At 39.6% G+C, this 60,948-nt stretch overlaps 4 protein-coding genes and 7 pseudogenes across 4 annotated transcripts; 7 read left to right on the top strand and 4 right to left on the bottom strand.

Annotated features, from left to right (window-relative positions):
• Positions 1 to 4,053: 4,053 nt before the first annotated feature.
• On the bottom strand, positions 4,054 to 26,358 carry LOC117161732 (uncharacterized). Its single transcript, XM_033343469.2, has 4 exons — positions 26,221 to 26,358; positions 9,080 to 9,420; positions 5,217 to 5,327; positions 4,054 to 4,294 (listed from the first exon to the last, which is right to left on the bottom strand). Exons 1-4 carry the CDS (start codon positions 26,356 to 26,358, stop codon positions 4,054 to 4,056), a joined length of 831 nt encoding a protein of 276 aa, XP_033199360.1.
• Positions 11,459 to 11,573, top strand: LOC117161765 (5S ribosomal RNA; annotated as a pseudogene).
• On the top strand, positions 13,788 to 13,902 carry LOC117161760 (5S ribosomal RNA; annotated as a pseudogene).
• On the top strand, positions 16,117 to 16,231 carry LOC143303209 (5S ribosomal RNA; annotated as a pseudogene).
• On the top strand, positions 18,446 to 18,560 carry LOC143303208 (5S ribosomal RNA; annotated as a pseudogene).
• LOC117161764 (5S ribosomal RNA) lies at positions 20,774 to 20,888 on the top strand (annotated as a pseudogene).
• On the top strand, positions 23,104 to 23,218 carry LOC117161763 (5S ribosomal RNA; annotated as a pseudogene).
• On the top strand, positions 25,428 to 25,542 carry LOC117161762 (5S ribosomal RNA; annotated as a pseudogene).
• An 11,339-nt stretch (positions 26,359 to 37,697) lies between the features above and the next one.
• LOC117161739 (uncharacterized) lies at positions 37,698 to 39,037 on the bottom strand. Its single transcript, XM_033343492.2, has 4 exons — positions 38,870 to 39,037; positions 38,101 to 38,294; positions 37,914 to 38,024; positions 37,698 to 37,836 (listed from the first exon to the last, which is right to left on the bottom strand). The coding sequence occupies exons 1-4, from the start codon at positions 39,035 to 39,037 to the stop codon at positions 37,698 to 37,700; spliced, it is 612 nt and encodes a 203-aa protein (XP_033199383.1).
• A 3,502-nt stretch (positions 39,038 to 42,539) lies between these two features.
• On the bottom strand, positions 42,540 to 51,641 carry LOC117161716 (uncharacterized). Its single transcript, XM_033343443.2, has 4 exons — positions 51,422 to 51,641; positions 49,522 to 49,700; positions 44,538 to 44,654; positions 42,540 to 43,323 (listed from the first exon to the last, which is right to left on the bottom strand). The coding sequence occupies exons 1-4, from the start codon at positions 51,584 to 51,586 to the stop codon at positions 43,215 to 43,217; spliced, it is 570 nt and encodes a 189-aa protein (XP_033199334.2). The 5' UTR covers positions 51,587 to 51,641; the 3' UTR covers positions 42,540 to 43,214.
• A 4,975-nt stretch (positions 51,642 to 56,616) lies between these two features.
• Positions 56,617 to 60,761, bottom strand: LOC117161754 (uncharacterized). The gene is made up of 4 exons (XM_033343519.2): positions 60,618 to 60,761; positions 58,949 to 59,121; positions 57,819 to 57,935; positions 56,617 to 56,746 (listed from the first exon to the last, which is right to left on the bottom strand). Exons 1-4 carry the CDS (start codon positions 60,759 to 60,761, stop codon positions 56,617 to 56,619), a joined length of 564 nt encoding a protein of 187 aa, XP_033199410.1.
• Between the last annotated feature and the right edge of the window lie 187 nt (positions 60,762 to 60,948).

The following is a 60,948-nucleotide window of genomic DNA, read 5'->3' as shown; positions in this document are numbered from 1 at the left end:
TCCAGCGATAGGAAAGTAGATTTGAGAACGAATCTGCCAACGAGCGATTTCGCGAGTCTCTCATCGTGTGATCAGTCTCGATACAGTACACCACTTTTACGTGGTTGAACTTTTCATGCGGAACTTTCATCGGAAGAGCCAGTTACGTCGGTAACTTTTCCAACGGGCGCTCTTTCGAGCTAGCGTTCGATGTTCGAATCCACTGAAAACTTTCTCCATCGGTGACAAGGAAAACGAACAAGAAAACTGTATTCTTTACAGCCAAAAAGCCAGGCAATCGAATCTCATAATTTCGCGGCAAAAGAACGATTATTTGTTCGAACGACGAACATAGTTCGCGAACTGGCGGCGACTGCTATCTCTACAGTGCTCGTCATTGACAGCGATGATTCCTGCATCGATCAACCATTAGCCACGGTCCCGGGGGTAATTTCCTAAATTAAATTCTACCCAATCCGTAATAGGGGCGATAATCGGTCATGATTTACTGCTAATAGAAATTAATCATTTCCAACAAACTCTCGCGGCGATCCTCCGCGAATGGTTTATCTGTCTGTTGTGGCAGGAGAGAAACGCGAACAACATTTTCCAAGCGTTTCAGCCACAACGAGAAAGAAACGGGTGAACAAAAGACGCGATGCTGAGGGCAGAATTTGTCAACAAGCAAATCAAACGTTGCGCGGTCAAAAGGTTGATTCCCTTAAATTATGGATCTATTGTGCTCGCCGCTTTGCGACTGGCGATACCGGTAATTCCAAAAATGTGCTTTGAAACGCGTCTTATACATAAAAAACGACGTCGCCGATATCGTTACGGCGGATGAAAAGCGTGGCGGCGAAAAAACTGACGGAGGCCGTGTAGACGGAAGGGAAGGACGAAGAGAAGTAGCTCTTGCTTCTTTCACCCGGGGGAATTGTGGTTAACCGTACGGAATCGGTAGCGTCGTGGAAAAGAGGGTTGTTATAAGCGGCCTTACACCACGCCCGGCTTGGCCCACGAACTGGGGCGGTGTCACTGTCACGGAATCGATATCTGTTCGCTGCTACTGAATTTTATTCCGCGGATGAGACAAGAAAAGCGACTAGCTCTGCCCCTTCTTTACCGATCGTTTTGTTATCTCTTCTTTTCCCTTTGCTCTTTGTGCATGCACAGTCTGACTGGGAAATAAGGGAGTTCGTCTTTGCTTTAAGTAAGTTCTATAACGATCACAGGTCAATGACGTTTTAAGAATTATGTATAAGTAATATTTTCGCTTTTATTTACAAAAACGAAAAATTAATTCATTACATTTTTAATAACATTAAGTTGTTATCTCGTTGATACCGTTTAACTTTTGACTGAAAGGAAGAATGTTTGTTAAGAAATTATTTGACTTTTGAGTTAGGTATTTGAAATTATCAACTTAAGAGATTCTTATAGGTATATATATATATAGTTAACCACAAAAATTTGTGCAAAACGTATAAAACGGCAGTTTTTCTAATTGGAATAAAATGCTATAAAATTTGACTGCAAAACTGGTGCGTTCTATATGAAAACAATTGAAAACTGTTTTATTATTGCTTTATGAAAGTATATTAGGAAATCAATATGGTACTATAAGCCTTTATATTTTTTATTTAAATAAAAATGGACCTCTTTTATGAGGCGTCAAAAGCTTTCGTGACTGACTGTACATCACGTAAATCATATTAATCGATGTGACAGTAATTTAATATGTCCGGCGTTTCGTATAATTCATGTACTCATCGTACCGCTGCTGCATATGACTTTTTCGATTAAGAAATTCGCACGTAGATGCCAGTGTGTGCTCGTCCATTCCTCCTATTTCGAAGATTCCAAATTCCAATAAAAAGTTTACTAAAAACACCTTTCAGGTGTGTAAGTATCCAGAAGAATGCTAAAGGAAGATACTTAAAATAAAATGAAGAACTTTTGCAAATACTGTCAATGTTTAGATTAAGACAGTAGCTTTTCAGGTTATATACTTTTCAGATAAGTTGCACAATACGAATGACAATGGACAAATATTCATTTTTCTATCGACTTGCACACAGTCGAGCTCGCAGAACAAATTGGTTCCACTTATCGACTTAAGGACATTGTATGACGCGTCTGACTACATGGGCCGCGTTCTACTAGCTTAAGTTGGAAAATATGTGCCTTCTTTCACTTCGTTTCCCATCCATGGGTATTGGTCGCTTTACAAGGATCGAACGTCCGACCACGTACAGGGCCATTCTACTCACTCATCTACTTACTGTGCTATTCTACTTCAGCGACGTAGGGTCAACGTACAGGCTACGTACATTTCACGTCTGACTATGTGTCGACTCGTTCTACTCCATCCGTTCTACGCGGTCTGCTTGGAAATCAACGAACTGAGCTTATCTTCTGTTCGTGCCATTTCCTCGTCAAACAGAGCGACGATTCGAGTATACGTGGAACTGTGGTCGCGTAGAACAAAACATTGTCGAACGAATGGAGCATTGTGTAACGAACGTTGAGAGTATCGGTTGTTACGAGGACAAAATCTCAACAACTTTTCTGACGAGCGTAACAAGACGAATAGAAAGCCAAGACCCACGCATGTCCAACGATGCAAACGCGATCCGTTACGTATCAGAAATATCGTGCGTCGTCGAGGGTGAGGCTGTGGCCGATGACGTCACCGAATAAATCCAAAATCAATTTCTCCGGGAACGAGTCCCGGGGCTTTGGCTGTTGTTCATCGTTGGAAACGGCGTCGCGTCGTTGGCCAGAAACATACAACAATTTTTCATCTCTTATCGTTACCGTGGACGCGCCGTCACCGCGTGGCAAAGCGGAAACCAGTGACAATCGATGCGTGCATGCGGAGTACCGAACCGAAAGGAATGAAAACGGCCAGAGAAGAAAGAAAGGAGAGGGAAGAGCAGACAGAAAGAGAAGGAAGAAAACGAGAGGATATTCGTGTAACGGAATCGGCGAGGATTCAGGTTTGTTAAGTCCCTCGCTTAAAACTTTTGTATCAATATTTATCTCTAATTGCTTGGTTGGAACGAACTACGACGCATTCTACAGCGAGCTATTAACAAATGTTTCCATCTGTTAAAGTTGTATAGTTAAATCGAAGCAGACGTGTACGCCACAACACCTAGCGATCACGCAAATCGACAAAGCCACGAAACCAGCTAAGCCGACTTATTCGCGCGATTATCTATTTGTAGTTGCCTGTACGAAACAGTTTTCCCGATTTCGTGTAATATTCGGCTCGACGAAGTACGTAATCCTGTTATATCGAATATATTGACCCACGGTGTAACAATATTACAAAGAATCGTTATTATCGATTGGAACTGGTGAACTGAACACAGCCGGATGCCATAGCAGGCCTTATCCACACTCGTTTATTTCATCCCTTGCTTCGATTCCATCTACCGCTCTTGCTCTGCCGATAGGTAAGCTCATCCAATTACCGAAAATGCAGCTGTGTACGCTACTACGTTCCGGATATTGCTATTTTTGAGACCGACTCGCGTTACTTACACGTCACGCGATACTATTCCCCTGCTGCTGCGCTTCCTTTCAACTTCTTTGCAGAACGTTCGAGGGGATGGTACTCCTGGATATTATCATCGACGTTATTTGCAGTGCCATTAAAGTTCAGCGATCACTGTAAGCTTTCGTATTCGATGCCATTAACACATTACGTTCCGCGCCAATTCCGTCTGCGCCATTCAAATTCTCACATTTATTAAATAAATTGAGTTCCATAATGGTTAATGCCAAATTACTAATTATTTAATTTTGCGGTTTCTTACGCGAATAGACCAGTTCTACGTCTCATGAGAAAACACACATTCATATCGAAAAGTAAAATACACATAATACGCAGTTTTCCTTCTTGCCATAGGCAAAATATCAAACTGCTTGAACGAAAAAGTCGCGCAGTACGGAACGTGCTAATATCGAGAGGGACGAGAAGATTTGTTTCGCAAATCAAACCGACTTCTCGTCCAGATATTCCGTGAGAACACCCCTTTGGAGTTCTAGCGGCGTAGAGCCAGCGTGTTATTTCATGTTGTACCTGGCCCAGTCTCCGAAAGATTCAACCGTATCGGCATATCCTGGCGGAAGTTGAGGTCGCCGCGTCGCTGATGTGTCGTATTTCCCGAGGGCCATGTCGATCAGGGAGAAACTGCATCCGGCGTACATGGAGGCGCAATCATGGCCCTCATGGCCTGCTTTGTGAGCTCTGCTATACGCATGATGCTCCTCCGGCTCATGAGCGAACAGCCGCTTCAAAGGGAAGCTGTAACAATCAGCAGGAAGGAAATGGAAGGTTGTCGCTTGTCTCTGCGACTTCGAGGAACTTGCCAACTGCGCGCGGTGGCGGATTACGAGAAATCGAAGCGGATCGATGGGATCTTACTACTATTTATATCGAACAATGTCAGGAATTTTCGAATGATCAATTCGGTAGAATGACAGCGTTTTTTCACATATTCACTGCACTAAATCGTTGCAAAATTTTCAACATTCATTGTACTTTGTTTCTTGTATACTTTTGTACGGTATATTTAACCTTTTGCGGATGTCGCTACAGTGGCGACGTTTGAAAGTTCTTCCCAAAGTCGGATGTTTTCACAATACTAGCGGTAAATATTTATTACTCCGATCAGTTGGTAGCGCCAACAGAAAAAGACAAGCAGAGTTTGGCTAATCTATTAACTAGTTCGTTACATCGTAACAAATGATAAGTTTAGCCCGAGCTGATTAATTTATCATTATACAACGACTAGATGTTCGTTTCAATTATGACTTCCTTGATAGTTGCTCTAAAAACGAGAAGAATACAAAAAACGTCGAACGAAATGCACGAAAGTGATCTTAGTATGTATAAAATTCAACGTGATTTTTTGCACGAGCAACGAGAGAATAGCGTGACTTAGGCTACATAGGGGTTGAAATGCGTGAAATATCCACGAAGGGCAACCTTTTAACCTTATTTGCTTAATAAAATTCGTCTCCATTGCCTCGGTCCGCCTCTTTCTCCGGCGAAACGAGATTATTCCGAAATCCCATCGATCCCCGACTAAAGCCCACTCCCTCGAATCCGAATGAAGAGGAAGAAAGGAATCGCGGATGGGAAGCGGGGAACCTTTCGAATCCGCGCGCTGCTGGAACTCCTTTTCTTTTTTACTCCTTTTCCCTTTGCCCTCTGTGAACCTTACGAGAATGATATCCTCATCATCTCTTCGATGAGAGTGTTTCCTTTGGGCATCAGCCGCTGAGAGGCCTCGCAGAGCGCTCGGAACACGCACGTTCTCCCTTCGAAGTTCATCCTGAAAGAACCGGAATATTAGAATGGAGAAATAAATCGGGAAGAGAGAAGATATCCCGATCGTGATCCGAGTTACCGACTATTCTTATGTTATATCGGCATAGATGTGGGAGGAAAATTAGAAACGATGAGTAAATTACGGATCCCTGTGCGTTTGTGAGAAATTTAAAGATGCAGGAACCCGCAGAATGCATATATAAAATAAAAAATTCAGTACTCAAATAGATAAATAAATAAAATATTCAAAGAAGAAAGATGAAAAATGTTTTATGTTAATCGATTTAGTCGCGTTATAATCTTCTGATGTACGTAATTGTGATAGATAAAAGCTGGAGTCGTAGCTGTTCGATTCATTCGTAGTTTTATAATTGAAATGTATTTGGTTAAAAATAAGAAAGTACCCGTATACTTTTGGACAATTATGTACCTTAAAATAAATAATTATTTCCAGCATGGCGAAAAATATCCAGTAAAAAGTTTACTAATACTCATATGAAAACACGTAGTAACTCGAATTTTCTCTTGTGCACTGTATGTGTAAAAGTAATATGTTTTTATATAAAATAATATAAAAATGGATTTTGTAGCAGAATTATTTGCTAATATATTCATAGCAATATAAGAAATGTAAATTAGACCGACAATGAACCTTTTAATAGAATGGAGACTAGCAAAAAATGCAGACTGTGTTTATTTCATCCCCGATTTCGAGGTAACGCATTTTAGAATTACTCGACACGAAAGAAAAGAAAGAGTGTGGACGGTGGCAGAACGCGTATTAATGTATCCTTTCGGCGATGAACAAGCGTCTGGTTGCACGTGGGGACGGATAAAAGGGGCGGCACGATGTTTTCTCATCTGGCCGACCCTTCTTCCAGAAAGATTAAAGTTTCCTTTGAAGCAACGTTTCAAAAATTCGTTGCGCGCTCCCCAATAATTTCACCCTTGATTTGAGTGGTCGCCAAGTTGCGATCGATCTTAGAAAGTTATTATGCAGGGTAAAGTATGAAAGTTCCTGCGACCTATGATCCACGTCGGCATGTATCAAAAAATGACAAATTAAATTTTTAGAAATATAACGAAGGAGTTATTCGTTGCGATAGAAGAAGGCTATTGACAATTAGTCCTAATCTTTTTTTATAAATTCCCAATGACTTTTTCATTTCTTAACGTTATTGGCGTATTTTTTTCAACAAGAAAAATAGATTTAAAACGATATCAAGCTTGTTTGCACTTATTTATAGAAATCATATTTTAATATCAAGCATCTTTGTATTTATTTGCATTCATTTGGCAAGGTAAAACTTTTTCACGATACTGTAAGAAGGGCTTGGACTTACCCTGTTTGCGAAATATTCTTCGACATTAGTCGGGACTTTTATTGAAATACGTAATATTTACTTGAGGGCGCGGAGGGTTGGAGAAGAGAATATCGTGAAGGAAACGTACGGCCGCATGAAATAAAGTCGTATCCTGTGATCACCAATTCGGATAAATGCTTGCCATTAATTCAGAAAGATACCTTGAAAGGGAGAACAGAGTCTTGCGGGAGCGAATCGAAAGAGACTGGCTGAGATTACTACTAGGATGGTTGCTGAGTTCGCGCAGGCGATCTCCTTGCGTGTTACCTCTCTCTTCAAATTGTTTCATCTGTAATATTATGGTTTTCCTTGACGAGGCTTGTCTACGTCCTATCGCCCAGTTTATTGGAATTTCCTTGTTAATTGCCTTCTAAAACGCACGCCCATCCGATGCATACGTGAAACTGCGATTAACCCAATACTATACGATACATCTGCCCTTCAATTTGGTACTATTACCATCATAATACATCAAAGGTGATTCAGTGGGCCGTTCCAACAGACACTCTAAGTATCTGATTAACGCACAAACGCAGTCACGCGCTAATTTCCATAATTCCTATTCGACAATTACACACTCCTATTTCTGCGTAGAAATAACCAATTCATAACATTCCTGATTTCAAGCTATAGTTACACGATGGATAGTAAAAGCTTTCTGACAATTTTCTCGCTGAAGATAAATGCACCACTACCAGGTGAAAGCACGGAATACGCGAACAAATAGGAAGCCATTTTCCTGCGCCCAAAATTGATTCTACACGCTGGATAGAGGTAGTTGGCGTAACATAACGCAACAGTGGTTTTCAAGGAGACGGTTCACAGTAGTGTTAAAGCTGGTTAAGGTTGGTATGAGACAGAAGACGGCGCATCGTTCAACGTAGAATCGCTGCTGGGATACTAGTTGGAGTTGTTTCTGAATTATCCTGCCGGATCATTTCTCTCTTTCAGGGCCAACGACTACAGCAGAAGTAGGTTTCCTTTATTTTTCTTCTTTCTTCGTGTCCTTTTTTTTATAACCGGATACTTTATGTCCAACAAAGACGAGGGAGGTGGTTTGATTATTTTCCTTGGCCGAGATAGAAACAAAATATCATAGAACGTATTTGACGTAATACTACATAGAATTTTTTTGGAACACGATTCTCGGTTTTGTTTAGTTGCGATTTCACAAAACAAGTCGGGCAAGAGCCGATATTTTTCTTCGTCTTACCGTCAATTTCAACGCGCTTAGACACTTTCATCCGCCGAATTCCCTTCTGTCCGTCAATACGTCGACGTTTTACACTAACGCGACCGAAATACATCATCGCAGATGACACGGGAAAAAACTGAGACGGCTCGACGGCTCTCCATAAAGGCGGACGACTATCGTTCGATCACGTCCAGACTCCTAAAGCCGCCGTTACATTTTATTATAGAGGCTGCCACTCAGCCCGGCGCGAAAATTTATTCGTCTCTACGATTTTCAAATGGGAGAAGATCGCCGCTTTTACGCCACCAAAATGGATACATCCTCTTGAGGATACTTTATAGGAGTCAGCAAAGGCTCTGTTTAATTTTTTATCCTGTATGCTATCATCTTTCCACTTTTCTAGCTAACTTATCCACACGTCTTTTACTTCTGGCGGCAGAAAACAATCGTAGTATAGCAAATCCGGCAAATGTGGAAATTGTTACGGTGAATACGTATTACTAGCGCACGAAAATATCCGAGTATCTTCAATAATAAAACTCTCTATTGCTTTGTCGCGGAACATAGATCGACTACTTGACAGCCAAAGTAGTATTCCATGTGTTTTTATTTCTCTTCGACCCCATTACAGCACGCGAAAAAAACGTCATAGAGCGCTTGTTCAACGATGTAGGAAAGCGTTTCGCTCAGCAAAACAACGTGCTACTTCATTCTAGACGACGAATCACGCACTCTACTGTCTTTTTATACCATTAGACATCGCTCTAACTTAAGTCCATTCTGACCTCACCACGCGCAGGCCGCAGCTACTTTTCATCCACATTTTCACTCTTTGCCTAGCTCAACATCAAATATTTTCTCCGTTTTGTGGCTTATTAAACGAATTTACGACTACCGAAATTATTCGGCAGAATTCTTACGAATGACGAGCGATTGCGAATTAGATATACACAAAAATATATAAAACATTCGAGCTGTACAGTATCTGTTGTTATATCTAATAGGTTCTTCTTGCTTAATTATTTTCTCAAAAATCGGAATTTCCGTAAAAATATGCGGTCTAAGTGTAAAATACGCTGATATTGTTTTCCGTAAAACAGGACATCGTGTATAGTTTCTATTATTTTATATTTAATGACTGCCTGCCTGCCTATAATCTTAGCTACCTTCCTAAAAAATTTCTGCTCAGCAACTTACGCGTTCATAATGGTCTCCAGTTTGTTGTAGAGTTGCCTGCGATGTCTACGTTGCAAGTAATAGTAGTCTGACTTGTGGTACTTGCTTTTCCCTGGTTTCACGTAATATTTATCGTTTCTGTGCCATCCGGAATATTTCACGACGTTCTTGTTGATCGCGTTCACCGTCGAATGATGACCATATTTCTTCAGAGGTTTAATCTCATCGTGTCTCAATTGTAAAAGGGGTTCTAGAGCCGGCTTGCTTTCGTTTGGTAGGTCGTACGAGATACCCCAATTGACTCCTTCCGTGAAAATGTTATCGTCCGGTGTCAGAGTATGCACGGTAAGACATAGAGCGATCTGCAAATAATAGCAAAACCATCAATGTGAATTATTGAAATATGTATAATTTTGTGTGCTGGACTGGGTTAAATGCGTAGTAGAGATACTTGTATGTGAGTGTCAGTGTGTGGAGGTATGCGTGTGCGCGGCAGCGAAAACAGATAAATGTAAACTGTGTTCAGTCTGTTAACAATCGGGTATGGAAGAAAGTGCTGAGAAGCGTACAAGTGTGTATCGATGAATATCTGAGAAATCGTCCATAAAATAAATATATAACTATTCTAATTTTAATTCCAAGTGTAAATTTAGTATTCCTATAACATTATTTCGGCTATCAAGATCCACAATTCACATGACAAGATCCACATGACAATTATGCAAATGGATGTAGAAACAGCATTCCTAAACGGAACTATAAAATCGGAAGTATTTGTAAAACAACCTATGGGTTACGACGATAAAAGCGGGAAAGTATGTAAATTATCAAAGGCGTTATATGGATTGCGTGAAAGTTCAAGAGCTTGGTATGAATGTTTCGACGAGTATATGAGAAAATTAGGATTTCAAAGAAGTGAGAGCGATTTTTGTCTGTATATGAAGTATGAGAGCGATGATGTTATATACCTAATTCTGTTCATAGACGACTTATTAATATGTGGAAAATACAAAAGAAAAATCGATGAAATTAAAACCAAATTGTCAAATAAATTTGTGATGCAGGACTTAGATGAAGCAAAGACTTACTTAGGAATAAACATTGAATACGATCATAAGAAATGTGAGATGAAATTAGATCAAAGTAGTCATATAGAGTCATTAGTGAAACAATATAATATAGAAAATGGTGAACTATATTTTACACCAATGAAACAAAACTTAAGTTTAGCACCCGCACAATCAGCCTCAGACGACATAAGGTATAGAAATCTCATAGGAGCTTTATTATATATTAGTACTGGAACAAGATTAGACGTTAGCTATAGTGTAAACTATTTAAGTCGATTTCAAAACAGTTACGAAGGGACCCACTATAAATATGCATTGAGAATTTTGAAATACTTATATTTAACTAGAAAATTAAAATTTACTTATAAAAGAAATTTGAATGCTGAAGATATTGATTGTTTTGTTGACACTGATTGGGCTGGAGATAAAGTAAATAGAAAATCCACTACGGGATTTATCATAAGATTTTTCGGAAACGCAATTTACTGGAAATCGAGAAAGCAAAATCATCAACAGCCGCAGAGCTTTGTCAGAAGCAGTGCGTGTATAATAAATAAATAAAATTTGTAAAGAAATTATTGAAAAATTTCAAAATAATGATCGAGAGACCAATAAAAATTGACGAAGATAATGCTGGAGCGATTGCGATATCAAAATTTAGAAACTTAACAAAAAATTCCAAGTATATTGAAGTTCACTTCCATTTTATGAATGAAAGTTACGAAAATAAGAAAATTGACATTATAAAAGTAGACTCAGAAAACAATATAGCTGATTTTTTAACGAAGGCTCTAGGGAGAAACAAATTTGAAAATTTTAGATTACTTTTAAAAATGGTTTGATTGACTTATAAAAGGAAATGAATATGCAGCACAAAAATTAAGGAGGTGTATTGAGATATGTATAATTTTGTGTGCTGGACTAGGTTAAATGCGTAGTAGAGATACTTGAATGGCGGGGCAGGCAGCTACGCTCGTTAAGGCGCTGTACTGAAGACGACGCGTCGCGAGTTCGAATCCTCGGTTAATAGGAGCGCGACATGAAGGGACGGAAAAACCAAAATTTCTCTTAAAAGTACTATACTACAGGCAAGGGGCCAGCCCCCTCCCTTGCGTGTGTTGTGGATGTACTTTCTAGGAGTACTTGGTTAAATGTGCAGCTGGATGTTTAAGCACACAGGGGCCCGACGATGATCGCTCGCACTGGCTAATGTCCCGTCCGTGGAGGTTTTAGCCGGTAAGAATCCGGCACTACCTTCCGCCCGCCCCATAGGGTGGTAAGGTGTCTATGAAGATTTCCTCCACGTAAAAAAAAAAAAAAAAATTTTTTTGCCAACGCCCAAACCGCGTTGAGTGCACTCGTTCTCGTCCAATCACGAAAGTTAAGCAGCATTGAGCACGGATAGTACTTGGGTGACCGCTTGGGAACTCAGTGTGGCGTTGGCTTTCCACGGGGCCGCCAAGCAGTCTTGGCACGGCGGCTCTTTTGACGAGGCGCGGTGTGACATGGCCGCACACGGCTCCAATAGGGTAAGTATTGTGCGCTGGAGAGGGGGGCGGTGTATCGCTCGCACCGGTTCCCGAACCTCTCTCGATCACAGCCGGGACGGTCATCGTGGAGGTTTTAGTCGGTTGGAGTCCAGCCGACTACCACGCCGCTTTTCCCAGAAGCGGCCTGGTGTCCATGCGAATTTCCTCCACGTTAAAAAAAAAAAAAGAAACAAAAGAAGAGATACTTCTATGTCTCGCGGCGTCTCGAAAACAGATGAATGTAAACTGTGTCCAGTCTGTTAACAATCGGGTATGGAAGAAAGTGCTGAGACGCGTGCAAGTGTGTATCGATGAATATCTGAGAAATCGGCCATAAAATAAATATATAACTATTCTAATTTTAATTCCAAGTGTAAATTTAGTATTCCTATAACATTATTTCGGCTATCAAGATCCACAATTCACATGACAAGATCCACATGACGATTATGCAAATGGATGTAGAAACAGCATTCCTAAACGGAACTATAAAATCGGAAGTATTTCTAAAACAACCTATGGGTTACGACGATAAAAGCGGGAAAGTATGTAAATTATCAAAGGCGTTATATGGATTGCGTGAAAGTTCAAGAGCTTGGTATGAATGTTTCGACGAGTATATGAGAAAATTAGGATTTCAAAGAAGTGAGAGCGATTTTTGTCTGTATATGAAGTATGAGAGCGATGATGTTATATACCTAATTCTGTTCATAGACGACTTATTAATATGCGGAAAATACAAAAGAAAAATCGATGAAATTAAAACCAAATTGTCAAACAAATTTGTGATGCAGGACTTAGATGAAGCAAAGACTTACTTAGGAATAAACATTGAATACGATCATAAGAAATGTGAGATGAAATTAGATCAAAGTAGTCATATAGAGTCATTAGTGAAACAATATAATATAGAAAATGGTGAACTATATTTTACACCAATGAAACAAAACTTAAGTTTAACACCCGCACAATCAGCCTCAGACGACATAAGGTATAGAAATCTCATAGGAGCTTTATTATATATTAGTACTGGAACAAGATTAGACGTTAGCTATAGTGTAAACTGTTTAAGTCGATTTCAAAACAGTTACGACGGGACCCACTATAAATATGCATTGAGAATTTTGAAATACTTATATTTAACTAGAAAATTAAAATTAGCTTATAAAAGAAATTTGAATGCTGAAGATATTGATTGTTTTGTTGACACTGATTGGGCTGGAGATAAAGTAAATAGAAAATCCACTACGGGATTTATCATAAGATTTTTCGGAAACGCAATTTACTGGAAATCGAGAAAGCAAAATCATCAACAGCCGCAGAGCTTTGTCAGAAGCAGTGCGTGTATAATAAATAAATAAAATTTGTAAAGAAATTATTGAAAAATTTCAAAATAATGATCGAGAGACCAATAAAAATTGACGAAGATAATGCTGGAGCGATTGCGATATCAAAATTTAGAAACTTAACAAAAAATTCCAAGTATATTGAAGTTCACTTCCATTTTATGAATGAAAGTTACGAAAATAAGAAAATTGACATTATAAAAGTAGACTCAGAAAACAATATAGCTGATTTTTTAACGAAGGCTCTAGGGAGAAACAAATTTGAAAATTTTAGATTACTTTTAAAAATGGTTTGATTGACTTATAAAAGGAAATGAATATGCAGCACAAAAATTAAGGAGGTGTATTGAGATATGTATAATTTTGTGTGCTGGACTAGGTTAAATGCGTAGTAGAGATACTTGAATGGCGGGGCAGGCAGCTACGCTCGTTAAGGCGCTGTACTGAAGACGACGCGTCGCGAGTTCGAATCCTCGGTTAATAGGAGCGCGACATGAAGGGACGGAAAAACCAAAATTTCTCTTAAAAGTACTATACTACAGGCAAGGGGCCAGCCCCCTCCCTTGCGTGTGTTGTGGATGTACTTTCTAGGAGTACTTGGTTAAATGTGCAGCTGGATGTTTAAGCACACAGGGGCCCGACGATGATCGCTCGCACTGGCTAATGTCCCGTCCGTGGAGGTTTTAGCCGGTAAGAATCCGGCACTACCTTCCGTCCGCCCCATAGGGTGGTAAGGTGTCTATGAAGATTTCCTCCACGTAAAAAAAAAAAAAAAAAATTTTTTGCCAACGCCCAAACCGCGTTGAGTGCACTCGTTCTCGTCCAATCACGAAAGTTAAGCAGCGTTGAGCACGGATAGTACTTGGGTGACCGCTTGGGAACTCAGTGTGGCGTTGGCTTTCCTCGGGGCCGCCAAGCAGTCTTGGCACGGCGGCTCTTTTGACGAGGCGCGGTGTGACATGGCCGCACACGGCTCCAATAGGGTAAGTATTGTGCGCTGGAGAGGGGGGCGGTGTATCGCTCGCACCGGTTCCCGAACCTCTCTCGATCACAGCCGGGACGGTCATCGTGGAGGTTTTAGTCGGTTGGAGTCCAGCCGACTACCACGCCGCTTTTCCCAGAAGCGGCCTGGTGTCCATGCGAATTTCCCCCACGTTAAAAAAAAAAAAAGAAACAAAAGAAGAGATACTTCTATGTCTCGCGGCGTCTCGAAAACAGATGAATGTAAACTGTGTCCAGTCTGTTAACAATCGGGTATGGAAGAAAGTGCTGAGACGCGTGCAAGTGTGTATCGATGAATATCTGAGAAATCGTCCATAAAATAAATATATAACTATTCTAATTTTAATTCCAAGTGTAAATTTAGTATTCCTATAACATTATTTCGGCTATCAAGATCCACAATTCACATGACAAGATCCACATGACGATTATGCAAATGGATGTAGAAACAGCATTCCTAAACGGAACTATAAAATCGGAAGTATTTCTAAAACAACCTATGGGTTACGACGATAAAAGCGGGAAAGTATGTAAATTATCAAAGGCGTTATATGGATTGCGTGAAAGTTCAAGAGCTTGGTATGAATGTTTCGACGAGTATATGAGAAAATTAGGATTTCAAAGAAGTGAGAGCGATTTTTGTCTGTATATGAAGTATGAGAGCGATGATGTTATATACCTAATTCTGTTCATAGACGACTTATTAATATGCGGAAAATACAAAAGAAAAATCGATGAAATTAAAACCAAATTGTCAAACAAATTTGTGATGCAGGACTTAGATGAAGCAAAGACTTACTTAGGAATAAACATTGAATACGATCATAAGAAATGTGAGATGAAATTAGATCAAAGTAGTCATATAGAGTCATTAGTGAAACAATATAATATAGAAAATGGTGAACTATATTTTACACCAATGAAACAAAACTTAAGTTTAACACCCGCACAATCAGCCTCAGACGACATAAGGTATAGAAATCTCATAGGAGCTTTATTATATATTAGTACTGGAACAAGATTAGACGTTAGCTATAGTGTAAACTGTTTAAGTCGATTTCAAAACAGTTACGACGGGACCCACTATAAATATGCATTGAGAATTTTGAAATACTTATATTTAACTAGAAAATTAAAATTAGCTTATAAAAGAAATTTGAATGCTGAAGATATTGATTGTTTTGTTGACACTGATTGGGCTGGAGATAAAGTAAATAGAAAATCCACTACGGGATTTATCATAAGATTTTTCGGAAACGCAATTTACTGGAAATCGAGAAAGCAAAATCATCAACAGCCGCAGAGCTTTGTCAGAAGCAGTGCGTGTATAATAAATAAATAAAATTTGTAAAGAAATTATTGAAAAATTTCAAAATAATGATCGAGAGACCAATAAAAATTGACGAAGATAATGCTGGAGCGATTGCGATATCAAAATTTAGAAACTTAACAAAAAATTCCAAGTATATTGAAGTTCACTTCCATTTTATGAATGAAAGTTACGAAAATAAGAAAATTGACATTATAAAAGTAGACTCAGAAAACAATATAGCTGATTTTTTAACGAAGGCTCTAGGGAGAAACAAATTTGAAAATTTTAGATTACTTTTAAAAATGGTTTGATTGACTTATAAAAGGAAATGAATATGCAGCACAAAAATTAAGGAGGTGTATTGAGATATGTATAATTTTGTGTGCTGGACTAGGTTAAATGCGTAGTAGAGATACTTGAATGGCGGGGCAGGCAGCTACGCTCGTTAAGGCGCTGTACTGAAGACGACGCGTCGCGAGTTCGAATCCTCGGTTAATAGGAGCGCGACATGAAGGGACGGAAAAACCAAAATTTCTCTTAAAAGTACTATACTACAGGCAAGGGGCCAGCCCCCTCCCTTGCGTGTGTTGTGGATGTACTTTCTAGGAGTACTTGGTTAAATGTGCAGCTGGATGTTTAAGCACACAGGGGCCCGACGATGATCGCTCGCACTGGCTAATGTCCCGTCCGTGGAGGTTTTAGCCGGTAAGAATCCGGCACTACCTTCCGTCCGCCCCATAGGGTGGTAAGGTGTCTATGAAGATTTCCTCCACGTAAAAAAAAAAAAAAAAAATTTTTTGCCAACGCCCAAACCGCGTTGAGTGCACTCGTTCTCGTCCAATCACGAAAGTTAAGCAGCGTTGAGCACGGATAGTACTTGGGTGACCGCTTGGGAACTCAGTGTGGCGTTGGCTTTCCTCGGGGCCGCCAAGCAGTCTTGGCACGGCGGCTCTTTTGACGAGGCGCGGTGTGACATGGCCGCACACGGCTCCAATAGGGTAAGTATTGTGCGCTGGAGAGGGGGGCGGTGTATCGCTCGCACCGGTTCCCGAACCTCTCTCGATCACAGCCGGGACGGTCATCGTGGAGGTTTTAGTCGGTTGGAGTCCAGCCGACTACCACGCCGCTTTTCCCAGAAGCGGCCTGGTGTCCATGCGAATTTCCCCCACGTTAAAAAAAAAAAAAGAAACAAAAGAAGAGATACTTCTATGTCTCGCGGCGTCTCGAAAACAGATGAATGTAAACTGTGTCCAGTCTGTTAACAATCGGGTATGGAAGAAAGTGCTGAGACGCGTGCAAGTGTGTATCGATGAATATCTGAGAAATCGTCCATAAAATAAATATATAACTATTCTAATTTTAATTCCAAGTGTAAATTTAGTATTCCTATAACATTATTTCGGCTATCAAGATCCACAATTCACATGACAAGATCCACATGACGATTATGCAAATGGATGTAGAAACAGCATTCCTAAACGGAACTATAAAATCGGAAGTATTTCTAAAACAACCTATGGGTTACGACGATAAAAGCGGGAAAGTATGTAAATTATCAAAGGCGTTATATGGATTGCGTGAAAGTTCAAGAGCTTGGTATGAATGTTTCGACGAGTATATGAGAAAATTAGGATTTCAAAGAAGTGAGAGCGATTTTTGTCTGTATATGAAGTATGAGAGCGATGATGTTATATACCTAATTCTGTTCATAGACGACTTATTAATATGCGGAAAATACAAAAGAAAAATCGATGAAATTAAAACCAAATTGTCAAACAAATTTGTGATGCAGGACTTAGATGAAGCAAAGACTTACTTAGGAATAAACATTGAATACGATCATAAGAAATGTGAGATGAAATTAGATCAAAGTAGTCATATAGAGTCATTAGTGAAACAATATAATATTGAAAATGGTGAACTATATTTTACACCAATGAAACAAAACTTAAGTTTAGCACCCGCACAATCAGCCTCAGACGACATAAGGTATAGAAATCTCATAGGAGCTTTATTATATATTAGTACTGGAACAAGATTAGACGTTAGCTATAGTGTAAACTGTTTAAGTCGATTTCAAAACAGTTACGACGGGACCCACTATAAATATGCATTGAGAATTTTGAAATACTTATATTTAACTAGAAAATTAAAATTAGCTTATAAAAGAAATTTGAATGCTGAAGATATTGATTGTTTTGTTGACACTGATTGGGCTGGAGATAAAGTAAATAGAAAATCCACTACGGGATTTATCATAAGATTTTTCGGAAACGCAATTTACTGGAAATCGAGAAAGCAAAATCATCAATAGCCGCAGAGCTTTGTCAGAAGCAGTGCGTGTATAATAAATAAATAAAATTTGTAAAGAAATTATTGAAAAATTTCAAAATAATGATCGAGAGACCAATGAAAATTGACGAAGATAATGCTGGAGCGATTGCGATATCAAAATTTAGAAACTTAAGAAAAAATTCCAAGTATATTGAAGTTCACTTCCATTTTATGACTGAAAGTTACTAAAATAAGAAAATGGACATTATAAAAGTAGACTCAGAAAACAATATAGCTGATATTTTAACGAAGGCTCTAGGGAGAAACAAATTTGAAAATTTTAGATTACTTTTAAAAATGGTTTGATTGACTTATAAAAGGAAATAAATATGCAGCATAAAAATTAAGGAGGTGTATTGAGATATGTATAATTTTGTGTGCTGGACTAGGTTAAATGCGTAGTAGAGATACTTGTATGGCGGGGCAGGCAGCTACGCTCGTTAAGGCGCTGTACTGAAGACGACGCGTCGCGAGTTCGAATCCTCGGTTAATAGGAGCGCGAGATGAAGGGACGGAAAAACCAAAATTTCTCTTAAAAGTACTATACTACAGGCAAGGGGCCAGCCCCCTCCCTTGCGTGTGTTGTGGATGTACTTTCTAGGAGTACTTGGTTAAATGTGCAGCTGGATGTTTAAGCACACAGGGGCCCGACGATGATCGCTCGCACTGGCTAATGTCCCGTCCGTGGAGGTTTTAGCCGGTAAGAATCCGGCACTACCTTCCGTCCGCCCCATAGGGTGGTAAGGTGTCTATGAAGATTTCCTCCACGTAAAAAAAAAAAAAAAAAATTTTTTGCCAACGCCCAAACCGCGTTGAGTGCACTCGTTCTCGTCCAATCACGAAAGTTAAGCAGCGTTGAGCACGGATAGTACTTGGGTGACCGCTTGGGAACTCAGTGTGGCGTTGGCTTTCCTCGGGGCCGCCAAGCAGTCTTGGCACGGCGGCTCTTTTGACGAGGCGCGGTGTGACATGGCCGCACACGGCTCCAATAGGGTAAGTATTGTGCGCTGGAGAGGGGGGCGGTGTATCGCTCGCACCGGTTCCCGAACCTCTCTCGATCACAGCCGGGACGGTCATCGTGGAGGTTTTAGTCGGTTGGAGTCCAGCCGACTACCACGCCGCTTTTCCCAGAAGCGGCCTGGTGTCCATGCGAATTTCCCCCACGTTAAAAAAAAAAAAAGAAACAAAAGAAGAGATACTTCTATGTCTCGCGGCGTCTCGAAAACAGATGAATGTAAACTGTGTCCAGTCTGTTAACAATCGGGTATGGAAGAAAGTGCTGAGACGCGTGCAAGTGTGTATCGATGAATATCTGAGAAATCGTCCATAAAATAAATATATAACTATTCTAATTTTAATTCCAAGTGTAAATTTAGTATTCCTATAACATTATTTCGGCTATCAAGATCCACAATTCACATGACAAGATCCACATGACGATTATGCAAATGGATGTAGAAACAGCATTCCTAAACGGAACTATAAAATCGGAAGTATTTCTAAAACAACCTATGGGTTACGACGATAAAAGCGGGAAAGTATGTAAATTATCAAAGGCGTTATATGGATTGCGTGAAAGTTCAAGAGCTTGGTATGAATGTTTCGACGAGTATATGAGAAAATTAGGATTTCAAAGAAGTGAGAGCGATTTTTGTCTGTATATGAAGTATGAGAGCGATGATGTTATATACCTAATTCTGTTCATAGACGACTTATTAATATGCGGAAAATACAAAAGAAAAATCGATGAAATTAAAACCAAATTGTCAAACAAATTTGTGATGCAGGACTTAGATGAAGCAAAGACTTACTTAGGAATAAACATTGAATACGATCATAAGAAATGTGAGATGAAATTAGATCAAAGTAGTCATATAGAGTCATTAGTGAAACAATATAATATTGAAAATGGTGAACTATATTTTACACCAATGAAACAAAACTTAAGTTTAGCACCCGCACAATCAGCCTCAGACGACATAAGGTATAGAAATCTCATAGGAGCTTTATTATATATTAGTACTGGAACAAGATTAGACGTTAGCTATAGTGTAAACTGTTTAAGTCGATTTCAAAACAGTTACGACGGGACCCACTATAAATATGCATTGAGAATTTTGAAATACTTATATTTAACTAGAAAATTAAAATTAACTTATAAAAGAAATTTGAATGCTGAAGATATTAATTGTTTTGTTGACACTGATTGGGCTGGAGATAAAGTAAATAGAAAATCCACTACGGGATTTATCATAAGATTTTTCGGAAACGCAATTTACTGGAAATCGAGAAAGCAAAATCATCAACAGCCGCAGAGCTTTGTCAGAAGCAGTGCGTGTATAATAAATAAATAAAATTTGTAAAGAAATTATTGAAAAATTTCAAAATAATGATCGAGAGACCAATAAAAATTGACGAAGATAATGCTGGAGCGATTGCGATATCAAAATTTAGAAACTTAACAAAAAATTCCAAGTATATTGAAGTTCACTTCCATTTTATGAATGAAAGTTACGAAAATAAGAAAATTGACATTATAAAAGTAGACTCAGAAAACAATATAGCTGATATTTTAACGAAGGCTCTAGGGAGAAACAAATTTGAAAATTTTAGATTACTTTTAAAAATGGTTTGATTGACTTATAAAAGGAAATGAATATGCAGCACAAAAATTAAGGAGGTGTATTGAGATATGTATAATTTTGTGTGCTGGACTAGGTTAAATGCGTAGTAGAGATACTTGTATGGCGGGGCAGGCAGCTACGCTCGTTAAGGCGCTGTACTGAAGACGACGCGTCGCGAGTTCGAATCCTCGGTTAATAGGAGCGAGAGATGAAGGGACGGAAAAACCAAAATTTCTCTTAAAAGTACTATACTACAGGCAAGGGGCCAGCCCCCTCCCTTGCGTGTGTTGTGGATGCACTTTCTAGGAGTACTTGGTTAAATGTGCAGCAGGATGTTTAAGCACACAGGGGCCCGACGATGATCGCTCGCACTGGCTAATGTCCCGTCCGTGGAGGTTTTAGCCGGTAAGAATCCGGCACTACCTTCCGCCCGCCCCATAGGGTGGTAAGGTGTCTATGAAGATTTCCTCCACGTAAAAAAAAAAAAAAAAATTTTTTGCCAACGCCCAAACCGCGTTGAGTGCACTCGATCTCGTCCAATCACGAAAGTTAAGCAGCGTTGGGCACGGATAGTACTTGGGTGACCGCTTGGGAACTCAGTGTGGCGTTGGCTTTCCTCGGGGCCGCGAAGCAGTCTTGGCACGGCGGCTCTTTTGACGAGGCGCGGTGTGACATGGCCGCACACGGCTCCAATAGGGTAAGTATTGTGCGCTGGAGAGGGGGGCGGTGTATCGCTCGCACCGGTTCCCGAACCTCTCTCGATCACAGCCGGGACGGTCATCGTGGAGGTTTTAGTCGGTTGGAGTCCAGCCGACTACCACGCCGCTTTTCCCAGAAGCGGCCTGGTGTCCATGCGAATTTCCTCCACGTTAAAAAAAAAAAAAAGAAACAAAAGAAGAGATACTTCTATGTCTCGCGGCGTCTCGAAAACAGATGAATGTAAACTGTGTCCAGTCTGTTAACAATCGGGTATGGAAGAAAGTGCTGAGACGCGTGCAAGTGTGTATCGATGAATATCTGAGAAATCGTCCATAAAATAAATATATAACTATTCTAATTTTAATTCCAAGTGTAAATTTAGTATTCCTATAACATTATTTCGGCTATCAAGATCCACAATTCACATGACAAGATCCACATGACGATTATGCAAATGGATGTAGAAACAGCATTCCTAAACGGAACTATAAAATCGGAAGTATTTGTAAAACAACCTATGGGTTACGACGATAAAAGCGGGAAAGTATGTAAATTATCAAAGGCGTTATATGGATTGCGTGAAAGTTCAAGAGCTTGGTATGAATGTTTCGACGAGTATATGAGAAAATTAGGATTTCAAAGAAGTGAGAGCGATTTTTGTCTGTATATGAAGTATGAGAGCGATGATGTTATATACCTAATTCTGTTCATAGACGACTTATTAATATGTGGAAAATACAAAAGAAAAATCGATGAAATTAAAACCAAATTGTCAATCAAATTTGTGATGCAGGACTTAGATGAAGCAAAGACTTACTTAGGAATAAACATTGAATACGATCATAAGAAATGTGAGATGAAATTAGATCAAAGTAGTCATATAGAGTCATTAGTGAAACAATATAATATTGAAAATGGTGAACTATATTTTACACCAATGAAACAAAACTTAAGTTTAGCACCCGCACAATCAGCCTCAGACGACATAAGGTATAGAAATCTCATAGGAGCTTTATTATATATTAGTACTGGAACAAGATTAGACGTTAGCTATAGTGTAAACTGTTTAAGTCGATTTCAAAACAGTTACGACGGGACCCACTATAAATATGCATTGAGAATTTTGAAATACTTATATTTAACTAGAAAATTAAAATTAACTTATAAAAGAAATTTGAATGCTGAAGATATTAATTGTTTTGTTGACACTGATTGGGCTGGAGATAAAGTAAATAGAAAATCCACTACGGGATTTATCATAAGATTTTTCGGAAACGCAATTTACTGGAAATCGAGAAAGCAAAATCATCAACAGCCGCAGAGCTTTGTCAGAAGCAGTGCGTGTATAATAAATAAATAAAATTTGTAAAGAAATTATTGAAAAATTTCAATATAATGATCGAGAGACCAATAAAAATTGACGAAGATAATGCTGGAGCGATTGCGATATCAAAATTTAGAAACTTAACAAAAAATTCCAAGTATATTGAAGTTCACTTCCATTTTATGAATGAAAGTTACGAAAATAAGAAAATTGACATTATAAAAGTAGACTCAGAAAACAATATAGCTGATATTTTAACGAAGGCTCTAGGGAGAAACAAATTTGAAAATTTTAGATTACTTTTAAAAATGGTTTGATTGACTTATAAAAGGAAATGAATATGCAGCACAAAAATTAAGGAGGTGTATTGAGATATGTATAATTTTGTGTGCTGGACTAGGTTAAATGCGTAGTAGAGATACTTGTATGGCGGGGCAGGCAGCTACGCTCGTTAAGGCGCTGTACTGAAGACGACGCGTCGCGAGTTCGAATCCTCGGTTAATAGGAGCGAGAGATGAAGGGACGGAAAAACCAAAATTTCTCTTAAAAGTACTATACTACAGGCAAGGGGCCAGCCCCCTCCCTTGCGTGTGTTGTGGATGCACTTTCTAGGAGTACTTGGTTAAATGTGCAGCAGGATGTTTAAGCACACAGGGGCCCGACGATGATCGCTCGCACTGGCTAATGTCCCGTCCGTGGAGGTTTTAGCCGGTAAGAATCCGGCACTACCTTCCGCCCGCCCCATGGGGTGGTAAGGTGTCTATGAAGATTTCCTCCACGTAAAAAAAAAAAAAAAAAATTTTTTGCCAACGCCCAAACCGCGTTGAGTGCACTCGTTCTCGTCCAATCACGAAAGTTAAGCAGCGTTGAGCACGGATAGTACTTGGGTGACCGCTTGGGAACTCAGTGTGGCGTTGGCTTTCCTCGGGGCCGCCAAGCAGTCTTGGCACGGCGGCTCTTTTGACGAGGCGCGGTGTGACATGGCCGCACACGGCTCCAATAGGGTAAGTATTGTGCGCTGGAGAGGGGGGCGGTGTATCGCTCGCACCGGTTCCCGAACCTCTCTCGATCGCAGCCGGGACGGTCATCGTGGAGGTTTTAGTCGGTTGGAGTCCAGCCGACTACCACGCCGCTTTTCCCAGAAGCGGCCTGGTGTCCATGCGAATTTCCTCCACGTTAAAAAAAAAAAAAGAAACAAAAGAAGAGATACTTCTATGTCTCGCGGCGTCTCGAAAACAGATGAATGTAAACTGTGTTCAGTCTGTTAACAATCGGGTATGGAAGAAAGTGCTGAGACGCGTGCAAGTGTGTATCGATGAATATCTGAGAAATCGTCCATAAAATAAATATATAACTATTCTAATTTTAATTCCAAGTGTAAATTTAGTATTCCTATAACATTATTTCGGCTATCAAGATCCACAATTCACATGACAAGATCCACATGACGATTATGCAAATGGATGTAGAAACAGCATTCCTAAACGGAACTATAAAATCGGAAGTATTTGTAAAACAACCTATGGGTTACGACGATAAAAGCGGGAAAGTATGTAAATTATCAAAGGCGTTATATGGATTGCGTGAAAGTTCAAGAGCTTGGTATGAATGTTTCGACGAGTATATGAGAAAATTAGGATTTCAAAGAAGTGAGAGCGATTTTTGTCTGTATTTGAAGTATGAGAGCGATGATGTTATATACCTAATTCTGTTCATAGACGACTTATTAATATGTGGAAAATACAAAAGAAAAATCGATGAAATTAAAACCAAATTGTCAAATAAATTTGTGATGCAGGACTTAGATGAAGCAAAGACTTACTTAGGAATAAACATTGAATACGATCATAAGAAATGTGAGATGAAATTAGATCAAAGTAGTCATATAGAGTCATTAGTGAAACAATATAATGTAGAAAATAGTGAACTATATTTTACACCAATGAAACAAAACTTAAGTTTAGCACCCGCACAATCAGCCTCAGACGAAATAAGGTATAGAAATCTCATAGGAGCTTTATTATATATTAGTACTGGAACAAGATTAGACGTTAGCTATAGTGTAAACTGTTTAAGTCGATTTCAAAACAGTTACGACGGGACCCACTATAAATATGCATTGAGAATTTTGAAATACTTATATTTAACTAGAAAATTAAAATTAACTTATAAAAGAAATTTGAATGCTGAAGATATTGGTTGTTTTGTTGACACTGATTGGGCTGGAGATAAAGTAAATAGAAAATCCACTACGGGATTTATCATAAGATTTTTCGGAAACGCAATTTACTGGAAATCGAGAAAGCAAAATCATCAACAGCCGCAGAGCTTTGTCAGAAGCAGTGCGTGTATAATAAATAAATAAAATTTGTAAAGAAATTATTGAAAAATTTCAAAATAATGATCGAGAGACCAATAAAAATTGACGAAGATAATGCTGGAGCGATTGCGATATCAAAATTTAGAAACTTAACAAAAAATTCCAAGTATATTGAAGTTCACTTCCATTTTATGACTGAAAGTTACTAAAATAAGAAAATGGACATTATAAAAGTAGACTCAGAAAACAATATAGCTGATATTTTAACGAAGGCTCTAGGGAGAAACAAATTTGAAAATTTTAGATTACTTTTAAAAATGGTTTGATTGACTTATAAAAGGAAATAAATATGCAGCACAAAAATTAAGGAGGTGTATTGAGATATGTATAATTTTGTGTGCTGGACTAGGTTAAATGCGTAGTAGAGATACTTGTATGGCGGGGCAGGCAGCTACGCTCGTTAAGGCGCTGTACTGAAGACGACGCGTCGCGAGTTCGAATCCTCGGTTAATAAGACCGTGAGATGAAGGGACGGAAAAACCAAAATTTCTCTTAAAAGTACTATACTACAGGCAAGGGGCCAGCCCCCTCCCTTGCGTGTGTTGTGGATGTACTTTCTAGGAGTACTTGGTTAAATGTGCAGCAGGATGTTTAAGCACACAGGGGCCCGACGATGATCGCTCGCACTGGCTAATGTCCCGTCCGTGGAGGTTTTAGCCGGTAAGAATCCGGCACTACCTTCCGCCCCATAGGGTGGTAAGGTGTCTATGAAGATTTCCTCCACGTAAAAAAAAAAAAAAAATTTTTTTGCCAACGCCCAAACCGCGTTGAGTGCACTCGTTCTCGTCCAATCACGAAAGTTAAGCAGCGTTGGGCACGGATAGTACTTGGGTGACCGCTTGGGAACTCAGTGTGGCGTTGGCTTTCCTCGGGGCCGCGAAGCAGTCTTGGCACGGCGGCTCTTTTGACGAGGCGCGGTGTGACATGGCCGCACACGGCTCCAATAGGGTAAGTATTGTGCGCTGGAGAGGGGGGCGGTGTATCGCTCGCACCGGTTCCCGAACCTCTCTCGATCGCAGCCGGGACGCTTTCCCCAGAAGCGGCCTGGTGTCCATGCGAATTTCCTCCACGTTAAAAAAAAAAAAAGAAACAAAAGAAGAGATACTTCTATGTCTCGCGGCGTCTCGAAAACAGATGAATGTAAACTGTGTTCAGTCTGTTAACAATCGGGTATGGAAGAAAGTGCTGAGACGCGTGCAAGTGTGTATCGATGAATATCTGAGAAATCGTCCATAAAATAAATATATAACTATTCTAATTTTAATTCCAAGTGTAAATTTAGTATTCCTATAACATTATTTCGGCTATCAAGATCCACAATTCTCAATATGAATATTCTATCGCTTCGTCGTGTACGTCGTGATAATTCAGACGGTGAATAGACCCACGTGATATTATTTACGATGTGCACAAAGATTGGCTTTATTGCACATTTTAAAATAAAATTGGTCACGATGGATATGGAAACCGCAACCATCGTCGCTGTGTTACTAGCAGACTAAGTATGACGGGGGCAGAGAATGAAGAATTTATTGAACTTACAGAGAAAGTCGAGCCTTCGGGGAAAACGACGTATCGTTTTTTCCTCGACAAACGAGTGTCCCGGTCCGAGTTCACTTGATAATCTCTTAGCAGGACGCAGATTATTAAAAGAAGGAAACAACGTTCGTTTCGACTCATGTCTCGTGTGGTTCTGCAAAAGAAGAGGTGAAACGTTACTGCCTGGTCGTTGGAACATTTTAAAGATTCCTCGAAGCGACTGACCTACATCGCACGCGACACCGCCCGTACACGTACTCATCGTCCCAGTGGAACTTTATTAACATTGAAAAGTGGGAGAAGGAAATAGCCCGAGTAAACGAACCGCGATACCGAAACTATCAGCGTGAAATCAAGCAACCGAGACCCCATTTGCCTTTCTACAAATCCCGCCCTTCCAATAACACGTCCTGCCTCGTTTATTGTTTTCCAGTAACTACATCGACCACACGGAAAACCCGCACAGCGAAAGAAGATTCAGCTCCATTTAGCCGTCTCATACTGCGTTCTAATTACAAGCAACGGACGAAACGAGTAATAGAACTGTAATAAAGCAACCTTCGTCCGTTTCTACATCAATCGTTTACGAAGAATGAAATAAACTGTCGGTGATTTAGCGAAACGAGATTCAAGTTGACGCGGAATCAGACCAAAGAGAAGTATAAACCCCCTCTCGTCGAAGGACATCTCATTAATCCGAGCTTCAAGTGGTGATACAAACGACGAACAAGCAATTTTCCTTCCTAGCCAACGGAACGTTTTCGAGTCACAGGGAAATTATTTTATTTGTTCCGTCGACTGGACCAACCTGGAACCTCCCCCGTGGCAAGTTGTAAAGGAATTAATTATTAACTTTCTACGAGAAAATCTCGTTATAATTTCGCTGGGAAATTGCTCAACGATATTGCCAGAAACGAAAGAGAGATATGAGGTACGTTGACAATGGTCTTGCAGCGTGACCACCGAAATCATAAGTACTGTCCGTTCTAACAACAACGATGGCTGACGAAGAAGAGGGATCGTCGGTGGAAGATTGGTTTACGCTAACTTTCGAAACAATCTTGAACGATGAACGAGCTTAACCCCCTTGGATCGATCGCCGAATTGACTGCCGAAGCTCGAGACTCGATTAACTCTACCGTGGAAAACCAACTACTCGCGGATTTTTAACTTGACTGATCACTGGGCTGCTTTAACCTAAGACTGTTGATTCAGTCTGTGTCACTGCCGTTATCTGCTTTGGGCGACTCTTTCCTCCATATTTTCTTTTGAAAGTGGATTTCCACGACTTTATCTGCCTTATCTTCTTCACTGTGTTTGTAGAAATTAGAAATGATCTCTAGGCGAACTTTGATTTAAGTCAATTAGTAGCTCCTATCTCCTATCGTTTTCGTATTATATTAATTAAATTCTTGTAAGACGAATATCTCGCTACAACTTGAGGCAGTCGAATTTCGATAGCAGAGCCGTATCAGACTGTTTCAAGCGATTTCTGAATCTTTGACGCGAAGATTAATTAAAATTCCTTGTGAAAGCTCATGCTTGCGATGAAACTAGAACCTTTCTTACTATTTTTCCAACCTCCTCCCACGTGTTTATATTTCACGCGTCTCACGTCAAAGATTTTCTGTAGTACTCGTTGAACGTCTCAAGGGATCGGACAATTTAACAGCAGACGTTAGATAATTCACGTTTGACCCAGTAGTGGTTCAGATATGGGGACAGTCATCGTCGACCTAGTGGAAAAGATCGATAGTTAGGTCCGATACATGCTGAAAGCGGCGGTTCCATGACGATGATGGAAACCTCCCAGCGAGATTTCGCGTTTCCTCCTCTTCTCTGCAGCTTGGTGCTGCTCTGTTCTCGGGCCAATAATTTGTCACACTTCAGCGGCACCGCTCGATAAGTGGACCCGTTAATATTGTAAAGAGCACGTTACAATAGCGGAAGATTGAAACGGGGGCCTGGAATTCAGTCCGAGGATATTTCGCCAGGGAATTCTCAAGCAGTCGGTCTGGCTGGTTGCATATTTCACGGGCGAACCGCGATTTCTCAGTTCGACGTCGATGAACTGGCGTGTGCGAGTTCGCGAGAAGTCGACGTTAATTCGCGAATCGACGTCTCCGGCGACAGGAAGACGAGAGGGCAGCGTATGTCTTCTGGATTGACGCGTTCTTGCGCGATTACTCTTCGATCCATCCTCCTAATGGCTCGTACGATGCAACTGCAGCCTTTTACTTCGATTTGCTACTTCGTCTTCCTTACCTTCGCTGCCACTCATTCTTCTGAATGTTCGATCCTTCTTCCACCTGCATTCCGTATTCCTCCGCTCTTATCCGCCCTTCTTTAGTCCCCCAAGCGTGAATTTTCATGAGCAGCCGGTTTTTTCAAGTGGCAGACAGACCGGATTTCCCTTCCATTGTCCTAGTGCGAGGAACAAGCGAAATTCTAGAAGATTTGCGTTCGAAAAGGACCACTGCATAACTTCCTGGACCTTGTGTTTTATCGTCTGGGATATCGAACTGGGTGAGACAGGAAGCTTTTTCGGAAATTTATACACTCGGTAATTTGTCATAATGGTGGAACAGTCGTTGGAAACGCGACGATACATAACATGTAGATGAGAATTCATGCAGATGACGTTCGTGATCGACTACTAAGCGGAAGACATCGGACGTTTAGTCCACAATGTAGAGTGTAGAATATCGATTGTGAAGAGCTGTTCCTAGAATGTACGCAAGGATCCTCATACATGGAAGTATATTTCAAAATATATCACATATAGTATAAGCATACAAATTTTCTATGCTAAATATTCAAATACTTTCATCAGCCAACGTATACTGTTTTTAGAATCTGAATTAAATTCAGCAACGCATGCCCACTTTTGCAAATCTGTGTTGCTAATATAATTCGTTATATCGTGAACAAAATATATCATAGATATATCACTTTTTTAACCGGATTTCAATAATATTTACATCTCTGTTGTGATTCGTCTTCTATAGTATTAGTTGCAATCGGTTAAGTCGACACGATTGCCCTGGGCTCTTCCAATTCGATTTTTGTAAATAAAAAAATGTTGTAGATACAGGAAGTTAGTTTTCTATCGTTGTACAGGTGAAAATGGTTTTCCAGCCACAACGTAAACGTAACCAGTATATAGCAAGGAGGAAATGTTGTATTTTCCATCGGTTTTTATATGCATTCCGTTCCAAATCGGTAACGTGGAAATTGTCGTCGCTTCTGACGCTCGAAACCCTTCGATTCTATCGCAGTTTATTTGCCGAAAGCTATTGAAACGTCGGATAATATAACAAAATCGATCGACACTTTGTAAAGCACTGGTCTTGAAAACTCAGATAACAAATCCGTGTCACGGATACTTGTACCTTCAAGTTGGTCATTGTAAATAGAACGCGAAAAACGTAATTGCAACGTAATTGAGAGTGCCTTTGCTTTTAAAAAGAAGGTTAAAATAAGGAAAGATAAATAGAAGTAAGATTAAAATGGCGGTATCGATGGGAGGGCAAGTTCGATAACTTAAACAATGGAATCCAATCGCATGTGCTGCGATTTAAATTTGGACGAGCGCAGGGCGAACATCAAATCGAATGAAAGTCCCGTCTGATCGAATCAGAACAGCGCTCAGGTTTGCCCCTTCTTCGGAATCTATTAGACGAGTCAACACAAACGATTGAAATTTCTCAACCACTTTCCACCCTCGTTCGTTCCTACGTTCGTTCGTTCGTTCGATCGTTCGATTTGCCATCCATGTAACTTCGCGTACCATCTGAATACTGCACACGCGATTTCATCGTATGTGGAAAAATGTTTCTGTCGATCGGTAAGGGCGTACAAATATTGACCATTTGGAATAGGCTGTAAATCCTGTACAGCTCGCGTCTACATTGTCGCAGAATCGATTCTAAATTTAATTGCGACGAGCGTAGATAAATGAACGGGAGAAAAAGAAAGTAGTTGCATCGGAAAGATCCGCTGGTTCACTTTAGCTAAATCTGGAACAGGTACTTAGATCCGAATCTCGCGAACTTCTGCTTTGATGCCGAGTTATAGAAGACCTGTTTCTGATATGTAGACACGCGCGGTTATATCGATCCTCGTTTCACGGGGACGCGACTATATTTCAAGGGATGAAACAATTTCGTAAATCGTCGCGGCTATCCGTCAAAAACGCGGGCGAAGAAAAATGAGCAACAGCGAAATGTCGCTAAGCGATGCAATAAACGAACCGCGGCCAGCAAACCAGATGATTTTCGAGCGCGATGAAAGCTTTTATTGGATGAATTTCAAATATTCCACTGATCTTTCTCGGTTTATCCGTTGACCAATGAAATTTCCTACATAATTTCCTTTCATTTTTATTTCTCCTTTTTTCATTCTTTTTCTCATTTATTATTATTGTAATTTCTTTGTTTTTTTTCTTTGAAAAGTCAAACTAAACAGCAAACGTGAAACCGATAGTCTGATGGACGAACACGCAATCGAGGAAACAATATCGATGATTGATCGTTCGCCATGCGTAGGACGCGACGCCTCTGTGAAAATGGAGCGGCAGGACTTTCGTTCCGGCTCGATGGCGGATCCGCCTTTAAGGTAGCAACGAGTAACTAACAAGTAAACTTCTAAATGAAATTCCAACGACGAAGTATCCCGCTATAAATCAATCCGTGAAGCGTGAGGGAAAACATCACAGTGTATTTCAAACGGTTTAAGCATTTGTCTCTGCGAATTTTCGTGACAAATTAGCAAAAATGGAAACCAACTTTCGAGTGTAAAAAACCTTCTATCGTCCTCAGAAGGAAATAAATAAGAAGAGGAAGTAACAATTCGAACGTCTCTTATTTCTGATTCGTTGCAAGCTGATAAAACCGAGAACTCATGTTGCAACTCACTGAATCTGTTACTTTCTTTCGAAGAAAACGACGAAAAAGAAAGGGAGAAGCGTTCGGTTGAGCATCTCTCTCCTGAAATTCCTGATAAATTAACAAAAATGGAAATTCGTCTTAGAACCTGGAAAACTCTTCTTTCAAAAGAATAAAAGAAGGAAAGCAACGTTTAGCCATTCTCCTCCAATTCGAAAGAAATTTAGAAAACCTGTAGTTTATTCTAGAACCCGATGAAACTTCTAGTTTCTACGAAAGAAAACGGTGGAAGACGAAGAAACGAGAGAAACGAAACATTTGATCGCGTATCTCTTCAAATTTATGGCAAATGAAAGTGGAAATTCGCTTTAGAAGCAAAAGGAGCGTCTATCCTTTCGCAAGGGAGAAACGTAAAGAAATGAAGAAAGAAGCGTTTAAGTGCTTCATCGCTCAAATTTGAAATAAAAATGTTTCAACAACAATAAAAAAAAGCTGCTTTGTAAAGTCTTCTTTGCTTCTTTAAAATACATAAAAAAATAAAACGAGGAGAGGAAAGAAACGGAGAAAGAGAAGGAGGTCGCGAAATACAGAGAATAGACTCTCCCGCATAGAGGATAGGAAAGATCGATCCTCCCAGTGGAAGTATCTTGTAACTCAGTTCGGTAAACTCTTTAGGAAACAGGAAATTGTTAGTCCGGCGTGGAAGAGTGGGCGGAGGAAATGATCGATAGGTGACGGGGACCGATACTGGAAAACACGGGGGTAGCCTTTCGGCAAGAACGATGGCAACGACGACGTGATCTCGCTTATCGGGCAACCATATTACGGTGGCATCGACTCCCAAGCCTCTTTTTCTTTCTCCTTCATTCTCCGCCACGACGGAGATGCTGGATCGTTAAGGACCGGCGAAGAAATATGATATTGCAACCATTTCACCACTCATTCGTCGAATTCAATTTACGGGAGCCGGCCGTGAAACGACGAAATTGATAAAGATACTCGTCGCCGCTGATTACACGCCTCTCGGTATTTTCTCTTTTCCCTTTTTTCGCCAACCTTATCAACCCGTTCATTTTCGAGGGAGTAATTTTTCAGTCGCTTATTAACGCCTAATATCTTATTCTCGGTAATATATGCTAGCGATTCATCAACAATTTCATTCAAATGTGCAGACAATGTAACATTCGTAGTCTAATGTCAAAGTTTCACTGAGAATAAACTTCGAAAGGCGGTGTATATGTTTTTGATAATTGCAAAAACAACGAATCTGAAACTTGTTATTTTTACGAATTTGACGGTCGTAATTTAGAAAATGGAATTCCTTTAATCTTTTCATTCTATGTAATGCGACACTCTTTCAACATCAACTGCGATATTCTGGTAATTATTCAAATGATAATATGCCAGGGGATACAAAAAATTGTCTACCGGAAGAAACCGTGGCAAAAAGTAAAATGTTTCCAAATTCTCGTGTATTCTCGCGTTTTAACACTAGAACTACCACACCAGTTAAATTGACTGGTTTTACGACTTTATTTTAAAATTCCTACTTCATGTTATATTTGTTCCGCAATAATGTAATGACTTTCTCAACAATAGCTAAAAGAATAATATAATGAATATTATTTTGTTTTTATGTATTCAAACTCAAAATAATTTTGGGTCAAGGCTACTTATACCAATACCGGTCAAAATGATTAGTACCTGTCAAAGTATAAAAGGGTCCCACAATCTGTTTATCGAACCTCAATTAACCAGTTTCCTCGTTTTGTATCATTCAATATGATGATATCAGTTATCAGGAAAATTCCGGATCGATCGCTAAATCGCTAGATGCTAACACTAGAATAGCACACCAGTCAAAGTGACTGGTTCTACAAGTTTATAAATGTGTCAACCCTCGTTTAGGGATCATGGTCCCAGATGAATTAATAATAGCAAAAATGTACTACACAACATGGAATTCCTTCTGTAAGAAAGTAATAAATCAATACATATAAAAGTATTCTATTATTGGGTATTTTTTAAAGACCAATCATTTTGACTGGTTTTGGTAGAAATAGCTTCGCGTTAACTATCGGTAGTTCTAGTGTTAAACAATCTGTCTCCAGGATTTACCAAGTAGACCTTGACGCGATCCTTGTTCCTCCGTCTCGTCTCAATGGCATTGAAAGTTGACCCAAACCAGTTGAAAAAAACCCAACGATCCTCTCTCCTGTTTCAGCTATCTCATGAAACAGAGTTGAAACGTTGCGTTTCCTGCCTGTTAAGCAAATCCCACGTAGTTCGAGTCACAGTGACCGCGGAGAGACGTCGAAAGCCACGAGCGATCGTAGAATCTCATTTCTCGTCCATTCACCGCAGTTAAACGCGTAAAAACGGGGAAAAAGGCGGCCGTGATGATCCGCGACGCAATCTTATGGAAATTAGTTTACTCACCGGTACCCACTTGCTTCTCGGTGATGTCTTGCCGACGAATGACACTCAGTCCCGTGTCAAACGACCGTTATCATTGCATTTCGAGAGCAGAACGGCCATTGTCAAGTTTATTAGCAACGAATCGCGCGCCACGACGCCTTGTTTGCCCAACAATTAACGAGTTTTGACGGTCGAACGACCGTAAGCAGACTAGGGTGCTAATTGCTGCCACCGCTATTGGTTTGCGGTTGACATTTTGCTCGTACGTTTTGCCTGGCTCGATCAGAATTTTAGAATCTGCGAGCCACGCGAGATCAAGGGGAATGTAACGTCACTTCAGGCTTCTCAATTTAATAGAAAATATTAGATTGGAAAATTTGAGTTTGGAAAGTCCAGGAATCATTCACTCTGTGAAACTGTGTTCTGGTTAATATTTGACGCTGATATTAGACGTTGTAACAGAGATTGAAATGGCGTTATGTTTGCAATTTGCGAAAAACTTGGACATCTTGAGGGATAAATTTATCGAGGTGAAAGAAAATTGTTTTGAGAATTTAGCTTCACTGAACCCTGAGAAAAATATACATTTATATACAGAGACAAGTGTGTAAATAGAAAAATTATTACAAAACCAGTAACCAACACTGGTCCATGAGAATTATTTTTAAATAATTTAACGAACTATATATGTTATCCTGTGCTGAGGTTCACTGATAGAGGAACGAGTGGATGAATTTGTAATAGAAAAATATATTGCAATAAGTATAAGTACAAGTACAAGTATAGTGTACGCTAACCCAGATTCTCATTCTTACAGTGTTACAATACAATAGGAAGAGTATGATAAGGAGCACATTCCTATATTTATAGTAAAGGTCATTACTACAGCAATAGAAATCTACTTATGGCTCTTTTGTTTCTAGATCTTGTAACCCAAAACAAAAGTTATATTCAAGGACACAATAATATGGAAATCTCCTTATTTTCAATTTTTTCACTAAATTCTATTCTCTTCGTAACAGCGATCTCCAGGTCACGAATATACAAAAGAAAAGGTGTAGAGTTTTTCTTGAAGTAATTATTTTAACATCCAGTAAGATATTAAATCATCGTTTGCAAAAACCATGAAAGAGAAAAGCTTGTAGAACGTAGCGTCCAAAATTTTAGGAAATTCCAGGTCTGCGTTTCACGATACCTTTAGCATTGGTTTCACGTGTCGATTACGTTCGACGTAAATGATCCCGTACCACGTATTCCCAAACTTGGAGCTTTTTACGAAAGAAAAGATTGCAGATCGTATTAGGATTTCGACGTGCAGTTAGAGCGTCGCTGAACGAATATTTTGAAACGAATGAATTTAGCAAACATTGAACGGTGCGATCGGGAAGCAGACCGTGACAAAAATCCAGTACAGTGTTCCTTGTTAACGTGATAATTCGATCGAAACGATAATTTGCTCGACTTTGCACGCTAGTCCGAACGGCTACGCCAAACAGACCCAATTTGATTACCATGTGTAGGTTAATTTGACGGTGTATTCAGCGTTCTAATTTCTAGATTATCACCGTGAACTCTTGGCTACTCAAATTTGACGATCCAACGTGAAAGCAAGAATATACAGTGTCCCATAATATATCGGACCTACTTTACGTATTAACTATACACTTGAAAGGATTTATTAAGATTTATTAAGACTTAAAAAGACGAAAGAGATTTATTTAAACATACAGGGAACGAAAATAAGTGGACAGGTAGGGGAATTAGTATCAATTCACGATTTCTTTAAAAACGGCTTGTTTGCACAAAAATATAAATACTAATTTCAATTATTTATTAAATAATCTACTATAGGGATATACAGTGTATCCTCGCACAACATGGTCGCCCTAAAGAGCGATTCTACGTGCAAGAATAAGTCGAAAATGTAGAATAAAATTTTTTATTTGAGCCTTCGTTTTTGGGAGAATCTAGTTTGAAAATTTATCGAATATATTTCAACTTATCTGTTATTCAAATCCTTTTGCAGAATAATTGAACAATTAATAATATCATAATTTTATGTGAAATAGAGCAATCAAATGACGTAATCGTTTAATTTGTAATTTGTAGAATTCGCTTGCAAAGTTACATTTGTTTCGTTACTAAACGCATTAATATTCTTAATTAGTAACTTCGAAAACGTCATTTGTAAAATTCCACTATTCGTATTAATTGAGAAGAAAAAGCCCTGATTATCTTTACAGGAGATGTTCAAGATGACCACTTTGGATTTCTAGCATGGCCATGGACGTCTTGTTATTGTGTAACTATTCACGGAAGGGAGATATGGTTTCTTGGAGCTGTCGATAGCGACGTCTGCAAGCTGGAAAATTAGGTCGCGTAGCGGTGGAAAGAAGCCCGTCGGGACTCGTTTCGAACTTCCACACGACGAGGAGACAGTGGAACACTTTAAGGAGGAACTTGAGAAAAATTAGCGCTCGCCAAGACAGCGAAAAATTAGTCAGTCCTTGTGCCATGAATTTCGAAGGGATCAACGTCCCTAGTCCGCCATTAGCGGCGTATGATATAAAAGAGAATCGATGTACACACAGGGAACGTTAATATTGTCGACTGGAATAGGAGTATAAGACGAAATTACGTTGACGAGAATTTTAAAAGAGAACTTCGACGTTCTGAGAAACTTGTCCGCCGCGCCATACAAAATGGAACTAGCTGTTTCTTCTCCCATCACTTCCAAGCAAAAGGAAAGCGACATTATTTTTAAAGTCATCGCGAATAACATCAAAACGCATTTGCGATCATTTTTACATGTACGTCTTCCTGAATACCGATTCTTGTCAATTGTTTTCCAAAACGTATATATCGTCAGTTGTGTCTACTGAATCACAGGACACACGCGTAATATCAATGAATGTATCGGCTAAATCACGTAGCACACACATGGCGTATTGCCTTCAAGGACCACGTACGTATTACGCGGTTGAGCGCGTTGAAATAATCGAAACAAGCTATTCAGTCCCAAAGCTCGAATAAAAATCTGCCTCCATAAATTCATATCAAAATTACGATTTTTTCAATCGTAGTCGTCTTAGAGATATTCAAATGCGACTCCAACTTCCAACGAGACACGAACGAAAGAATTGAGAAAAGTGTAAGAAATACAAATCGGAGCATAACAGCGAAATTGTGGCGTGAACGCGGTAATAATCGCCGTCAGTCGCGTTTCCAGCGTCGCAATGATTCTTGTCAGAAACAGCTGGAGCACGACACGTGCGTCGCGACGCGTTGTCGCGGCCGCTTAAAGGGGGCTCATGCCACGAGGATCAGTCGAGTACAGACCGAATCCGTATTAATCAGTTCACCGGTCGAGCCGCCGCTGATTTACGCGACGTGTGTGCCTCAAGGGCTTGCAGCGTCTGCCCGACGGACCAAACCGAACTTCGTCGATGACAGCGTAGGGATGTAGGTGTATTCGGATAATTTGGTCTCTCGATTGGTTGGCTGAATGTCTTGCAGCCTTTCTACGTCCATCGGGAAGCGAACAAAGCGATTTTGCTTACGACCAACTCGAAAATGCTGACTCTGGCGCGATTTGCCTAGAACTCGTCCCTTCGATTTGATTTTGCTTTTCCGACGATTTCATGGGATACAGAATGGTCTTGGTTATCACGAATATACTATTGTAAGACAGGATTGATTTACGTCTAATTTTACTTTCGATTTTCCTGTCAACTTCGCGGGAAATAGGAAACATCGAGTTCTTTATGATTTAGCCAGATCTTTCTGCTTTCCCAGCGATTCCAAGGAAAACGTTCCGAAAACTCATTGTGGTCGATCTAACTCCAGTTTCTGCTACTTTCAAAAGGAACAGAATATATCGTGCTTTTAGTTGTTGAATTTGATTCAATCTCTTTAATTTCTTGGCAATTTCGTAAAAGATAGAATGGTAGGTGCGTCTTGTAATTACATCAGATTTAATCGCTTTGTCATTTTCGATATTTCCAGGCGAAGAACGATAATTCGAACTTCTTGCGATTGAGTTAAATTTAATATATTCGTATTGAGACGCGAGCAAAATGGTATCGTGCGTTGGTTTTCAGCTGAAACCTGATGAATCGTTGGATTTGGAAGGTGTCTTTAATTTAGGAAAATTTGTCGAGTAAAAAAAGTTTATTATTAACCTAGATCGTCGGAGTACAAGTTAAAGAGTAACAGCTTCAAGAGAGAAAATGGACAAGGATAAATAACATCACATGGCATCTTTGTTCTGTAAGCAACGTCGTAGGAATCCACTTCCTTCACACGTTCAACGTTGCTGAAAAGAAGGAGGAATGTATATTTTGGTAAATTTTAACAAAGCTTATTTCGTACAACATTTTATCCAAACTGTACCTTAATATCAATCGAATAACGTCTTCCACAAATGACACTCCTCGTGGACTCAACAGCGTTTTTGCCTCGCAGATCGTCCTGAGAATGCACTGTTTTCCTGGTAGGTTCCGACTGAAACAAGTTGCTCTGGTACTTCAAAATGAAAACAAAGGACGCGCCATCGAATGCGAATGTATGCAAAACACACCTGTTCAACGCTGTCTCAAAAGTAGCGTACAATTCGCGACGATGACGTCGTTTCACCATCCACGGCCTCTTCTTGTGATATTTTTTCCGGAAATTCTCTTGCTGCGGTATCGGCCAAATTACATCGAACTCGAAATCGAGATTCCAGTTGCTGGGTAGTTTAATTTGAATCGGTTGCAATATGGACAACGTCAGCTAAACGATAAGAAAATAAATACACTTAGTACAATATACTGAATAGTTGGTATAGTTGAATGTTTGTTGTATAATATAATTGATGATCCTTCTCCAGGATCGAATGATATTACGCTTTAAAACACAAAATCTAAATTACTAATTATTAGGTAATACATTGATGTATAAATTAGACAAGCGTACATTTTTTACTTTCATACTTCTTACCAACACTTCCTAATCAAGCAAACGTAAATGAAGTCAATTTTCTCGCCATGAAGTCGATATTTAATTACCGAGTTATTATAAGGAAATAATAAAATGCTTGCCAAGTTGAAAGAGTAAAGTTCGTAAGTGTGCGGTAATTTATAAACAGGGATTTATATCGTTTCTATGATCTTCGTTTCAAGAATAAATCACGAACGATCTGTAAAAGTGACCACTTCACCATTCTTTCATACTCCGTCGAGAAAGATATATTTTCCACCAGAGGTCCATGTAGTCGAAGGGACTCATTTCGTATTCCGTAGCAAACGCGCTCCTTGACCAGCCCCGCAATGACATTGAATGACCGAAACGAAATAGCCAATACTTACCACAAATGTGCTGCCCATTGGAAAAGTGAGTCGCCTTCGTCTGGACAGAATCTCCGATGATCTTTGATCGGGGATGCTGATGTCAGTGTGATTACGGTGACACACGTGGTCCCCGAGGACCAGCTCGAGGATCCTAGCGAGAATCAGCACCAGCCACGGGGCCCTCATTTCTTCGAATCACGGGCTGAAATCAGCGTTTCACGGTGGTGAACGAGCTCTCAGACCTCTCCCAGGAGGAACAGGAGGAGCAAGTTTCTCAGAAAAGCCCGCAACATCCTTCACGGTTACGTCGACCTGCGTACGCGTCGCCCGACTATTGCTTCGCCACGCTGCGAATACGCCTCGCGCTGACTACATTTGTTTGAAGTTCCAGTTAGCAGATTTGGTTCGTTGTCCCTTGTTACGCGATTCCGGTTTGTCTTTGCCGTGAATTTTTTCCAGCTTCTCGATCGTCGTATAGATCGGTTCATTTCAATGTAGCGAATAACAAGATTTTGAAGTTGCGTAAAAATAATTCGTCGACTCCTTTTACTCCTTTCCTTTCGCTTCAGGATGAATATCAGCAAAATATAAAATCAACATCACCATCTTCGTATATATCGTAAAGCTAATTATAATTATAACTGTGTTAAAATTATAGATTCATAGATTTCAATCTTATTCTCATTTCAGCAAACAAAAGAAACTTCTTATATTTTAAGAAAACGTTTATAACATAGAATTAAAATGAGAGACTTTTTCCTATTTCATTCAAACTTGAGATATTTTTCAGCGCTATAAAATTACAATTAGATCGAAAATAATTGGAAACGGGGGTTAAATGTAAAATATTACAAAGTACTCTTTTAGGAGATTCGTATATTTCGTAGACGATATATACATTTCGTAATAAGGAACTCTGTTACCTAAGATGTGTGCGATTAACGTAAAACATCCGAACAAGTCCTGTTCGTAGCCGCAAAACAGTCGATCTCCTCGGTCCACGACGCGACGCAGAGCCGAGAAGCACCTAATTTATGGCACCCTCAAGTATTTGTCGCTTTGTCACACAGTGTGTAAGAGGAAACGAACGACCCTTCAGAATACTTGGAAAGCTTCACACTTTCTTACAGTATCTTCCTTCTTCTTTGTTCCTATAATTTATAATAATAGAACGTATATAACATTACCGAGTATTATTAATATTAATTATTACTTATTCAAACACCGAGAGGATGTACTGAATTGTATAACAACCGTGGTTACCATGTTATTGTTATAATAACAAGATTATCCAGGCATAATCAACAATGGAAACAATATAGCTGGCTCATGCATCCAATATAGTCAAGTAATTTACAGGAGCGGAACGTTCGTTCATAATTACAACCTCTCGCATAAAAGACGTTGACCCGTTTGGGCATCGGCCATTCATTTATTCGCGGAAATATTGGTTGGCTGTAATTTCGGAGATTCCCCTTGCTCGTTTAAAATGCAGCGACTCGTCTAATTAGGGGTCACTGGATAGACAGAAGGCGGGAAAATCAGATCGTCTCGGACGTCGGATAAATCACTCGTCGTGGAATTCTCCGGTGGGAGGAAAAAAGAGAAAGGGGGAATAGAGACGAGAGGGCCCGAAAGTGAAATTACCTCATAAACGGAAACCATGGGAAGTGATCAGGGTATCTTGGAGATTGAGTAAAGCGAAAACGTCGTCGTTGAATATATTTTCGGAGATTTGCGAAATTTCGGAATAGCCTGATCTAGCACGACACGGGCTATGGGGGTGGAGATCCACCTACCCCTTAGGGAATTCTTCGCAACAGTCGAGAATGTCAATTTGAAATTCTTCCGCGGTGAACTGGAAAACGCGGCAGCTGGCTATGGATGGAAAACTGCCTTATGATACTGCGAACGTTTGATCCGCTTAAACTATACGTAAAGTATACTTTAGCTATTTCGGCGGACAAATTTCTACAGTAATGGAACGCACTTTAGGGAAAATACAGTAAAATCGATCAAGGGTTCGATGGAAAAATGACATGAGGAAGATCGGCATAGCAATCGAGTGACTGGGTGAAACCGGATACTATTGTTTTTCTAAGATAATAGCTATGGATACGCGTCCAATTTATGGCCACAGATTCTAGCTGATCCTTTGATCTCACGAGAAGGCCTGTAAGCCGAAACACTCGCTAGTTTTTCTTCGATGGTAGTTCATAAATTTCCAATGAAAATGTACCAGCATTGTTTTATACACCGTAGTCGTCTTTTACTGATTTAAGAGCTTCGTTAACGATCATTCTTAAATTTGTTCACTTCGAAAGTTAAATGACAAAGACTTAAAAATCTTTTGTCCCAATTGTAAATTATCTGAATCGAAATTTCAGTGAAACCTACTATTCAAATATGTATACACAGAATCATTTTATTTAATTTAATGTATTAGGTCGTCCGAAAAGTTTCTTTCGTTTTATAAGGAAATAATGGATACACAACATCTTCCGTTTTATATTATTTTATCGAATTACGTGTGATCCATTTTGTTCTATCAAACTAAAGATCACAACGTTTGACAGATTAGATTTCATGTTTGTATAAAGATGCGTTGTTGTAAAACACGTGTCTAAAAGAAAGACACTTTCCGGACAACCTAATACAAAAATTGGTATGCTTTGGGTGTGATACACACATACGTACGTACAGTGGGTTAAACATACATATTAATCAACTGGTTATTTAACACCATTAAAAGCACACGCGCAATTAATCAAATTTCTGTGGATCTTGTTGGTCGTTTTGCGAGATCGCTAAACAACGATGTACCGACAAGATCTGTGAAAATCGGTTTCTTTTAATAAATCAACTGTAAACTTTTGCATTTTGGCATTTTTCGCATGTATAATGTATCATATTGTGAGCCATAACAGTAAAAGGGTTAATGATGCGTGATGGGAACGTAAGCCTCGGTTACCGTTCTCAAAGGATGAGAATTGCGTTACGGCGAATGTGTGCGCGTGCAAACACACAGCGCTTGAGGTCGAACGCGAGATACGCGTACATGTAAGCAAAATACCGAAACCATGCACCAGCCCTCAATCCCCGGAAGGATACGCGCTCGAGCACACGGCACGGTATTATTCCAGCTTACGCGCGGTGTTGTCGTAGGACTAATGAATCCGCCGATAACCGTTTACTCAATGAATACCCACGACTCGTATCGTCTTCGGCGACTTACCGTATTAATTATCAGCGTTTTGTGGTTCGATGTTCGAAAAGAACTTAAGTAGCTTTGTTGTAGTTAGATGTAAGTATCCGTTTTCACCAAACGAAGACCATAGAGAAAGAAATTAAATTATAATTCCTATTTTTTTTTATAAAGCAATAATTTTAAGATTCAGTACAGTCATTCGATGATAAACATGTAAAAAATTTATACTTTTATTTGGTTTTTGAAAATATTCGGAAATATTTTATATACACATATCCGTATTTTTTCATTGACTTCAAAATTGTAAAAATACTCATCGTAATGTTAATATATCGTATGTGTTAATAATCATGTGTTTAGCTTTTACGAAATTTTATTATTTTAATTATATAATATAATTAAATAATAAATACTATAATTAAATTATATAATAAATTATATAACATAATAAAGAGAACAAATTATCGGCTATTTCATCGTTTAAGTCTTAACGCTAGAACTACCACGCCAGTCAAAATGACTGATTTGACAACTTTATTTTAAAATTCCTACTTCATGTTATATTTTTTCTCCGCAATGATGTAATAACTTTTGCAGGGATAGCTAAAGATATTAAAATAAAAAAATTTTATTTTGTTTTATTCATTTAGAATGAAAGTGATTTTGTTACTTATACCAGTAACAGTCAAATTGACTGGTCATTCTGCAGAGCATAGTCGTTGGAGTAAAACCTGATTTCTCGTTTCATAAAGCAATATTTTACAAGCCTTGAAAGTGTAAACGATTGTAAACAAGAATATTATTTCAAAAAGGCTTGTGACACAAGAACGGTGCAACGTATACCCCATATCTTCGTGATAGAATTTGTATTTGATCAACGACGCAAAGTTTCATTAGATTTCTAACAAACACTATTGTCGATGCATAATTTCCATATATTCGCATTACTTATAAACAGATGAAAATATTATAATGACACTGTGATTAGTTTCACTTGCAAGCTCTCGACGTTAATCTAATAGCCAGTGCACAAGGTACGGCCATTGGGCGGTGTACGTAATTAAATGTAACTCGAGTGTCTTCGAGCAACCTCTTTGGACACCATAGCCTCGGCATGGTTATTTGGTAAATTAAGAAGAAGGATTTCGTTCTCTCTTAGAACACATCCGGACATCTCCGCTGCGCTTCGTTGCAATTCTCTTTTAGGAAGTAAGCTCTCTCGTACTCGGTCATTGAATCAGTGTTGTCGTAGCTCGCTGGTAACCTGAAACGAGGAAACTTCGCTGAATTATCGGTGCAGCGCGAGCGAGAGTAATTATTAAAGGGAGGAAAGAGTATATCTTGATGAGTAAATAATCTACAAAGTATTCGCGCGTAATCGTCCGAAGGAGAAGTTGCACGAGAACGAGAAGTCGAAGAAGACGCCGGATCGTAAAAGCCTAAAGGATTAGCCTTTTTATGGCTCGCCTTTTAGCTCCGTGAAATTCGAAACTAATCGAAACAACCCGGAAATATCTAGGAAAGTTCGAACATTTCGCACCACCTTGGTAATTATCAGAAGCAACACCACGAACTGGTCTTCTTCCGGATAGAACAACAAGCTGGCTGGCCTCGGGGCCGTGGAAGAGCTCGCTGATTTTTGCCGCGCCGGAAACTTCATAACGATTATTAAAACGGAACGACGGGAAAAGTTGTGGAAAGGAATTGCACGAGCCTCGGCGGGCTTTCGAACTTTTCCTAGATGCAGCCGGTCCGATGACGACGTTAAACGTCACACCGGATGTCATGAATAAATTCAACGTGTTATCGAAAAAGTGTAACGCGACCGTCATGCTGCCAGCTTCGAGCTGCTTCTTCAGGATAACTTCACGAAAGACGTGAACACGACGACACTTTGATAGCGAATGCATCCGTCATCTCCTTCCCCTCGTATCTTCGTTAACTTCTTTCCATCTTTTATCACTTCGTGTACGTCCTCTTTTTCCTTTATTTTCTTCAAGCCGAGTATGGTTAAGAAAAATTATATTCCGTTCAGTTTGTCCACTCGGTGTTTCCTTCATCGATCAATCCACGATTAATCAACGCATCTCATTTTCTTCATCTTCCGCTATTTACCGGCTTCTCGATATTCCTCCTTAATCAATCTTTTTGCTAATCATCGTTTAACCATTCACCAGTGCTCACTTTGGTCGTCACCTTCTCGACGTTTTCACTTTCCCTCGCGCCGATCAACGTTTGATTAATCAGCGTTTTCCATTTGGTCCGTCATCTCTTTGCTGTTCGATGTTACCTCGATCAATCTTCCTCCGTCGATCGCACTTCGCCCCGTGTGATCTTCCATTTTCGATCAACGGCTGACTGATCGATCCTCTCGGCGTTATAACAAATGTATTTAAGCGATTTAAGTTTTATCTGCTTCATTAAGGGGACCGACGAAATCCAAATTATTTATTAACTTAAACGTTAAAATATACTCACGAAAACACAGCGTGCATGATCTCTGCGAGGAAATGGCCATTCCCGATCTCCCTCCGACTCCTTCTAGAGGCGTTGCAGATTGCCTTCAGGACGCAGGCCTTTCCATCTTTGCCTTGGCTTGCACGATAGAACAAGAGAGGATGGTTAGAGGGTGGTTAAAGGGACACACGGATCGTTTATCATTATCAGGCTCGTTATCGTCGCTTGGCTGTCCGTGAGTCGGCGGTCTATTCATTAAGTTCGCAATAATACCATCGTGCCTTGATACTGGCCGAGCACGAAGTGGCTCGGTGTAAACCAGCGAACGTTTACAACCGCTCTCTCTCCGCCCTTTCCAGCTAACCTCGCCCTTGCCACCGTTTTCCCCGCGAGTAAATACTGCCGATTATACATAAAGCACCACGACCTTCCTATTAAGATTCGGATAATCCGATGCTGTACACTCGCCACGCTGTGCGCTGCAACCTGCTGCGAATCTCGAGATAAAGTCGAGCTGTGTCAGGTGACTCAAATTTGGAGGATTTTAGAGGCAACTGTGGTATCAATCGATGTAAGATATTTATTTTTTAGTTGAGCATCTGTAAATGTTTTGTGATACAAGTGGAAATATATGTACAAAATGTTTCCCAGAAACCGTAAAAAAATTATCGAATGAAACTTTCGAAGGATGCCATTTCTGGTCCCCATCAAGTATCGAAGTTCAATGACCGTGTTAATTTTGTATCACCCTGTACCTCCGACCGTAAACGATAATCTTTGCCGAAGACATCGAGATCTCTTCTGTAATCGTCGCACCGTATATTCGAAACACCGAGGTTGCTATTAAAATTAATGCAGTCGATGTTGTCGTTCGCTCGCATTACCTTCGAGAGAAACTTGCTTGAAGCTACGTGTGCATCCGGTTAACAGCAGCCAGCTTCGAGAACAATGGAACAGCGATCAAGTGCAACTGAATATCTACGCTGTCCTTGCGATCAGAAAATTCGTTGCCACGTAGCATCTTGCACGATCAAGGGTAGGATAAACGTGTCGGGAAAATAATTTTCAACGACGCTGGAACAGCATTTCCTGTGACAGTTTACCGATTCACCATGCGTATTTATTGTCTCTAGGGGCGAAACGTTGGAAGCCGGTAACGAGGCGAACGAACGAGAAATCGATTTGGAAACGCGGCAGGCAGTAAATGAAACGAGCATAAATATAAAAATTAATCTTGACTACCATTTGTCGGCGTCGCGCCGAACTCCGATACACCAACTTGACAAATGGTTACCAATATCGGGCAATCGAAGATATTTATGCAAGCAACACGCGATGCTCGACCGCGCGACGACTCGCCGTTGCGTCGAACGGCTGTTTTAATCGATCGATAACGCCTTCTTTCCAGTTACGCTTCCGCGTAATGCACCCCTTTCGCTTATCCGGAGAAATCTGCGGCGTCTGTCAACACCGGAACGCTGTCGGATATGTTTTCAGCGCTCGATTCGCTTACCGATACAAGTCGCTTCAAAATGATATTTATTAAAATTTTTGTGAATCTGTTGAAATATACGAAGTTCTAATGACTAAGCATTTCTTAATTTTAATTTCTAATTTATTTATTTTAGCTTAGATTAAACGAGAAATAATTAAGCATCGCGTAAAGAATATGATATGATACTCTAGTTTCCTTCGGTTTTGAAATGTCAGGTAATGGGTTTCAGAACCGAAGAAAACTGAAAAGCGTTTCAACTTAGGACGGAGACAGTATCAAGTCACGTAACGTTCGAATATCGACAGCCAGATGATGGAAAAACTAAATCTGTGTCTCGAAAATAGTCTCTTGCCATAAATCTAGACTAACGTCGAACTCTAACAGGAATGAAAGGTTTAAGATACAAAAGCGATGCTCTTGGATAAATATCGGAATGGAATCGCGTGGCATTTATGACTCGAAGACTTTCACGCGGATTCTAAACATCGAAACAATTGGCGAATGGATCAACGGCAGCTTCAGGTTCGGCCGATCGACCCTCGAGTTCCAGCTCAATCGACTTCTTAAGGTTTCGTGCACAATCACACGTCTAAGGCAGCATTATTCGCGGGGAAACAAAGCGAGCCACGTTCTCTGATGCCTCGTTCGTTCGTTCGCTGGTCGAAATTCCAAGCTAAGGCTCGAAGCACGAAGAAAGGAGCCGCTTTATCGTTAACGCGATTCAGAACCGCACAATCGCGGACCGTCCGCCAAAAACCTACGGCTCTTTCACCACCCTCGCTCTCTTTCTCTCTTCCCTCCGTTCCATCGACAGAGAAACGAACGGCGAAAGCTCAGTTTGGCAGCGCCGTGCTTTGTTCCGTCCGTCAGCTTCTTCTGGACGCGTCCAAAGAGCTGAAACGGTAGTCGAGGTGGAATAAGAGAAAGAGAAAGGGAGACGTAAAAAGGGAAATAGAGAGCTTTGAGCCAGCTGAAAAGCAGAGAAGGTTGCATCGGTTGACGTTTCGCGATCGCCTTCCGCCATTTTCGTGGGTCAACGTTTGTTGACGACGAGGAGAGAGGAAAAAGAGCACCTGGCTCGAGAGCCGGCCACTTAACCCTCCCTCGCTTCTCGTTGTCGTTTTTCGCGATTATCCGGCGAGAATCGGACAAGTGGCTGTGGAGAAGGCCGGCTCTATCGACAGTAAAAATTCGAGACCGCGGAATTGTTTTGCATCCAGAACGCCTCTTTAGCCAGGGCCGACAACGAACAGGCCCTCTGGGGAAAGGAACAATGACGCGAACCCTTCGAACGCCGCTGCAAGAAAGACTTGCCTTTCGTAGGGGCAAGACAATACCAAAGCAAGTAAAACCGGCTTCCATGGGCAGCTTACATGGAAATTACCTGCAGATTAATGGAGATGAATATTAACAGAATAACAGGCGAATAGTGTAAATAAAAAATACCAGGTCTTTCATGGTCTAAGTGATCAGAATTAAATAATTAATTTTTAAGGGGCTATTCTAGTCTAGAGGCATGAATTCTTTTTAGCATTTGTTTATTGATATTTTAAGATTACGTAAAAAATTCACCGAAAAAAACTCAAAATTCACAAAGTTATGAGCTGGCAAAATGGGTGGTGGTAAAAAAAAAGGGTGTCCTGGCGTGTATGATTTCAACCCTTCTGGTCATCTGAGGCAATAAAACTGAACGGATTCTTAATTAGTATAGATGCAGCTATAGCATGGACCTTGGAAAAGTCAAAACAATATTTTTTCACAAAATGGCGGCCGTTTGAAAAAAATTTTCCTTTTTGGCATGTTTTTTGGCAATTCTGTACTGTTTAAAAATAGTAAAATTAAAAATTTTGATCTGAGCGTGGTTGAGGCGATAGAGGAATGTATAAAGAATATTCACACCAAATTTCAAATAAATTGGTTCATTAGAGCTTGAGATATCGTGCACGCCAACTCGAAAAAAGTAGTTTCGGGAAAAACGCGTTTAAAGTTTTGAGACAAGTTTACTCGGACAACGTCTACCGTCTACTGTTCATTTGTTCCGGTCGGACCGGAGCAGATGCCACGTCACAAAAATGGCTGTAACTCATAAAATAATTGAAATTTTGAAAAATCCTTTTAAGGGCATATTCTTGAATGTCTAAACTTTGGAAATATGAAAAACAAAATTTTTCGATTTTTGCAAATTTCTAGACTAGAATACCCCCTTAAATATTTCATTTGAATAATGCTCAATTCTGATTTCTATTCGATATGGCTCACATGTAGAAGTTTCAAATCGTAACAGACAGCGTGAGCAAACGTTCGAATCCTTTTATGGGAAATTTTAATGAACAGGTAATATAATAATTATATTTTATATAAGCTTCGATGATACATTGCTTTTTTATCATTCTACGTATAAGTTGGCTACATTAAAATTTCTTTTATAATATTTACAATATAAGACGCTACGATAAATATTGTATCGTTAAATAAAGTTATGTATCGCCTTGTTCACTGATAAAATAGAAAAGTGACTAGCATCGTTGTAGATGATCGGGTTAATTGTAAATGCATGGCGCCCTTTGCCAGTATCCCCTTTGAAGATCGCGATTTAATCGCGTTTTCGATATCCTTCACAATCTCGTATAGCCGAGGATTTAATTTCGTAGGGCGGCACCAAGTTCTGGAAGAGCGCCACGATATCCAAATTGCTATCTAAGTGACCGCGGCGAGCGTAAAAGCGCATCGAATCTACATCGACCAACTTCGTTAAGAGCTTTCCTTGTCGCTCTGTTATCAGTGAAAATAAGTTAAAGCTATTTCAGAACAGCGCGTTAACAATCGGTGATTTACATCGCAACAATCATCCCCCTTATGGGATTCTCGAATAGGAACTCGCGTATATATTCTTTGTTTAGCAGGAAGGCTAAAAATTTCCCAAATCTAAACCTTTCGATTGGGAAAAGTCATCAGAAACAAAATCTAGAAAAAGCTATTGTCAAAGGATCGATTAAAGAAACAAGGTCGCGAGTGTTTCTCGAATGCGATCTTTCCGATTTGCAGAAATCTATCAAAAGAGCTCTTAAAAAGTTCTCGTCAAATAATCGATTAAAAGAAACTCACGACTACATTCTCCATTAATCAGAGAACCTCGAAATTTTCAGATCGATATTTTCAAGTGGAAAAATTTCCGCGAGCAAACTCATTAAAAAATTGTAAAGGAAAAACACGTTTCCAGGAGTCAGCAAGAAAATTGGTAAACCGGCGCAAATGCACGTTGCAAAAGCCAGCAAAGGGTTTCGTAAATATAATACTCTTTGATCCCTTCGTGGATTCAGGAATCGTTCGAGCGGACTGCACGGAACGACCGACAAACTTGTCTGGAATTCTTCATCGCACGAAAATCGGGCGGCGAAGCGTGCAAAGGGCTCGAAAAAGCCTCGTCAGGCCGGAAAGACAGACGGGTAGACAGAAAACGGAAGAAATTCTTTTTTCTTTCCTTCCTTCTCCTTTTCTCCCGCCACTTACCTTCCCAAAAGAAGCTCCATCTTACGGTACAGTTGCCTTCTGCTTCGACGATGGTAATCCCCGAACGTGTTCGACAGCGTGCTCTTCGAGGGCAGCTCCCATGCCTGGCCAGCCGTCAATCCGATGGTGAACAATCCCTCAGGTTTCGCGTAGGTAGAGATGGTCATGCAATACACCAGCTGCGCACGATCGAACGTTTGACATCGGCCATTGAATGATTTCTTTCGAGAGATACGTGCAAGTCTGATTTGATGATTTCTTTGGGGATTTACGAAATGTCTCTACAGAGGTTGGTGTGAAATTAATGCAACATATTGAGTAGAATGAATAGACGAAAAAGATTTATATGAACGTGTATTTGAAAATGGCTTACTACGGAGTTACAAAGCTTGAAAGGAGCCATATCCATCGTGTACAATTTATAGAATAGAATTTTCGGTTTCATAGCGTTAAACTTTTCTTGCTTTCTTTCCTAACGAAATTATTACTGTCTCAAGTGTCAGTTATTATTCACATTGTTGAAGTGGTTACCACTTCTAAGAAAACTCTACATCTGGTCTTTTTTAGTTTTCTCAAGCACTGAAGCCATCGACAGCACGTAGACAAAGGACTGCGACGAAGTCAGGCCATAAACAGTAGATAGACGACGTTGGCTTCGGGGTTTTCAGTTATTAGGTAACACAGCTAGCGTGCGGATCTGGACCAGCTCAAATTGTATTTTTACTTATTACACTTCTATTTAAATATATTTTCTACCTTACAATTTATCCACGTGTTTTCTCTGTTTACACACCGAATAACCTCAACACACATGACTACGTGAAGTTTTAAATCGTAATAACTATACTTTAATTCTTTTACAGTGCGGAGAGACTCGGGCATGCTATTAGATATATTTGATATATTATAAATTATACATTTTAAATGTCATCATACGTAACCCGATTATTGCTATTTATTTTCTATAAAGTGTTGAAGGTATGTGTTTTTCGAATCTAATATCAAAAAAGTAAGTAATCTCGATGACAAAGGAACAAAAATTTGAATTGGAAAGAAGATTCTTTTATCTCTTAAAATATCTCCTTTATTCTGTAATATATCACGGATTCGTATAAACTTTTTCCATCTATTTGATCCAAAGTACGTTTCAGCAATTTCGCTGACATATAAAGACACACTGTATGTTTAGATATGGGCAAACATTGTGGGCAGAAACGGGCATTCTTGGGATGTTAAACGCAACACCCAGCTCGAAATTTGCCAAGTTGTTTAAGATGAAATGGAGAAACACACCTGTGGTCAAGTAGAGGATGACACGTGGATGTAATTTCTGGAGTAAGAAGATGCCGACAGCAATTGGTAAATGGAAAAAAGTGGTTCGTTCGTCGATAAAATGTGGCTCCGATGAATGGGAAGCAATGAAGTTTTATCGGCGAGGAAAAATGCACGCAATGAAACGGCAAAGTGTGGAGGAAGATGGTCCACCGTGTCAAAGTTCACCGTGTCACGCCGACGCTTTATTGATTGTTAAACGTTAGCCCGCATTCGAATTTCCGTTCCTATCAACAATTCATCTCACCCAATTACCGACGCTCCAAGGAGAAGCTGCTTTCAGCTCCTTTTAGCGCTTGAATTTTCCATGGGAACATCCGAACACACGAAGCTAAAGGACTCACGGCCGATACGCAGCCAGCTTCAGGCCAGCCCGCTTATTAGAAATTATCAAGCATCGTTTACAGCGCAACTTCCGGCAACTTATCCAGTTAAGATGCGGCCAAGAACGGACGTGTATGCGTGATTCACAGGATGTAACGTTGTAACCGAGTTTTCCACGATGTTATTAAAGGGAAGTAACGATGTTCTAGGATAATCGGGAAGTTTCATCAAGAAGTAGACTCACTTGAATGTTGCTGCCTTCCGGAAACACTAGGTACTCGCCCTCGAACTCTCTCTTCGACCTTCCAACGCTTTTATTCCTCATTTCCTCTCCCTTCGTCCACTCGCTGGAGACTAAAACGTTAGAATACAAAAGTTCGGTGCAGAGTATAAAAAACAAGAGACACATAGTGTCTGGTGGTTCGTTAAACAGTGCGCAATTGCTTCGGTCAACGCAGGAGAAATCGGTGAACGTGTTCCTTGCCTCGAAGGAGACGTTAAGTGACTCGAAATGCCGGATGATATAATGACGGGTAATGGTGGTTAGACCGTTCCGCGGTCGTTTAGCGGGACAGTTTAAGGCGGCATCGTTAAATCGTCTTAAATTAGCCGTTAAAATGTAGCAGTACGATCGTGCTCGATTTTAACTAGCCCTGAATATACTTTTTACTGCCCGACATGGACTAGCGTATTTAAGGAACTGTGTTCCAACGATATTGTGTCTCGGAGGGGACTATGGGACAACTAACCGTAGAAGAGATTCTGTCCCTAAACTACGTTTTTCAATCTCTCGCAGATAAATTACTCTGTTGGGATACGGTGGCTCTCTGGGAAGATCTACTTAACGGAAGATTAATCTCGAAAAAGTGTCAACTTGTTGAAAGTTCCACCGAATCTTCGTACCCGAAACTTCACTCGCAAGATTTACAGCGAACTTGCTCGAATGTTTCGAAAAGAACAGTACGATACGAAGTGTATTATTAACTTTTCCATGGGAATGATCGGAAGGTTCTCTTTCTTGTCGAAAGTATCGTCTTTAATCATTGGTTACTGATCCAATGATTAATTTCCATAATCCAATGATAAATTTAATTTAAAATAATGAAAACAATAAACAATTGGTTCTCAAGATTTGCGAATTTCCCAGCTTCTTACGCGCTTGTCGAAATCTGCAATTCGTTGCAAAGGAATACACGTCGAAGAACGCATTCTTGGAAATCGTATGTTACCTATCTTCTACGGATACACCTTTTTAACATTCCCATAACGGAATGTGTATAGTAAATATAAATTATAGTCTCTATGAACACATTTTGCAAGAAGACGTTTGCTACTTGAGTCGCTAGTTATTACAAGTGATTTGGTTAAGATTTGTTGAGAATTGTGGATCGTAATCGCCGAAATAGATATGTAGGAAACACTTTCATTACGTATAGAGATGATAATAAAATAGTTTTGTATTTATTTAAGATATGATTTATACGATATACATGGATACCCATTACACGTGTTTCAGCACTCTTCCAGTCTCACTTTTACCATACACACGGAACAGTGATATTCTTTTCTTCTACGAGACACTGCGCATGCGCATACTCACATACATACTCACACACGTAGTCGCGCACATGCATGTGCAACACTACTGCGCGGCTGATCCGCTGTAGCACACAAAATTAAATATATCTCAATAAGATTCATCGGTAATTTATAAATATATGATACAAGTTATCGCCAATTATTTTCGATTACCTCGGACTTTCTCTATTCTGTTTCCTTTCAGCACAATAAATTTATGTTTAGAGAAAAACATTTAGATTGCTATTACGTATCATTATTTATCAGTTGATTAACAAACCCTGAACGAACCACACCCTTTCTATTCATCCCCTCCATCGCTCTTACATCCCTTGTCTTTCGTGCTTTCCTTTAATTATGACAGCAGACCATAGAACCTAAATAGGCAAAGAGGAGGATTCTCGCGCTGAAAAAGCTCGCGTAATCTATATTTTCGACATAGATTACGAGAAGCGAAATATAATATATAAAAAGCGTGGCCGTTAAATATTAATCGACATCGGCGCACAAGAGCAGGCCGCGTTGAATGAATAACGTAAATGGATTTTCGCCGATATCGTTCGCATAAATAGCGGACCTAGTGCAACGAGCAAAGAGCTTGTCCGCTCTGCGTGGCGTGGCGTCGCGCGGCTACTGGCAGGCGAAAATAAATTACGCGATACGATCCACGGCCAGGAGGGATTAATAGAAATGAAGGAAAGATCACGCCGAATCATCGTTTCGCGAGCTCGCTAAGTAATTAGAACGATGGGCATTGGCGTCCCTCTTTTCGACGAGGAAATTGTGAAATTTCACACTGGAATCGCTGGCCAAAAATATAATTGGAACCGGCCACCGTTCAAGCTATACGGAATTGCGAATTTGTTCATGACCGCGATATAATTCTTCCTCTCGCTCCTTTCGACAGAGCATCAAGGTTTGCCGTAGTATTACCGTGTATCGTTCTGAGCTGTCGCGAATTACTCGGACTTTGCCATTTTGATTAGCGTTTTTTTCATAATTATAGTAATCTCCTTTTAACACCCTCGTAAAACCAATCTAAATTAGGTCGTTCTATGAGCGATGTGGTTTCTTTTTGGATCGCCGTTAAAAAATAATGAAACTTGTCACGATAGGAATTTTATAAAGAGGGAAAAATGATAAACCAGCGTAGAAAGTCAGATAAATTATTGACATTGTATAGATTATACTCACATATAGACGTAGGTAATTGTTTTTATTTTCATCTTATATACAACATCGTTCATGACTATTGGCATACTTTATTCGATTTGTAGCAAGACATAATTACAACTTACATTTATTATCTTCCTGTGAAGCCGAAAGACTATTTTAAATTGTCTATTAAAAGATGTTGAGAATACTTACATTTCATTTGTGTGTGTGTGTGTGTGTGTGTGTGTGTTTGTGTGTGCAGGCGACAGTGCTAATGCTTTTGTTCTCATTGTCGGTAACATTCCATGTGTAGCAAAAGAAAACCTTATTCATTGTTCGAATAAAATCCACTCACATCACACATGGCACCACATTGGAACCTGACTTTTGCAAAAGATATAGCAACAGTATTGTACGTTTTACTATTTAGTATACACGTCACTACGTACGCCCACTGTGCTATACTTTGCCAATTTGAATTTTAAGGATAACTTGAAAAAAGATTTTTCTATTAACGAAGCGACGTATCTCATTTTCATTCCTTTGTTACAGATCATCAAAGTTTAATTTCCTGGCGAACAATCTTTAATTTTTAAAAATGAGTTTCAACAACAGGTTCATAGAATGACGTTCTTGGTCCAATTTTCTTCAGAGGTTTTTGTAAAAGAACATAGAGGATCCTCTGACAAAAAGCAAGGACAGAATGTATATTATGGCTTCAAACTTCATTGATGGAGCATTTTCATATTAGGCAGGATACATCTTTTACTTTCTAAAAGTGAATATAATTTTATCCGACCCTTCCTTTTTATTGAATTGGAAAAGGGACGGCGAAAACGAGATTCCATTCGAATCCTATCTCGATGGTTCCAACGAATGCATTGTACAACTGACTCAGCTGTACCTACATCGACCGGACGATACGAGAATCATGCTCTTTACGCGATATTACAACGTTTCAATTAATACTAAAAATAATTTGCTACCTCAGATTCTCCATTAAAGCTCGTGCGAATTACATAAACATTGGAAATTGCATAATTGGAAGGTTAATGCGTTTACAAATTGCTATGGATGCGTTTAATTATCTCTCTCTATCTCTCTGTTATCGTCGAAACCTTATCCCCCTCCTTAGTCTTTAAAACAAAATCCATATGAAAGTCTACATAAATCGGATTAAAGTAACAGTGAAAAAGTGGACTACAGCGATAAAGTTATTTTACTCGAGGGAATCGAGCGGAAATTTTGATTCTTTCGTTGGAACTAGTGTTCTACGTGCGATGTACTTGGGTTAACACCATGAAAAAAAAAAAAAAGAAAAAAACGTCACGAATGCGTTTAGTCGTTATATTTGCTGGTTAAATATTGGACATTTAAATAACGCAGGTTTCATCTTTTTTTTCGTTCTGTTCCATTTTTCTTTTCCTTCCTTTTATTTTTCCGTCCGGCCCGTTTACAAAAGGGTTGAGAATGACGGGCTCTCGGCGGCACCACTCTACCAAAATGAACTATAAATCCGCGGTCACTCGGTTCACCATTTTGTTAATGCAAAACGAATTACGTGTCGTCGACAACGGTGACGTTCGCCGCGATATACAAATGAAATATACAACCGACGAAAGATCGACCGTGAAATCTTTGAAATTCAACCGCGAAATCGTCGAATGGACCGCATAGAATATTGAGGAAAAGAAAAATGGACCGTTTGAAGCATTTTAATTCGATTAAAAATAAGAGAAACGACAGAATTATGGGTATAAACATGCAGCTTTGCTCGTTAATTCCAAGCTCCTCTTTTTAAATACCGCGATTAGTAAAGCACAGTCTTTGTTCCAAATATCACTTAGGACTGAGCCTGTACCTTAGTTGTACTAGAACTGCGTGTTACAAATTATTTCCGCAAAGCTTTAATAATCTTTGTCTCGCGTTAGAACAGAATATTTCTTTTCACTTTCTCTGAAATTATCCGTTAATTATTGCAAGATAAAAGAAGATATAAACACAAGATACTTTACTTTACTTTAATACTTTCTCATAAAGAATTGAATAATGCACTGGTAGGTGTATTAAGAAATATCCACCCCATCTAAAAGATGTCGACGATCTTCAAAACTCGAAGAGGTGTCTTTAACAGAAGAAAATTCTGAATAACAATGTTCGTCATGTGAAAGTAAGTATGTCTCTCTTCAACTATCGAATCATTTATAACAAAGGGACAGCAACAACATTTAAATCGCATTTCTGAATGTGAAGGTTTCATATTCAAAAGTACAATACTATTACCACAAATATTACTTGACTATGAATTTACAGGTTGTTTAAGGAGGCGCAACTGTCTCTTTATTCATTTCTTCTATTAACAAAACTAGCCAAGAGGAATCTAAGTTAAATACAAGACACGTACATTCTACATTCTACATTCAAAAATTCACCCAAGCACCAATCATATCCGAGAACATCCTGTTTGTCCGAGAAGACTGTCCTTCGCACTGGACACAAAATTGCAGGCAAGACAAAAGATCCACGCAAGTTGGTTGCACAATCATGCGGACTAAGTTGCGTCGACAACGGAAGATTATGTGGTGGTGTGGTTTAGGTTGAAAAATCAGCGTGGAACGGGCGAGCAGCCAGGAAAAGTCCACCCGTGAAACGCGGTCAACGTTTGCACACGCATACGAATGCGTTCAATTCCTGGTTACTTTGGCCTCAGAACTCGAGCTCGTAAATGGAGTGACGGCAAGTCGGATAAAGATGGCCGCAATCCTGTCCGCTCTGGTGCGCCTGCTCGTAAGCTTGATCTTCCGATCGTTCGAAACGCCCGCCGTCCCTAGGCAACCTGTAAGAAAGGAAAATAGGATTTTAAGGTAGCCGAATGGAACTGACGAGACGAGATTGCCTCGTCGAACGAACATCGGCTTCGATTTCAGACGTCCTCGATCTGCTTCTTTCTATGAAAGTTACCCGAGATAGATAATTCTCTTATCTTGTAAATACGTGTAGGTGTTGGATTTTTGTTTTATCTGTGGAAAAGTGGAAAGCTAGGTGTGTGAAACTTTGACTAGTTGTCAATAATCTTTTTTGTAAGAAGTAATATGTCGCGATTGTTGGCAAAATTATTATTCGTATTTATCATATATTTCATTTTAATATATGGCACAAACTTGGTGGTATCTAAATGTAATAACACAAAAACTGGACAACTTATAGACCATTCTAATATCTCATGAGCAATCGGTAATTTGAGTGAATGAAATTTAAGAGTAATATTTTCGGCTGATATTTTATAAAGATACCAGTGGATAGTAACGATAGGAGATGATTTGGAAATGGAACACGGTGATGATGGTGATCTATTTGGAGTAGCTAAATCGGTTCGTCAAACGGTGGTTAACCGATTTCATGGATCCGGCATCATTCGTAACTCAATCGTTTCGCTTGATTAATCCCTTTAATTGATTATATGCCGACCAGCCAGACGTTTCAGTCTCATAGTCGCTACGATTTAGTAACTGTTCGAATTAGTCAGATCGATCTACCTTGTCATTAAATATACTAGTAGTTATTACGTGCAATAGAAGCACGTACACACAGGACATCCGCCTTTTTCGCGATTCAGTATTTCGCTTAATATTAACGTAAATACTTCAATGAATATTAACGATGTAATTACTATACGTTATCCCTGCTTCGTGTCACATTCATACGCTGCATTTCCTATTAATACAATTATGAATATAAACTGCAGTTTCGATAGCCATTATCGATCTACTTTTTATAGAAATGTCGTACAAAGCATTTTTAAAGTGAAGATTTCAAGTGCTTAATGAAACAATGTATATATTTATATAGACATTATCCAGAACCATAAAATATCAAGTTGACAGAGATGAATTAAATAAGATACTCACGTGAAGATGGCGTGCAATAGCTCTTGAACCAGGCTCCCTTTCCCAAGATCCGAAGGGTTCCTCTGGGCGGCCTCGCACAGAGCTTTCAGCACGCAAGCTCTTCCATCCAGGCCAGTGCTGTGGATAAGCTTTTATTTAAAAACCTCACATTTTTACAAAGAACGCGTGAAATCAATATTTCCGGTAATGGGGCGATAAAACTGATACAAAGTTCTTGAAAAGCTACGACGAGGAATATCAATCAAGTTGTCTGTTCGCCTCAATGACGTTAATTAAATTTCTACACGAAGGATAACGTTTCTATGAAGTGATACTTTGTTCGGGAACTGCTCAACAGTATCTGTTCATAAAACGAAACTTTATTAAAAGAGAATATAAGAGCGCGCGGAAACAGAAGAAACCGAAAAATTAAACGATTCTACGGTATCATGATCCTTCTTCTGAAAACTCCATACTCACTGGAAGTACATACTCTTTCGTTGCAAAGTTTTTAGTTTCTATTTTTTTTTTTTTTTTTTGATAACTCAACCTGTCGCCAATGTCATTTATTTAATATCCGCGAGTCTATCGTGTTATCCGTATCACAATCACGAAAAAAAAGGAAAGCGTTACACAATAACGAGGACGAAATCAAACCAAGCGTCCCTCTGTTTCGTTATTCTCGCGCGTTCCGCATGATAATTCTTGCGCCTGCCACGCATTTGCATGTGGCGGCCGGCGAAAAGGGGTTCCATTTGCATGTTACGTCACGCTTCGGGGACGAATGAAAAGCGAGCTTTCGCCGAATAGAAACAAAAAGACCAGAGAGAAGGGGGAAAAAAGATGGTAGTCCTTCAGAGTTCCTATACTCGCCGCTTTTCTCCTTTCACGATTTATATGATACCCTATTTCCTGACTAATTCGAGACAATTCCGCGATTGCAAGTTGCACAAATCGATAATAATGGAAGCTAGTGTAATAAATGAGGAAATCCCTGAAGCTAATGAAGAATTTTATGATATAAGATGGACGAAGAAGCGAGATCAAGTCTTCATTAAACTTGCCCCAAACAAAAGAAACGAGAGTGATGTTAGTTGAACCGAAAGAAAAGCCGGAAGTTGAAAACACTGACGGTAAATTGACTTACTTACGATTGCAGTAAAGCCTCTATCTTCGGGAACATGACGCTTCTGCTCTTTCGATGAAGCAACTGCGCAACCTTCTCGTCGACTTTGTCCGGCAACTCCCAGGCTAGAGCTGCAGTTAACCCCATCACCACATCGTTCTCTTTCGCGTAGGTTCCTACTGTTAAGCAAAACACCAACTAAAGAACAGAAAAAAGAAGGCAAAAACTAGTAACACGGCCTCACGAATCTGAAAATTTGTACAAATAGTGAGTAACACTTTTACAAAAATTAACGCTCGCCCTTGTTATTTTTGTCTAAAAACATGTATGAATGAAAAATATGTAAATGTTAAAGTAATTACTTCTAGGAAAACTCTACATCTCTTTCTGTTGTATACCCGGGACTTGGACACCGCCGTTACGAGGAAAATGGAATTTAGTGAAGCAAAAAAATTAGAAAAAATGGGAGGTCCATATTATTGTGCCCTTGAATGTGAATGTTGTTTTGGGTTACAAGGTCTAGAATCAAAAAAGCTATAAGTAGATTTTTATTGCTGTTTCTTGTAACTTTCAGCTATACACCAAGGCTAATTTTTTGGTAATGTCCTTTGCTATAAATTCTCCCTATCAAATTCTATTGTAATGCAACACTGCTAGAGTGAGGATCTGGATCAGCATACACTGTACCCGTATTTATACCTATACTTACTTCAATATACAGGGTGGTTGGTAACTGGTGGTACAAGCGGAAAGGGGATGATTCTGCGCGAAAAAAGAAGTCGAAAATATAGAATAAAAATTTTTTTTCTTTTGTTTCTAATTTTTCCATCGAGACAACGATCTACAGTGAGATCCGTTATAACGTACCGCACGCGTACGGAGCGAAAATTTAAAGTCGATTTTCTCAAAAACAAAGCCTCAAACGAAACACTTTTATTCTATATTTTCGACTTCTTTTTTCGCGTAGAATCACCCCCTTTCCGCTTGTACCACCAGTTACCAACCACCCTGTATATATTCTATTACAAATTCATCCACGTGTTCGTCTATCAATTAACCTCAACAGTAAATATAGGCAAGTGTACACTACCATCGATAAGTAATAATAAGGTATATTTTAAAATGAAATGTTTTAAATTAATATCGCAATGTTCGACCTAACTCGTGCAAAAATGCACAATTTTGTTCTCAGCGTTTTCCTTAGTTGTATAACGATCTATCTTCTTGTAGCTCTGATGTTGTATCTTAAGCTTTTAAACGTTTACAAACGTAATTGTTTCTTAATATAAAAAGTCATAAGCATTAAGAAGCTAAGAGATCGATGCATTTCGATAAATATGGTAAATATGTGAGCCGTACGCTGCGCTTTTATAATCCCGTTGAATCATTTTATTTATATGACTCAAAATAATATATTATAATCCCAAGGATTTTCTAATGATATTAGGTTATAATTAAATATTAGGTCGTCCGAAAAGTTTCTTTCATTTTATAAGGAAATAATGGATGCACAACATTTTCCGTTTTATATTATTGTATCGAATTATGTATAATCCATTTTATTCTATCAAAATAAAGATCACAACGTACGACAGATTAGGTTTCATCTTTGTATAAAGATGCATCGTTGTAAAAGAAGTGTCTGTAAAAGAAAGACACTTTCCGGACAACCTAATATATAAATCGTAGCGTACCTGCACGTTGCTGCCTTCCGGAAAAATCAAGTACCTTTTGCGCCTCGACAGGGTCCTCGGGGTGTAGGTCGTGTTGTCCGTGGCACAGATTGCGAGGATATCGAGGCACCAGAAGACGAACAAAAGACCTCGGATGCCTGGCATCCTTTCGATGCAACGCAACTTTCCACTCTCATGCGATCTTCTCTTGGACGCTTAGCACCGCGTCGAAAGGGAAAGTGTCGAGCGGAACTCAAACGCGAGTTTCCCCTCCGCAATGCACTTCACTGGACCAAATGAGAAATGCGAATCATCGAACGATTTGAACGCGGCTGCAATGTGTTCTGCACTA

This window comes from Bombus vancouverensis, chromosome 9, assembly GCF_051014615.1.
Source record: "Bombus vancouverensis nearcticus chromosome 9, iyBomVanc1_principal, whole genome shotgun sequence".
NCBI lineage: Eukaryota > Metazoa > Arthropoda > Insecta > Hymenoptera > Apidae > Bombus > Bombus vancouverensis.
Note: the sequence above shows the minus strand (reverse complement) of the source record. Positions and strands in the feature narration are given on the sequence as shown.

Excerpts from the sequence above, each read along its gene's own strand:
- LOC117161716 (XM_033343443.2), bottom strand. The coding sequence starts at position 51,586 with ATGTGTCTCTTGTTTTTTATACTCTGCACCGAACTTTTGTATTCTAAC. Across the intron at positions 44,655-49,521 it reads ATGGAGCTTCTTTTGGGAAG|CCAAGGCAAAGATGGAAAGG; the intron begins GTAAGTGGCGGG and ends CTATCGTGCAAG. Across the intron at positions 43,324-44,537 it reads ATCATGCACGCTGTGTTTTC|GTTACCAGCGAGCTACGACA; the intron begins GTGAGTATATTT and ends TCCTCGTTTCAG.
- LOC117161754 (XM_033343519.2), bottom strand. The coding sequence starts at position 60,761 with ATGCCAGGCATCCGAGGTCTTTTGTTCGTCTTCTGGTGCCTCGATATC. Across the intron at positions 57,936-58,948 it reads ATAGAGGCTTTACTGCAATC|CACTGGCCTGGATGGAAGAG; the intron begins GTAAGTAAGTCA and ends GCTTATCCACAG. Across the intron at positions 56,747-57,818 it reads CTATTGCACGCCATCTTCAC|GTTGCCTAGGGACGGCGGGC; the intron begins GTGAGTATCTTA and ends CCTTTCTTACAG.
- LOC117161732 (XM_033343469.2), bottom strand. The coding sequence starts at position 26,358 with ATGAGTCGAAACGAACGTTGTTTCCTTCTTTTAATAATCTGCGTCCTG. Across the intron at positions 5,328-9,079 it reads CTGGAGACCATTATGAACGC|GATGAACTTCGAAGGGAGAA; the intron begins GTAAGTTGCTGA and ends CGGTTCTTTCAG. Across the intron at positions 4,295-5,216 it reads ATGATGAGGATATCATTCTC|CTTCCCTTTGAAGCGGCTGT; the intron begins GTAAGGTTCACA and ends TGATTGTTACAG.
- LOC117161739 (XM_033343492.2), bottom strand. The coding sequence starts at position 39,037 with ATGAGGGCCCCGTGGCTGGTGCTGATTCTCGCTAGGATCCTCGAGCTG. Across the intron at positions 38,295-38,869 it reads CAATGGGCAGCACATTTGTG|CTGACGTTGTCCATATTGCA; the intron begins GTAAGTATTGGC and ends CTTATCGTTTAG. Across the intron at positions 38,025-38,100 it reads TTTGAGACAGCGTTGAACAG|TCGGAACCTACCAGGAAAAC; the intron begins GTGTGTTTTGCA and ends AACTTGTTTCAG.